This window comes from Chenopodium quinoa, unplaced genomic scaffold, assembly GCF_001683475.1.
Source record: "Chenopodium quinoa cultivar QQ74 unplaced genomic scaffold, ASM168347v1, whole genome shotgun sequence".
Lineage (NCBI taxonomy): Eukaryota > Viridiplantae > Streptophyta > Magnoliopsida > Caryophyllales > Amaranthaceae > Chenopodium > Chenopodium quinoa.
The window spans coordinates 5389814-5461266 of NW_018743955.1; the positions used below are offsets into that span (position 1 = coordinate 5389814).

The window sequence follows — 71453 nt, forward strand, 5'->3', positions numbered from 1 at the left end:
GATCTCGCTAACAAAGCAAATTAACAACATTAAACTCTCTCACCTAGAGAGACCTTATTACTTTAATTTCCGCATTAATTACTCCTTAATCAGGTACTAACTTGACCGTTGGAGGCGGAGCTCTCAGGAGTCTCCATTATTTTGCAGGTACAGGCGTCCGGTTCCAGTCTCGGAATTGTAACTCTCCCGCAAGACATCAGAAAACCCCAAAACATTTGGCGCCGTCTGTGGGGAGAGTACTTCAGAGATGGCATCCAAGTCTGTACCGACTCCTGAAGAGAGGCGTCCCCTAAACGACCCTCAAGTTCAGTCGGACCATGACACCGAAAGTGAATTTGAAGTTGAAACTCATACAGCTCCAGACGGGACCCTAAGGGCCCGACGTACCCGTCATACCGAAAGGAGGGAACGGGAGCATCTTCAAACAGGAAGCGAGCCAGCAGGCGCACCGCCTGCTCGGCAACAGCCGACTGATGGGTCTGCTCCCATCACAAGGAACGAACTCATGACCTTCATGAGGGACTTCAAGGGAGAGATTCAAGAGTTGATCAACAAAAAGCCGCCTGCTTCAGTCAAGGAGCAGTCGGCCAAGAAACCCTCCACTTCACAGAAGAGGAAGCCAGTTCAAGGGCGAGAGGCGACTCCTCATCCTAAATCTAGGAAGCGGGAGCCACCTGCCCTTGATTTCACAAAATTCCGTTATCCTACAGGAAATAGGAAACCGGTTCGTCATATTCAGGCGGACGGGTCAAAGCAAACATTCACAGATGCTCGGCTACTGCTAGAGCAGAAGAAGAGTGACCAATTGTCAGAGTCGGCTTCTACTTCAAACTTTCAAGACAGTTTGCGAAATGCCTCGATGAGGCATACTCAGTCGTACCATGAGAGTCAGTCAGGCGGCACCTCCCGTCAGTCCGGCTTTCATAGTGCCCAGGCGGTACCGAACTTACCATTTGTGCCGCAACAACAGTATTTTATGCAGCCACCTCCATTTGGTGGACCTGCAACAAAAAACGTCCAACCTATGGACTGGCAGCTACGGTTGCTTAGACTTGGTGAACAGCCGTCGGCCTTCTCCAAGGAAATTACTGACGCCGCTCAGCCGACCAAAGTAAAAAATGTACTAGTAGGCGCCTATGACGGCACTACTAACCCAGAAGACCATCTGATGGCATTCACCAACCTGATGTACCTTCAAGGGTTGGATGATCCCACTTGGTGCAAGTGTTTCCCAGCGACTCTCAAGGGAATCGCACAGCAATGGTTCGGCAACCTGCCGACTGGTTGTGTAAACAGCTTCAGGACGCTTGCTTACTTGTTTGCCTCCAACTTCGCCATGAACATCCCTGCGAAGAAAACGACCCTTGATTTGGGAACAATTCAGCAGGGCGAGAAGGAGGGGCTTCGTTCTTACATCAGGCGGTTTAACCTGATGAGAATACAGATTCAAGGGTTACCGGATGAGGTAGCTTATACCGACTTTTTTAGAGGTCTCAAAGACGGGTCTACCTTCAAATTTGATTTGGTTCGAAAAAGGGTGGCGACTCTTCAAGAGGCCTTGAGTGAAGCAGAAGCCTATATACAGGCGACTGATCTGTGTACGATAAAACAGTCGGACGGGAAAAGGTTCGACAAAAGAGAAGGACGACAGAAACAGTCGTCAAACAAAGATGAGAAAAGAAAAGAGGTCTGGGCGGCTGATTCCTCTAAACAGCCGGCCCAGAAAAAGAAAAAAGAATTCCAACCATACTCCCCAAAGTATGCGTTTAACAAGGATAACCAGTTTATCCTAAAAGAAATCAAGGGACGGATCTCAATTGAGAAGCCGGTCCCCATGAAAGGTTCTGCAAACAACCGGAACCAAGATAAAATCTGTGCTTATCATGATGACGTTGGTCATCACACCAATGACTGCATCAGTCTCATGCGGTACCTTGACCGCCTGGCTGAGCAAGGTGATCTTGACACTTATGTCAAAAAATCTACGGGGAACACTTCCTCAAGAAAGCTGTCGGCCAAAAAGAATCAACAGGCCGACAGCTCCGATACAGATGATGCAGTCGTCTACACCATTGCAGGCGGCTTCTCAGGAGGCGGCCCCACTATTAGGGGCAACAAAGATAATATAAGGCGGTTAGATATAAATTCCGTTCACCAAGAACGGCCGTCCAAATATATATTTCCTGAGATTGTCATCACTGAAGAGGATCTAGGAGGGGTAAGGGGGCCGCATGATGACCCTCTCGTTATTGAATGTAAAGTGGCCAACCAGAGAGTTGGCCGAATCCTCATAGATACCGGGAGCTCCTCAGATCTCATCAGCAGCAAATGTCTGTCGAAACTGAAATATCAGACTGACTGCATACATCCGGCCTCCCACCCTTTAATAGGGTTTGGAGGAGGAGTCGTCCACCCACTGGGACAAGTAGATTTGCCCATTCTCCTTGGCGAAAAAGGGGAAGGACGACACATGGTAGTCCGGTTCCTAGTAGTAGAGGAACTCTCGGCCTACAACATGATTCTGGGTCGACCAACCCTGAATAATTCCAAGGCTGTTATAATCCCGTCTCTTATGCTGCTCAAGTTTGAGAGGGATAATGGAACAATCGGCTCCCTAAGGGGAGATCAGAGGATGGCCCGATAGTGCTATCTCTCGGATGTCAAGCCCACTGTTATGGCCACTGGGTCAAGTGGAGAAAAAACAGACCTTGACAATATCAAGGAGAGTGCGCCTGTTCAAGAAGCAGGCGGCAAAAAGAGAAAGGCGTCCCAGACAGTGTCCGCAAGAAAAGCGAGAAAATAGCAATCATTGGCAGAGGAGCGGCCGGATGAGTTCCGCCCTCAGCCGGCTGGTGAGCATGCGGACCTGATCTTAGACGACTCACGTCCTGACCGAACAGTCAAAGTTGGGACGACTGCTCTGAGAAACCTTGGTGACGACTTTCACAACCTATTGAAAGAATACAAGGACATCTTTGCATTTGAAGTCCATGAAATGCCAGGCATTAGTCCTGATCTGGCGGTACATAAACTCGCTGTGGATCCGAAAAAGAAGCCGGTACGGCAAAAGAAGCGGAACCATGGCGAAGAAAGAAGTCAGGCGGCAGCTGCCGAAGTTAAAAAATTACTTGATGCAGGGTTCATTCGGCAATGTTACTTCCCAGACTGGGTTGCAAATGTGGTGCTTGTTAAAAAGCCGAATGGCACCTGGCGAATGTGTGTAGACTACACAGATTTAAACAAGGCGTGCCCCAAAGACAGTTACCCTCTGCCTAAAATTGATAACCTGGTCGACTCAACAGCCGGCCATGCCTTGATGAGTTTCATGGACGCCTATTCTGGTTTCCATCAAATTCCCTTATGGAAGAAAGATCAGGAGAAGACGGCCTTCGTCACTGATCAGGGGTTATACTGTTACACGGTCATGCCGTTTGGTCTTAAGAATGCCCCGGCTACCTTCCAACGAATGATAAACACTATGTTCTTTGATCAGATTGGGAGAAACGTCGAGGCATATATTGATGATATGATTGTCAAGACTAAACTTCAGAAAGATCATCTGACGGACCTCCGAGAAACTTTCGCCACACTCAGGCGGCACCATGTCATGCTCAATCCCAAGAAATGTGTATTTGGAGTTGAGTCTGGGAAATTTCTCGGATTCCTTATCAATCAGAGAGGAATAGAAGCGAACCCTGAGAAGGTGCAGGCGGTCATTGACATGCAGTCGCCTCGTACCATCCGAGAGGTTCAGAAGTTAACAGGTTGTCTGGCGGCCTTGGGAAGATTTCTAAGCCGATCAGGCGACAAATGCCTATACTTTTTCCAGGCAATTAAGAAAAAGGCAAGGTTTGAATGGGGGGCGGATGCTGAGGCCGCCTTCCAGAAATTAAAAGTTCACTTGCATTCCTTGCCGAGGCTGGTCAGCCCTTTGCCCAAAGAGGTTCTCTACATGTACCTGGCCGTCTCTGATCATGCGTTAAGCGCTGTTCTCCTTGCTGAAAGGGACGGCTGTCAGCTCCCGGTCTACTTTGTCAGTCACGTACTGAAAAATGCCGAGTTGAGGTATCCCCTAGTGGAGAAATTTGGTCTTGCACTCTTCATGGCTGTTAAAAAATTGAAGCCCTACTTTTTGGCACATACAGTCGTCGTGTATACAGACCAACCTATCAAGCGGCCGCTGACCATCATAGAGTCGTCAGGCCGAATGATCAAATGGGCCATAGAAATACAGAGCCTCGAAGTTACTTTCGAGCCTAGAAAAGCAGTAAAAGGGCAAGCCTTTGCTGACTTTATTGTAGAGATGACTCGTCCTCCTGACTCTCAAGTTCCAGACCAAGTATGGAAGGTATATGTGGACGGAAGCTCTACTTCAAATGGTTGTGGAGCAGGCGTCGTATGTCAGTCTCCAGAGGGCAACAGGTTCGAGTATGCTCTACGCTTCAGTTTTCAGGCTTCAAACAATGAGGCAGAATATGAAGCTTTACTAGCCGGGATCCGCATGTGCAAGGCGGCAGGGGCAAGAAAAATAGACGCCTGTTCCGATTCACAATTGATAGTGAGTCAGTACAATGGCGAATATGAAGCAACCCATCCGGCCATGATCAAGTATTTACAGGCGGTCCGACAAGCAGTCGGCTCCCTTGAGGATTTCCATCTGATCCAAGTGCCGAGATCAGAAAACAACCAGGCGGATGCACTGTCAAAATTAGCATCATCCGCCTCCTCTGATACTCCTCGAACTGTTTTTTGGGAAGTAATGGAGAAGAGAAGCATCGAGGAAAACCCTATTGGAATCCTAGACAGAAGCTCAACCTGGATGGATTCAATCAGGGCATATCTGACAAACGGTACACTACCGGATGATCCTCAACAGGCGGCAGCACTGAAAAAACGAGCCACCTGTTTTGAAATGATTAAGGGAGAACTTCACAAGAGGGGGTACCTTCAACCCTTCTTAAAGTGTGTTACTCCAGAAAAGGGACGAGAGATACTAGATGATCTTCACTCTGGTTACTGTGCTTCTCATATAGGTGGTAGGATGCTTGCTCAAAGGGCAAGGCGGCAGGGCTACTTTTGGCCTACTTTGGAAGCAGATGCAATGGAGATGGTGAAAAAATGTGACAAGTGCCAAAGGTTTGGCAAACTAATTCACCGTCCGGCTACTGACCTCACTACCATTCACAGCCCACTACCGTTTGCTAAGTGGGGCATGGACATTCTGGGTCCATATACGCCTGCTACAGGCGGAAGGAGGTACATACTCGTTGCCGTCGACTACTTCACTAAATGGGTAGAGGCGGAGGCGGTAAAGGGAATCAAGACGAAAGATGTAATTTCATTCATTTGGAAAAATGTCATCACTCGGTTCGGGGTTCCCATGTCTATGGTTTTTGATAATGGTCCCCAATTTGAGACGCCTGTTCTCAAAAGCTGGTTGGGTGACCAAGGAATTGCAAACTACTTTGCATCTGTCGGCCGTCCACAAGCAAACGGCCAGGTAGAAGCCTTTAATAAAATCATCTCAGACGGTCTCAAGAAAAAGATTGAACGAGCAGGCGGCCTATGGGCGGATGAACTACCACATGTTCTCTGGGCCATTAGGACGACTGAAAAAGGGGCGACTGGAGAAACTCCATTCCTCCTAACTTATGGTGCGGAAGCTGTTCTTCCAATAGAACACTACGAGCCGACTCTTCGAGTAATGCTATATGACGAAGAGGCAAACTGGGAAGCCATGCGCCTGGCATTAGACACACTTCCTGAAAAGAGGGGCAATGCTGTTTTGCGCCATGAGATCTATCGCCTGAGAATGACTAGATCGTACAACAAAAAAGTACACAGGCGTCCACTCAAAGTAGAGGACTTTGTACTTAGAAAAATGGAAGCAGTTGGTAGGGCTAATGAGTCTGGCAAACTAACTCCCAACTGGGAAGGACCCTACCGAATCTATGAGGAAGTCAGGGACGGTACCTACCGTCTGGAAACACCAGACGGACAACCGTTGCCTCGAACTTGGAATGTAGATAATCTTAAAAAATATTTCTTTTGAATGATGTAAAGTAAAGAGCTACTTAATAAAAGTTTGCACTTACTATTCAATTTTGTATTACGAGGGGCATGCCGTCTGTACCTTTACAGTCGGCTACTCTCCATTGAGTTTTACACTCTTATCTTCAGAGGGGCATGCCGTCTGTACCTTTACAGTCGGCTACTCTCCATTGAGTTTTACACTCTATCTTCAGAGGGGCATGTCGTCTGTACCTTTACAGTCGGCTACTCTCCATTGAGTTTCACTCGCAATAGGGGCATGTCGCCTGGGCATATAGTCGACTACTCTACATAAGAAGATGGCCGACTGGTTCCAAGCATATAGCCACCCCCCTAATACTTAGCTAAAAAGATTAGGGCCTGGCCGACCCTGTGCCTAACAGGCGGCTACCCTTCTTTTACTTAGCACCTACGTTCACCAAGAACTTACCAAGGCCACAGGCCGAATGATCAGACCAGGCGCCAAGCCAACTGATCAGATCTACAAAACTAATACGACCTGTCCCAACATCATAGCAGGCGTCCGACGGCATCCCTCCGGATGAAATTCGTCGCAGAGAGCAGCTCCCTTTTGGGTGGAACATTGTTCTATAAACTAATTACACGGCACCTATACGACTGTCCCCAAGGGCAACCACGTAGCCGTTTTTGAGACAAGGATAACTTTATCACTAACCAAACCAGTGGTAGCAGTTGACATCTGAGTCAGATGACCGCCTGTATTACTTGGGATAAATACAGGGGGTACCTATTGAGTTAATAGCCAACAAACATTGGCGAATCAAGGGGTCTAGCCGGCCTCCGCCGCCTGGTACCTCTACTACTCAAGCAGGAGTGACGGCGACTGAGTAACACCAACGTTAACTCATAGTCACTCCCTCAAATTTGGTATGGAACCTAAAAGGTTTGAGTCGTCCGCCTGTTTTTAACAAACAAAGGCACTCAAACCCCTATTCCTACTAGGTAACCTATTGAGTTAATAGCCAACAAACATTGGCAAATCAAGAGGATCAGCCGGCCTCCGCCGCCTGGTACCTCTACTACTCAATCTAGATTGTGACGAAGACTAAGTAACTCCTATGTTAACTTAATAGTCACTCAAACTTAGTATGGAGCCTAAAAGGTATGAGTCGTCCGCCTGTTTTTAAAACAGGGGCTCTCAACCACTACTCTTGCTAAGTTAACAAATTATGAGTTAAAAGCCAACAACATTGGCAATAAAGGGAAACAACCGGTACCCGCCGCTTGTTATCTTTACTAAATTCCTTGGCGACTAGGTAATACTCTATTTACTTGGTCAGACCACTTTCCTACTTGGTTAAAATTACAAAAAGACAGGCACGCCTGCCTAAAAAGGATCCAGACAAAATAGTTCGATTATCGATTGAATAAATGGCCGACTGATCGGCTATCCTGGAAACAGACAACCAGTCGTCCAGGGGCATAGGCGGCGTACTAACTATCCGTACCTGTCTGCAACGTTCGGCCATGTACAACAGTCGGTCTAGTAAACAATGGGATATTAGATATGGAATACTTGGACAAATTTGAAGCAAAACAAAAATTCATTAAAAATAAGCCGGTCATTAAAGACCAGCAAAATATTCAAAGCCCCGGCCCCCTGGCCGGGTAAATACAAAGCAAACGGCACGCAGGCCGTGGAAAAAATACATCAAGCTTAAGAAGGGGGCAGTTCAGTATTAGCAGCTGCCGCCTGGTCAGCACTCTTCTTGCTGGACTCGGCTTCAGCTGCATCCTCTTTTGATGCCTTACCCCCAAGTGGCACAAGCGCCACAACCGGCTCCTCCTCCTCCGCTTCTCCCAACGCCTCTTCTTCAGCAGCCGCCAGGATCTCTTGATTATATGTTTCCGAACACTGGCGGTACGTTCTTTCCCAAGAGGCAAAGTCGGCATTGGGGAACAGGCGGCCCCAGGTCATGCGCTGGATTTGAGCGGAGTCTTCCATCATCTCCCGGACGAGCTCTTTCTTCTCTTGCTCGGCCTTTTCCGAGAGCACTTGGGTAAGACTCTTCTCTTGGCTCACCAGGCGTTCTTTTACGCTGGCCAAGGATTTCTCCATGGCTTCGTAAGAGTACATTTTTTGGCGAAGAGGTTTCAGCTCGGCCTTAAGATTTGTGATGGTCGCCTCCAGATCGTCATTCTTCTTCTGGGCCGCCTCTACCTGAGTCCGAACAGCGGCGGTAGCCTGCGCCTGATAATAAAGAATATCAATGGTCAGTACTTCATTTTGGGCAATTTGAAACATTGCCTTATCACAGTTAGAGGCGGCCATAGCTTTTGCAGCCTTTACCTCTTTGTTTTTCCGATCAAGCGGCTTGCGAAGGTCGTTAACTCGGAGCAGGGCCTAAGTACAAAAAAAAAAAAAACAGGCGTCAGTTTCCAAACAAAAAAGATAACAGGCGTCCTGGAATTCAAATACTCAAAAAGTATACCTCAGCAAGGACCCCTGCAATCCCATCAAGGTCAAGGGTGCCGACACCCCTGACCGTCTCCCTTTCAGATGGAGGAACTACTTTGATCATGGACTTGGCTACCTCTACCAAGTCAAGCCCCTGAGGGCCGGCTGCATCAAGCGTAAAAAAGCAAGTTAGACCTAGTCAAGAAGGAAGCAAGTGTAAAAGTTTTTACAAGTAATTGTCCATACTTCTAGGCGGCCCCGCCGGGGTTTTAGAAGAAGTGGTCGGCTGCTTCTCAGCCGCCACTGTTTTCCTGGAAGACCCAGGAGAGCTTGCAACAGTCGTCCTCCGGGCCTTGGGGTCCGGCTGTTGCGAGGAAGAAGCTCTTGGAGTGCCCGACTAAAAAAAAAATAAAAAAAAAATAATAAAAATAAAAAGAGTTAGTATATGCATAAGACAACTCCTAAAAGAGGAAGAGTTTCGAAGCCTACCAAGGGTGCCCCCTTGTTGGGGGAGTCGGTACAAGACTGTTGCATGAGAGAGGCCCACAACATGGCCGCCGCAGTCTTGGATGCTGTTATTTTACTCATGGCGTCAGCTGCAAAAAATAAACTGCAAAGTTAGTAAAGATCCCAAGTAAACAAGGCGTGAAAAAACAGAGTATTTGTCAGGCCGGCTACCTCTAGAGCACCGACTGCTGAGGCCACAGGCGGCCAAAAAGTACTCGTCATAGAGCCACTTGAAGCTCGGGACGCAGTTTAGGGGTACTTGCTCTCGTACCCCTGAAGTAGAGTTCACCCTAGTCTCTACTTTGAAGAGTCCTTTGTCTAGGATCTCTTTTTTAGCCTTTGGGGGAACAGGCGGCATGCTGCGGCCGCCTGCGAGAAGAGGAGGATCCCTATTCCACTTGTTTAAGCGTTTGTTCAGCTCTGTGTCTGAACCCTCGATGATAAGGAAGGTGTTCCGCCAATCCTTCCATTTGTTCGCCTTACCTCTCGTCATGAGGTAGCCCCTATGGCTTGTTAATTGATACCAGCCGGTACCTCCCGACTTAGGGGTCCGGCTGAGATAGTTCATGTGGGCGAAAGCCTCAAAGCTTGGCTCCACCCCGTACATTTCGCACCCGGCCACATAGCCGAGTACGTTTACCCAAGAGTTGGGGGCTAACTGCCATAACCCCAAATCATACCCATCTAAAATCCGCTGAACAGCCGGATGTAATGGGAAGCGCAGTCCAGCTTTGTTGGCCGCCACATAGCAGCCAAAGCAGTCGTCATCATAGCTGGTACCAGCCGGCCAGACGACAGTGTCTTCTGGATCCGGCACGAACAGTAAAAATTCGGAGCCCATTCTGTGGTTAGCTATAAAGCTCTCCACTTTGTCTTGCATGGCTGCGATCCGGCCCCGGGGTACCGTGCAGTAGTAGGGGGTGTTTTCCTCTCTGTAAGAGGCGGACGGCTCCGCCCAATTGTCCCCCTTCTCAACTGCATGAGAAAGCCTCGCCTCTTGTAGGCGGCTGTTTCTTTCTTCTGAGCCTGGAGAAGCGTGGCCAGAAGAGCTGGAATCGGACTCGTCCTCTGACGAGTCCGAAGAGGACGACTCCTCCCCTCTCCCAGAGGGGCCCGCCTCCTCTCCCTTAGAAGGAGCAGGAGGAAAATTAGACATATCAACGGTAAAATGGGAAGGGACCACCTTGACCCCTCCCTCAGAACTGTCGGCTTGGCAGCCGCTTCGTTTCACTTCTACATCTGGCGCCTGGTCAGATGTTTCACTAATGAGCACCCTTTGGGAGGAGCCGTCCGAGTTTGAGATCATAGCAGTCTTTTTTGTTCTGGCCATCACGTTCTGCATAGACACAGATACAGTCGGACTTTGTATAAAGGGCAAAGATGGGTCCAGAAAAGGGCAGGCGGCACTCCTAGTCCTAGATTCAGCCGTCCCCGGTGACCGGCTGATCACTAACTTAGGTCGTGTCGTGTGCTTCCGTGGTGCCATTTCAAAAATAAAAAGAAAAATTAAGAGTAAGAGAACTGAGTTACCTGAACGAGTGACGGTTGATGAAGTTCTGGAAATCCGGTGCAGTCGGCTTGTCAGAACAGGCGGTAGGCAGAAAAGGTCCGAAATGTCAGAGCAAGTTCAGGGGTCCGAATGTTCTCGCAAAGTTCTCAAATGTGAAAATGACCGAAGTTAGCACTTCCTTATATAGGCAAAGTGAGAAGGCGAAGGGTCGCTTCCAAATTCAAAATTTGGGCGGGAAAATCTCTCGGCCATTTATAAGGTGACACCTGTAGCAGGCCGTCGCCTGTCACCGTGCGGCACCTGTCACAGGTGACACGTGACCAGTCACGTGCCACCTGTGAGGGGCAAATGATTAGGGGATTTTTATCTACCAATCACCGTCTGACAAGTGGACCAACCAGGTTCCGCCACGTGTCCTTCACGTAGGCCAATAGGAGCCTGCCACGTGTCAATCACAGATACGTCCTCTACGGACCAATTGAGACACGCCACGTGTCCACCCATGCCAAATGGGAAAACCGGCCAACAAGGCCCAATCCTGTTTAAAGGCCCGGTCAGCCCTAGGTTTACCCTAAACCTAGAGAGTGGCACGCTTCTCAAGACTATAAATACTTAATTAATCCTCATTAAAGGGGATCAAGCAATTAATCTCACCTGGAGAACAGAACAGAAACATTACGGAACACACTAATAACCGGCTGATCTCGCTAACAAAGCAGATTAACAACATTAAACTCTCTCACCTAGAGAGACCTTATTACTTTAATTTCCGCATTAATTACTCCTTAATCAGGTACTAACTTGACCGTTGGAGGCGGAGCTCTCAGGAGTCTCCGTTATTTTGCAGGTACAGGCGTCCGGTTCCAGTCTCGGAATTGTAACTCTCCCGCAGGACATCAGAAAACCCCGAAACAATATACATACATATATATATACATATATATATATATATATATACATATATATATATATATATACTAGGTTAGAACCAGTGTGATGCACAGTTTATATAAAACCTATTTTTAATTTGCACATTTTAAAAATAAATCGCTATTATACATGATGAATATAAAGAATTATGTACATTTTGTAATTTAAAATCTTTTATTTTCATCAAAATTTTGATATAGTATCTGTTCAACGTCGTTTAAGTCATAATTCAATATAGGAGGTCATTTATTAGTGTGCTATTTAAAATTGTTTCAATTTCCTATGATACATTGATAGGTTTTAGTTGAAAGGCAGAAACTTCTAATATTTAAATTTCAAATATGTTAAATATGATAGCTCTATAAAAAAAATGACATCATCATTGCATTTAGGCGGGAATTTTTTTATTAAAAGAGCGACACGTGGGCAATGTTGACATCAACATCTTCTATTTTAGTAATAGTTAATTGATTTGTCCGGTCTAGATCGGGTTTGTTCGGATTAACTTCATATCGGTTCATATTCGATTCGGATAAATTCGGATTGGGTTCAAAACAAGTTTGAACGGATTAACTTCGGGTTAGATGACTTTGGATCGGGTTGGTTCCGGTTCGGTTGATTTCGGTTATGTTAATTTCGGTTTGATTACTAAGGTTATATCAATATTCGGTCAATTATCATTCAGATACTTTTTGTGTTTGGCTGAATTTTAGTTGGGTTGACGAAATTTAATATTGAAATAAGTACATTTTTAAACGATATCAAGTCATCCAAGTAAATTATGGTTAGTTTGAAATCATGTCAACTCAAAATTAGGTTGGATTAAGATCGAGTCGGGTTAATATTAGTTCTAATAAAAAAAACAGATTGGATTGAATCGGGTATTTTTCGGGTTAATTTTTGTTCAGATTGAGTTTAAATCGGGTCAAACCAGTTCGGTTTGAATTTAGGTCGGATCAAATCAGATTCGGGTTGAGTTCAAGTCAGGTCAAATTGGTGTTGAGTTAATAAGTTCAAATCAAGTCAAATTCGGATATGAGTTGAGTTCAGTTCGATTACAAATCGGGTTTGGGTCTTGAATTTTTCGAATCAAATCGGATAGGTTACCGTTCAAAACAGATGATATATATATATATATATATATATACTTCCTCCGTTTTTTTATTATTGCACCATAAGGGTTGGGTGCAAATATTTTGGTAGTGGAAAAAGTTAGAGAGAGAAAGGTAAAAATACAAAATTGCCCATGTGACATATAGATAAACTAAAAAGTAAGTGTAAAAAGTAAGGGTATGTTGGGTATTTGTAGTGTGAACACAAATAATTTTTTTCCTAAAATGGAAATGGTGCAATATTTGTGAAACTTCCTAAAAAGGCAAGTGGTGCAATAATAAAAGAACGGAGGAAGTATATATATATATACACACACATACTGGGTCAGAACCCGTGCGATGCACGGTTTATATAAAACCTATTTTTAATTTGCACATTTTAAAAATAAATCGCTATTATACATGATGAATATAAAGAATTATGTACATTTTGTAATTTAAAATCTTTTATTTTCATCAAAATTTTGATATAGTATCTGTTCAACGTCGTTTAAGTCATAATTCAATATAGGAGGTCATTTATTAGTGTGCTATTTAAAATTGTTTCAATTTCCTATGATACATTGATAGGTTTTAGTTGAAAGGCAGAAACTTCTAATATTTAAATTTCAAATATGTTAAATATGATAGCTCTATAAAAAAAAATAACATCATCATTGTATTTAGGCGGGAATTTTTTTTATTAAAAGAGCGTCACGCGTGGGCAATGTTGACATCAACATCTTCTATTTTAGTAATGACATCATGTTGGATTCGCCTTTAGTATTATGTTATTGATTGATGATTGATTGGTGATTATTGATTGATATATATATATATATATATATATATATATATATATATATATATATATATATATATATATATATATATATATATATATATATTACATACGTGATTGGTAGTTGATGAGATTTGCTTAGATTTGTTTTTCATTCTAAGAAAGCATAATAAATATTTTTTTTTGTATAAAAATTAATCAATATCATTGTTTTTAACACACTGTTTTGCAAATATTTGATTGTATAGTTGCTAAAGTGAATGGTATGGTAATAAAAATTTTGTTTTTATCTATGAGAGATAGGAAATGATTTAGTCCACTTCTCTTATATAATTATGTGGTGTATAATTCATTTATTTTTTAATTAAAATTTAACATTATTTTTAAAAATTAAAAGGAATAAAACAAATCTAATACCAAAGACATAATAAATTTGTTAGTGAAATAGAGCCCTAATTTTAGGCCCTGTTTGGTTTGATGTAAAAGGTTTTCATGGAAAATGAATTTTCCATTTTTTTTTTCCCATTTTCCTTTGTTTGTTTTGTTAAGGAGTGGAAAACAATTTTTTAAGGATGGAAAATTTCATCCTTAATGGAAAATATTTTCTTTCCAAAAACAAGGGAAGCCACATTTTCCTCTCTCTTCCTTACCTCTTTTTTTACTTTCCTCTCATTCATCCTACATTTCCACTCTTATTTTTTATTTTTCTTGGACTTTTCTTGTATGCAACCAAACAAAGGAAAACTAATTTGCAATTGTGTTTTACTTTGAAAATATGTTTTCCCTGAAAACTAATTTTCCATTGAAAATGTTTTACATTAAACCAAACGGGACCTTAGTGAAACATAGCCCTAAGTTATCTAAATAACGAAGTGGAGCAAATATTTATTAACGGCCGAAAAAGAAAAGTGAAAGTATTTAAAAACGGAGGGAGTAGTAGCTATTCCAACAAGGTGGGTGCATTGACTTTCGTCGCAAGTCTACGATGATAACAACCGTAGCAACTAATTTTGAAAAGTAATTCTCCCTTTTTCTTCTCTAGAATACGTAAATACTCTTACAATTGATTCTTGAATCAAATTAGGGTTTATCTTAATTCACAATTTAGTCCGTAAAATTTTCCAGAAAATCGAAATTATGGAGAATTCCAGGGTTCCTGAAGGATCTTCCGATCCCCAATTTCAATTCATGAAGAGCTCATCATTCAATTACAACTCACAGCAAACCCCTAAATCATCAGATCGAAGGTACGCATATAATCGTCAATCTTCACTACAACAATACCAAGATCCACGAACTCCAACGACGATTATCTCCAATAACAACTCAATGACGCCGGTTTTTTCTCGGAGTATTTCGAGCATTGATATTCCGCCTTCAATTCATCCTGGAAATGATATTGATTACAATCTGTGGAAAGATTCGCCGAATTCTGGGGCGAAATTATCGTCGTTTGAGTTGATTTCGTTGGTTTTTCGAGCTTTGAGGACTGGCAATCGGCCTATGAAGCGATTGTTTTTGATGATTTCGCTTAATGTGGCGTATTCGACTGCCGAGCTATTCATCGGGCTTCTTTCGGGTCGAGTTGGTAAGGCTTTTGAGCTTTCTTTTTTGTTGATAATCTTGTAATTTGCAAAATTGTAATGTTAGCTTATGTTTTTATCGTTATAAATTGCTGAATTTTCGTGGCTTTATACTTTACGTCTTTACAGAAGCTGAATGTTCTTATAACATGCTTTAGAAGTAATAGGGCCTGTTCTCATATGTTTTTTTGCAGTTCAGCTCCTAATTTCCTTCTCTTATAAAATATTCATTTGCTCAGCTGAGTTCAGTCTATGAGAACAGGCCCTTAGTTGTGTAATTATACTCCACTTATCGATTTACCATGCTCCAGAATTCTGGCTGATGAATTAGTATTTGTGGCAAGTTTTGCTTTTGTGAGTTGAATGCTGGATTTGATTTTACTTTGGGCAACTTATGAATATCAAGGATGGTAATTTGTTTTTTACTTGTGTGCGCGAGAGATTGTGGATTGGCGTAGAAGGTTGAAGGTATAATTATAATAAAAATGAGTTATAATGAACTTGGCAAGTATATAATCCTGTCCACTCTAAACTATCTGGCCGCTTAGCTTTCAAATAAGATATCAATGGATGACTACTTGTCTTTTTAAAATTCTGATGCAATATTTTATATGATCTTGTAATACAGATTCTGTTAGGCCTGTGACCAACAATATCCTAATGTATGTGCTTGATTTTATAAGACATGGGAAAGGGTGAAGTATTGGTTTTTTGTTGTAAAGAACATAAAACAGTACGGGGTTACCTGAAATAAGATCTCGAAGGTTCCTTTATAGTCCTTGCATCATAGAGAGATGTTAGCTTTGGTGGTTTTCTTGTGGCAAATGATTGCAAATGTTTAATTTTTTTCACAGATGTTCTTATATGTGAGTGAAAGGTATTGCAGCAATAGCATTGGAGGCTGCTGTGATAAAATTTTTAAATAGATCTTGGACTCGGTGTTAACTACTTCGTATTTATTTTTATTTCTGACCAAATGTTAGAAGGCAATATCAATATAAAAGTTTCAGCCTTTCAGGAAAGTGCTAGTTTTCTATCCCTATTTTATATTCTATATCAGTGCTACCTACTTCTCTCTTAACCCCCTCAAAATGCGTTGGTTTCCCATTTCAATTCCAAATCGCAGTTCACTAATGAACCAGTTCACTGTCCTTTTGGCCGATCCTCATTTACTTGTAAAATCTTAAATGAGCCTTCCATCCTTTAATTAATTATCTTCTTTCCCAAGAATTGCGTATAAAAATCATTTAGACCAATGATGAATTATGTTCCCTAAATCTGCACCAAACAAATCCCCAACGAATTGAAAATCCGCCAACTAGCATATTGCAATCTCTTACCTGTTCTGCTTATTTGGGTTATACACTGGTCCGTATGTATATGTGATAGAGTGAGGATAGTCTTCAGTCATTCTCCATGTTTTTTTATCTTCCCAATATCATTATTAAATAGGCCCTATGTTGCCATGGATATTAAACTTGTGTTTCTGTTACCCCACCAGGTTTGGTATCTGATGCATTCCATTTGACGTTTGGATGTGGCCTTTTGACGTTTTCATTATTTGCAATGGCTGCCTCTAGGAGAAAGCCAGATCAAGCCTACACCTACGGGTAAGATGAATCTCTGACATACTTTGCAGATGAACTGGTATATCTTCCAGCGCTTGAAAACTGTTGAGAGTATCTTCTTGATTACACTTACAAAAGTTTCTATGTATTTTAATCTTATGTTCCTTTATTCTTGTTACTTTTGTATTTCTTATGCCCTGGGGTTACTTATGTACCATGATATTGGTTGCCAGTGGAGAAATACTTGTCCTGGTCTGGATTCTGGAACTCTGAATACTTGTCTTGGACTGAATTTGAATGGAACTTGGTAGTTTGTTTATTTATTTACTTCTTTCCTTGTGTACAAATACTACAAACTGGCAAACTGCAGATACTAGTATAGTGAGAGACAGCCTTCTAAGCTGGCCTTTTGCTGCAAAAGTACCTTTTAAGCCTTACTATACCATTGCTTATTATTTTTTTGTAAAAAAAAAAACAGAATATAAAATTTCTGGCTTCTCTAATTTGAAGACAAAAGAAGTTTTTGAAAAACATATGGAACCTCTTTTAAACTCTGCAGTGGAAATTAGTACCATAGCAGATATCTATATTGTTGGGGCAATTCACATGAAAATTTTAAATTAAATGGTTGTATAGGCTAAGTGACAGATTACTTGAATCACCTTTAGTATCTCTGTTCAATATCTTATTCACTGACATGTAAATGGCCATTTAGAAACTTTAGTTAAGGTCAAATTGTTTTTGTGACATAAGTGATATATCCTGGTAGAAAAATTGATGTTAGGCCTTTTAAGTTTCGGTGGTAATATAGGGCTAACTTCCCTTCATCTTATTTAAGTTGTTTCTGAAATGATTTGTACAAGAATATATAATAAGTTATAACAATAAGGTGAAGACAACAGAGCCTAAGTGCATTTAACAAAATGTACATAAGCATTTGATACTGTCGTACTGAAAATATGTTTGCTGTTGTAAAGTGCTGTTATACTGTTATATGGGTTAGAATGACATCCAGGAAGAATCATGTTGAGAAGTTGGGTGCAGCAAAACTGTGGTATTGTGATGAATGTTTGGGTTCACCTTGAAGGATTAAATTTGGAATGAAAAACCAGCTGCATTGGTTTGGGTATATGCAACATCGTCCAAAAGATGGGCTGGTAAAATATTAGAGAGTTGGGATATTGGAGATTTTAGAATAAGTTTAGTGAGACTTGGATGGAGATATAAATGATGTAAAAAAATATTATGGATTTGCTAGAGCATGTAACACTAGATAGAACTGAATGGAGGAAGATCATTGTGAATGACCATAGAATTTTAGTGCATTGCTATTGACCATAGAATTTTATATCTTGGCTCATGCAACCAACCTCCTTTTAGAGATAAGCCTTCCCCTGTCATGGATTCCTGGATAGTAAATAACTGGATATGGGAATTTTAGTGCATTGCTATTGATGGTTTACTATGTAGTGTTATGTTTACCTGTTGATCAGAAAGTGCCGTCTCATGTTGCATTTCTTTGCTCCTGGAAATGGGAGTTTTAGTTCATTGCTGTTGCTGGTTTGGTGTTATGTAGTGTTCTTTACCTTGTCAATAAGAAAATGTCTGAGCTATATTTTCCACAAACTTGGTTCTTGGTCGGGTTGTTTGGTGCTTTAACTCTATACAGGGTTTAATAGGGATTTAGTACAGTTTATTTGGGTCTACAAGGTTGAATCTAGTACTGAAAGATCTATTCCACTTCTACCTGCAGTTAGCTTTTGATCTTCTATTTTTTTTTTTCTGGCTAGAAACTTGTCATCTTCAATCTGATAAACTTAAAATTAAGGGGATAAGCTCCAATATAGAAATTAGAATATCAGGGTCTTCTTCTCTTCTATACATATTAATATATTATCATTGTTATGTTAATGGAGTTTTTGTCTTTTTCAGGTATAAGAGGCTTGAAGTTTTGTCTGCCTTCACAAATGCTGTAAGTTATGCATTTGACAAATATTTTTGGAAAGTCTATGTTTTAAGAGTAGTGGGGCTGTATTGGGGCTTGCAAAGATTTTTAAGATATATTCTTTCTGTCGTTCTTTCATTTGTTCTATACAATTTATCATATCTATTGAAGCTAAGACCTTTTCTTTAGCTGTGTCTGACACGGATTTACTCTGCATTTGTAGACAGCTGTTTCTTCTCTTTTTGTCTTTTTCTTTGGCTGTGGAAGCGCTTCACGCATACATACAAGATGAGTCAGAGCACAAGTAAGTTCATAGACATGATGTGATCTTGATGTTTGTTGTCGTTTGCTGCTTGTAAATCATTTTATTTATCTGTACTCAAATGCAGCTATTACACTTTTTTAGGTTTGATTGTATGCATGTTCTTGATAGTGTATTGTGATAGACTCAGATCAGTCACCCAGCAAAACCAATATAACAGCAATGCAATTTGTAGTAGGCTGGGTTTCAGATTACAAAATAAAAGAATTAATGTCTTTAGGCTATCACTCTCAAAATAGCTTGAGGCTATCAATCTCTAACAATGACTTGAGGCCATAACACTCTAGGTTTTCCAATACAAAATTCTGCCTATCTCTTCTTTCCCTCTCCCTATTTATTTACAATTTCTAAGATGATTGTAGATGGTTTGTCTTTTTTCTGCCCATGTGGCATCTCTTGGTTTCTTGCATTCCCTTTGTACTATATTTTGATGACGACTACTAAACTACCCATAGTACCCCTCCCCTATGTTGGTTCATTACATGTATCCTTTAAAACCCCAAATTGTTATGCTTTTTACAATAATATCAATTGTGCTGTATCTATGTTGTCTTAATCATTTTTCCTCAATCCTTGTAGGCATTATCTCATTGTTTCAGCAGTGACAAATTTGTTGGTGAATCTTGTTGGTGTTTGGTTCTTTAGGAACTACGCTAGAAGAAATCTTGGTAAACTACTTATCCTTTTTCAGTTGTCTTTAGTTTCTTTTATTTCTGTGGTTTCTCTGATTACCAGATCTAGATTTAGGGTCGTTCAGGAATCTAGAAAGTTCTGTATTAAGTGCATTTTGGGTGAAGGCATTGTTATCCCAACATTTACCCTCAAAATGATATTTTCTGGCAGATTGTAACAGCATGCATGGCAACCAAACATTGCTATGCTATATACTGTACATAGCCTATAAATAGCTACTAGAGCTATTCATTCTTCATTGTTTCTCCTTTCTTTATCTCCATCTAAAATTTAACTATCTGTAACATGATGACTTCTTGCTGCTCACAAGTCTCAAGAAGAACCTACCACTAACTTTTTCAATTCGATTTGTTCCATTACAATCAATCGGCTAAGGTATGCTTGGATTGAGGATAAGGTTTTTAGGAATTAATGTAAGAAATAACAAAGAAAATGATGGATCAGAGTTCTAAACTTAAATGTGGTCTTTAAAGCTCTATGTTATGTGGGCTAGTTTTATCGAACATATGAGCAAAGTAAGTTCTAGTATGGCGTACCCATCCCAAGTATTGAAACTGTCGTGTATTTAGGAAATTCTTGCCTCAATGTGGTGATTCCGTCCCTTTAAATAATTTCTCTTATAATTTGACACGTACATTCACTGCTATATGCTTAAGCCGAGATTTCTTTTTGTTTAGAGAATATTTAGCATGGACCCTTACCAATATTTTCTATGTTCTGTATCTATTGAATAGATAGTCTGGAACTCTTGGGAGCTGGGAAATTTTGAAACTGTAGGCAATGATCTTTATGGACTTAGCTAGATTAATTGGTTGCTTTTGGAGAAGCTTTTAATTACTTGAAGAGGATAAAAGCATGGGGAGGGCTGTTGGAAAACTAGTCCTCAACCTGGAAAGAACTTGGTGGCTGATTGAGCATAAGATAAGAGCTGGATTTAGGCAGTTTGTGGGTGGCTTGGCTGGGAGAGGTGTGGGTGGCTACTGTGAGACTAATGCCCAGAGAATTTATGCTAGTCCAAGGGACAGTTTATAGGACACTAATCCAGATGTATCTTTAGTGTATTATATATACAAAATCATAATTTATCTTAAATGAATTTATCTTTTATGGTTTTTTGTTTCCTTGTCTCATGTTGAAGTTGTTAATTATCAGTACTTTGCCCCTGGAAGTGTTTATCAGAGTTTCTTCTTTGAGTGAATTTTTATGTTCCAACTTTTTTTTTTTTTTAAGACAAGCTCAAGTGTTAAAGGGTTATCAGAAGTTGAAGTAAAAGTTTATGTTTAAAACTTCTAACATTAAGATATATTCAGAAATTTTTCCTAAAAATGTGTATCCTTTATGCTGCAGATCTATCTGTATGGTATCTTCTGAGTGTTATTGGGGTGTAATGTGTTGGTGCCTTGGTGGTCAGAGAACACATGCATTTATATATATTTTAAAACCCTTATAGAGGAAAATATGTTGAAGGTTAATGTGTTGGTGCCTTGGTGGTTAGAGAACACATGTCAGAATTTTATTTGTTCTGATGTTGATTACGCTACTCAAAATCAGACTAAATATATCTTTTCCCTCCTCCTGTCCTCGCTTACTCTCTTAATGTTGCATTTCCCAATTATGCAATACTAATAGTTCTGGGATTGGGCCTCCCCTTCAAGGGCTCGTAGTGGAAATTCCATCTTTGTTTGCTTTACCCCTCTCAATTATTAATTCCCCAGCTTAACAATTATTAATTGCCATTTGTTACACTGTTTTGTGACCAATTACTACATTTTGTATTCCTTACTCTTTTATCCAACTATGGCTTCATCGATGTTGGAAAGATGAAAGCCAAGGTGGTACAATGGATGTTACTTCACTACTTGTTTCTTTTAACTTATGAGGTCTAGTTCTTTGTGCGAGCCTAGTTTCTTTGTATTAGATCATAAATGAGTAATGTACGGTTTCGAGAAATGTTAGATAAAGCGATGTAATGTGTTTATAAATTTTTGCTTGCTATTAAGGTCTCTTCTTCATTCTCAAGCTGTTTATCGGGTACATATGGAAGGGATAATGTTCTTCTTAAATTTTAAGCTTCTGAGTTATGAAGAACTTTTCTACTTGCAGCGTACAGAAATGCCGAAGATATGAACTATCACTCAGTGTGCCTCCATGTGATTGCTGATTCAATTCGCAGGTTTAACACTCTTACCCTTATTCTATTTTTTTGACATATGCAATGCTCTAAATATGTTCTTTTATAAGTTTGGATTGTTTTGCAATGAATAAAAAGGGTGGTGATTATTAATCTTTCCCTTTTTGTTCACATGCTTTTTGATTAATTTAATACAGAGTGTGGTAGCTTTGTCCTGGCTTTGAAGTGAATTTCTGTACCTGTTTCCCTTTTATTTTGGAAATGTCTCTAGCTTTTTAATTTTTTTTTTTCTCTGCCTAAATTTTGTGTATGAAAATATCTTAAGCAGCACCTTCCTTCTCTCAGTGCAGGTTTGATCTTGGCATCTTGGCTTTTGGCTATGGGGTACAGGCTTTTCTCTGTAAAATTTGGCTTATAATTCCTCCCTCCCCTTCATTCCTCTAATGCTCTGCTTCCCTTTCTATGTGTTTGTCTGCTATTCAGGATTCAAAATGCTGAAGTTTTGTGTATGGGGCTAGTTTCAGTGACAGTCTTTATGCTTGTAATGCCACTATTTAAGGCAACAGGTGGAGTTTTGCTGCAAATGGCCCCACCTAGCATTTCATCTTCAGCAATGACCAAATGTTCTAGACAGGTGATTTAACGCATTCGTTTTGCTAATTGCTACTAGACACTTGGATGATCCCGAGTTTGGTGTCAGCTGGTTCTTATATTGCTGTATGAATGTTGTTAGATTGCTGCTCTTGAAGATGTCACAGAAGTTTATGCAGCGCGTTTCTGGGAATTGGTACCAGGGTATCTTGTTGGTTCAGTCTCCTTACAGGTGATCATTCTTAAAATAATAATATCCATAAATGACATTGCTTTGCTTTTAGCTGTACAGTATTTTCAGTTATTTATTAGATAATGCCTTTCTTTGTGCATGATTATCTTGAATCTTTTAATTCGCAGTTAAAGGCGGGGGCTGATGATAAATCAATTTTGCAATTTGTGCATGGTTTATACCATGATCTTGGTGTCCAGGACTTCACATTACAGACTGATTATGTATGAAGTTCTTCATGTAGTTTTCCTGCGTCTTCTGTAAGAATTTTCTTTATTACACTTTCGTTCAAACCAATAGTCTCGAAACATTCTTTACAGGCTTATTTTAGACATTCTTTACAGGCCAGCTTTGTTTTCCATTAAAAAAAATAATAAAAAATGAAATGCCCCTTATTTTTGGGTTATGAATCTATATATGAAGTATATTACTTTCATCATGATTGCTTTAAGGTATCGGTGGATTATAATGTTCAGAGTTCCTAGTTTTGTTCTCTTCACCGTAAAAAAAATAATATTAAGTAAAAATAATTTCAGTTCAGTAAAAATAAGTTCAGTTCAGTAAAATTAATTTCAGTTCAGTTTAAATAATTTCAGTTCAGTTTATATAATTTCAGTTCAGTAAAAATAAGTTCAGTTCAGTAAAATTCAGTTTTCTTAAAGAAAAATTATAATAGAAAATCAGTAAAAATAATTTCAGTTCAGCAAAAATAATTTATGTTCAGTAAAATTAATTTAAGTTCGGTAAAAGTAATTTAAGTTTAGCAAAAATAATTTCAATTCAGTAAAAATAATTTCAGTTCAGTAAAATTAAGGTGAAGAGAACAGGGTTAATTACATATATTATGGTGACTAATTATTGGTAAGAAAAAATTACTAATTCTGCTTATTATTTTAAATGCACATGTCGATCGTGAGTATTTAACAAATTTTGTTGGAGACATCTTGATATTTAAATACTACGTATTAGAGAATTAAAACAATCCTAGCTTACCCAAACCCTTGTTCAAAACATCTAAGGCCTTTTTTTGATGCTAAGGTTGTGATCATGCTTCTTACTTTCGAAACTTTAAAATTTGAGAATCTGGTGGAGCGTTTTCAGTGTATGGTTACAAGTTTCTTACAGTACTTTTGTGAATCTTTTACTCGCACTATAATATTTGGTATCCTCATTATCCTTCTTATTTTAATGTCTACTACGATGTATAATTTAGAAAATTTTGTGTAGAACTACCCTAAATATAAGGTCATTTGTGAACAACTACCCATTTTTATTATTTGTTTAGAACTATCCGTAAGTTTGGAAATGTTTGGGTAGCACTATCCATTAATGTTTTCCGTCCAATTAAAACGTTATTCTGACACAAATTTTCACTTTTATCAATTATAATGGCTAATTAATACTAAAATATGTAAAAAACCCCAATTTAATCAAACCCCAAAACCTTAGAAATCAAAATCCCCAAATAATACTAAACTCATAAACCCTTAAAAAGAATTCTAATTAAAACCTAATTAGGTTAATTAAGGTAAATTAAAACCTTTAGACTAATCGGTAGAGTTAATTGGATGGCAAAGTGAAAAAAAAATAGGCTCTGATAACGTTTTAATTGGACGGAAAATGTTAATGGGTAGTGCTATCCAAATGTTTTCAAATTTGTATGTAGTTCTAAACAAATAAAAAAAAAAAGTAGTTGTTCACAAATGACCCTATCTTTAGGGTAGTTCTACACAAAATATACTATAATTTAACCTATAATAATCTCAACTATTAGAGCTCTCTAAATAGTCTTTTATTTTCCAATTCATTTGCCTTTATTTCCCCTTATTACCCTCCCTCCCCTTTTTAAATTCTTCTCTTTCGACATCTAGCATCCATGGTTTTGGTTGGTGTCCTGCACAACCTACCCTTGGCATCGTTGCCCTTCACCTGAACCATCTGCCAACCTACTTGGCCAAGTTTTCAACACAACCACCTCCACTGCCAGTATTTTTTAAACAATCAAATCCAAGAAGCCAAGACTAATGAAATTATAAGCTCCACAAAAATTTAACACCCATGAATTCCAAATTCAGTCTACCCCTCCATCTCCAAAATCTTTAAAATAACAAACCCTCGTTAAGTTTCTAAACATTTTTAAAGAATCTCTAGGGGTAGACTTAAATTGGATAACAAAAGAAGTTTATGGCAAATATCAGCCAAATTACAACCCCAAACCAAGAAATTAAAGTTACATTTTTACAGAATCATAATCTAAAGGATAATCGATTATTCGAGTATGAACTCACTCTTGCTTTCAAAATTTTAGTTTAAATTAAACTCCAAAGACGTTCTTTTTTAGGATCACGAGTGAGATTGGATATTTTGAGAAAGTTGCCCAAATAATTAGGCCTTTTTTAGGTTAAATATGGAGTAATTGCGATCATAATGAGAAGGCAATCAAGTTTGAGATTATTCTTGTCAATTCTTCTTTATGTTGACAACAACAAACAAAAAACATTTAGATTACAAGAGAATTAATAAGTTACTGTTTTTGAGCTTTCATGTAAGCGATTTAAATTCACTTCTAAACTATCTGAATTTTCTCTGATCATGAAGATCGTCTTTGATTAGGACAATTCTTGCTACAAGTCTACAAAAAGGTCAAAAAGATCGACTAAATATTTACTTTATATGTTTTCGATTTAATAAAAACAAAATGTAGAACAATCTCAAATCTTTGATATTCAAATTGATAGGGCCATTTTGTTATGAGAACCATACAAATTGCTTCTTGCATATATTAGTAATCAAAAACCGATGAATAAAAAGCTTCCCTGCTTGTCCATACTGTTAGTCTTCCACCAGTGTTTGTTTCTTCTTTTTCTGATGCAGCAAAAGATGAGCAATCACAGCAAACAATCTAGTGGCCATCCAATTCTTATTGCCTTTCCTAGTGGTGATACTTTGCTCTTTACTTACCAAGTACTCAACACAATGAATGTCTCTAACGATATGCATCATGTTTATGTTAGGATTGTGATATTTTTCGCGCAAATTCATTGTACATTCAGGTGTACTCAAAGAGGTATGCATGGAAGACTTTAACTTTGTAAGGTGGCACTTGACTTGTGCTCACACAGTCACACACACTATCCAAGCGTCGTACGAAAGATGCTTTTATATTTGATTTGATGCTCATGTTGAGCTAAGGAAACCACACTATGTTGTTGCAATGTTGCAAGAAACGCGAGCCAACACAGAAACATAAAGCTTGCTAGAAACAACATTTAGGTTTTGGAAACACAAATAGTTAAGATAGATAGTGATGGTAAGCCGTGGTTTGTGGATGCTAAGTAGTTCGGATGGTTACTAAGATGAAATAAAGCTCTTTGTTTAATTTATTTTCACTTATTTTAATAAAAATAAGTTCAGATAAGGGTTAATTAATAGTAAATTTTTTAATAAGTGTTAATAAGGATTACATAAATTCAATTTACAACAAATCAAGTTCATATAAATAATATTAACGGGAAATAGAACGCACCTTTAAGTCATACGCTATGTAACTGTTATTATATTATTAGTTATAATTTTCGGTTGCTAAGTGTTAAATCTCATTTGATCATTTTTGCAGCTTTCTTGTATGCTCGAAGAAAATTGTGCATCTTGCAAAAGTAATTTAGGGATGGTGGGGGAAGCAATCATGCTATTTTTTTTATTAAATTTATTTTTAGTAATCATGTTACATTGACCTCTTGGCTCCTTGGAAAATTTACTTTGGGATTTTGCATTAAATTAGAGCTAGAAGACAAGCTTTTTTGATTGATAATCCCATGAAGGAATGAATGCTATATTAAGTTCATTAGCTTGCATCATCTTGCACTCATCTTTTGCTTATATGCATTGGTGAGATATTGGGTTTATAGGGGAATGATTACTTGGGTCGTTTGATGGTGCAAAGGAATTAGGTCTATGTTTACACTCATTATAGTCACCACTAGGCAACATTTATAGAAAAATTATACTAACCTATATGAAACCAAATCAATAATTCGAATTGGTTTCAATTTGTATGCTAACCTACATGAAAAAATATCATCAAATTTGATCTTCTTAAATTCGTTTCATCGTGTACTTTTCAACTATGTAATTTTCATTTTGTCAAAAAAAAAAAAAAAAAAAAAAAAAAAAAAAAAACTGTGTAATTTTCATAATTTTTCAATAGGCTAAAGATATTTAACAATAAGTAAAGAAATCTCTGAAATAAGCTGGATAAAACAAGTATCCTACAAGTATATTACTTGGCTCATTTGACCTAAATAAGTCTCACAAAAGGAAAGCCAAATGAGCACTAACATAATATTTGACTACACAACATAATTGACTCAATCGACATATTTAGCAAAGTTAGTTGGAATAATTTTGAATTAAAAAAAAACATATTGAAAAATCCTAATCTAATGAGTTGCTTCCCTTATGTGTAAAGTTGGGCATAAGCCAAGTCGGCATGAGAATCGATCAAGCACAACACAAAATGATTCGACCTGGCACAAGCTCACCACATGCCCAACACATTATGACTTATGGGTGACGATTAGGCACAGCTCATGAGCTAGCTTAGCATAACACATAACGTGGGTCATTGCATGAAAGGTCGATTAGCACAACTCGACATAACACAGATCGTGGGTCAAGTTGTACATGGGCTCAGTTTTTGAAAGAGTGTTCTGAGCACAATTTGGAACGACTTTCATTTGATTATTTTAAACGTTGTCAGCTTAAGCAAGAGGCACGTTGGCATGACACGTGGGCCTACGTACACAGCCCTCCTATGCCACTTTTCACTAAAGTATCTTAATTTAATGAATCCAACCACAACAAAGAAGTTGACTTTGGAATCACTTAAGAAAATTTTACCTCAAATTTAATTTGGATTACTTTATAATTGTTAATTCAAAATTAGAATCTAAGAAAAGATACTCCTATATATTATTGCTAAAGGTGAGTATATATTATTGATTCGTTATATTTTTGAAAAATTGGCAGCCGTACCTTTTATTCTTTGCTTTGAATGGGCAAGTCGCGAGTGTTGATGACAACTTGAAAGTTAGGTGTTTTGCAAGAATGGCAACTCCCCCTTCCTCCACTATACTAAAGTTGGCTTGCCTTTCCCTAAGACGACGGAACACCAATGACTTTGTCTAGTTAGATGTTCCGAAGATATATTACTTTGGTGGCCCACTTAATTACATTCAATTCCCACTATTTAGCAAATGATTTGATAGGTTTTTATGACAAATTCGAGTTGAGTCGAGCCCCAAATGTAAAGAAAGGAAAGTTGTGAAATTTTTTCTATGTTTGTAAGAAAAAAGAAAGTCATATATGAAGAAAAAGGACGAGAATAGAAGTCTATAATACAAACTAGCTAGCAACAATTTTTACCAATTACTAGGGTTTTTATGTTTATAAGTTTATATGATTTTGAAATACAAAACAAGGTGGTATGAGTTTTAAACTTGATTCTAAATTTCTAATACCATAAATTTGGTTTTGTTTGAGTGTTATATATGTAACTATTTTATTGATTGATACGTGAAAATGTGAAAGGTTGGTATAAGTCATCTCCACGACTCCACCTTTTCCATGGAATTTCAAAGCCTCATACCTAATTTTCTTATTCACGAACTAAATATGGTTTTAGACCTTTCAACTGCAAACCTGTTTGCCAAAACTCCCCCATCCCTTTTTCTAATTTTGAATCTTAATGATCTTGTATGCATGTGGGCAATGTGGTCAGATATTCCTTCAAAACCATTTACCGTTTAATAGAAATGGGGTGGTACGTGATGATTCGATCAATTAATTGGGGAGGAAATATAAGTCAATCAGGCTGATTTACATATTGTGCAAATCAGGGGTCATTGTCGTCTTTTCACTTATATTAGTAAGGGTAGTTTGGTCAGCTTGTGCAAACGTTGATATTCAATGCCATTACCTTCTGTCATGAGGAATCAGTTACAGAACTTCATCACTTTCCCCAATTCGAAACCCTAATCTGAAACCCAAATTAAACCCAAAAACTACTTCTTCCTCCATGGCACCACCACCTATGGTGGTTCAAAATGTCGCCGCAAATGAAAGGCTTCCCCTAAAGGATTGATATGGCCCTAATTTACACTCAATTCAAGTAGGGTGTCTTTTAGTTTCGCCTGCGAAGCGGCCATTGTTGGGGAAGAAGAAGAGGACAACGGGAAGAATAGGAGGACGACGGGAACTGAAGAATAGGACGAATAGGAAGGCTTCGTGGGTTTTTGTTCGGCGGAAGGCGTAAAGATGGTGGCGGCTATGATGGGTTTCGGATGGTGGTCTCTGTGATGGTGACTATGGTGGTGTTGCTGGTAAAATTAGGGAGAAGATGCTTTAAAAATAAAAATAAAAGAAATCTGTAAAACCAAAACAAACGGAGCTCTTTCCCAAATTAAAGTCAAGAAGAACCGCAATTCCCAAATTGCAGCCAAAGTTTTAAGAATTCCCATTCTACCGTCCACGTAAGCACTGGTTAAAAAACCGGTTTTTTTTTTTCCGGTCCAGGGTAAACCGCTACTTGAAGTAGCGGTTTCTTTGCAATAAACCGCCAATTCAAGTAGCGGTTTCTTAGTTTAAAACCGCTACTTGAAGTAGCGGTTTGTTTACAAAAAACCGCTATTTAATGTAGCGGTTTATTTTGGAAAACCGCTACTTCAAGTAGCGGTTTACTTTGAAAAACCGCTACTTGAAGTAGCGGTTTACCCTGGACTGGTTTTTTTTTTTCAAACTTGCATAATCACTCAAAAAAAAAACCTGCAAGTTGTGTACCTGTAAAACATGAGATATATAGCATATTTTCAACACAACCACCATAAATAACAAGTTTATGAAGATCTAAGGAAGTCGAAATTGCAAAGTCGAATATTTTTCAATTGATTAAATATAACAAAATCCAATTCTAAGCATTTACAAAAAAATTAGTTTAGTTCCAAAATATACACTTAGCTCGGGCGTTGCTTCTTCCCATGAGGTGACGATGAAGATGATGCAGCTGTCTCCTCTGGAATGTCATCCAGGCCAACTCCAACCCCAGACGTAGTGTTGCTACGCCGTCGGTTTCTCTGATACTGGCGATGCACTAGTGGAGGAGATGTCATGATAGTATGCTGAGAAGGAGTCGGTGGACGGAAGGCACGTGCTGAATGGCCTCCACGATGAGGTGGTGGTCTGATCGGCATAGTGTGCACAGTAGAAGATGAAGACGTGGACGGTTGAGGCTGCTGAATAAGGTGTGACTGCCCCACCCTAGACAAGGTTTGGCCACAAAATGATGTAAAACCCTGCATCGTCTGTATGGCAAATGGTATAGCCGTCTCTGGTGGCAAGTGGGAGATGGTCTCAGTAGCTCCCGATAGCTGGACGTGCAAATCAGCAAATGCATGTGCCTACATTTAAGTGTAGTTTTAATGTTAGTAAAATGAAATCAAAAACGTAAGAACTAGATTGAAATGAAGTGAAGTTCATACAAGCAGGAGGTCCGAGGTAGCTGGCTGGTAATGACTCGGGGGGCGCTCCTGCGAAGGTGGAGTAATGACTAGTCTCGTGATGCGACGGTACCAAGCCATGTACTCTGTCATGGCCGGGGAAGAAGTCCCAGTGAACGGGTATCCCTGGACGACTAATGCCTCTCGTCGACTCCACTCGTGTACATGGTCCGAATGCCGAATCTCCCAATTACGCTGTCCCCTTCGATCCTTCCTGTGTAGAGCAACGTCCGTGTCTACATCCTGTGGGATCGGCTGGTCTAACCCGAACTGACGAAGGACTCGGTCTGGGAGGTGGAACTCAACGACGTCAAAGCATATCAGAGGTGCCCGTGAACGTCAAGTGTGCATGTCTGAGCGACAAATCTCCGGAAGTCGATCCATCACCGCCTCAGTATATGGCTGCCAAATCATCTAATTCCCAAAACAAGTATGTCAACATGTATATGACTAACATAATGGAAGAAATACAATGCACAAAAAAAAGAAACACCGATTGTACCTGGTCCTCGCGCTGATGGTCAAACGCATCTCTGTAGTATGGTAGTCCAGAAGCAGTATGCGCACACGATAGATGAACACGTAACCACCTGTAAAGACATGTTAATAATAATTCTTGAAAGATAGAATTGTAAGAACATGAACTTGAAGCAAACATTGTACCTGCACGCCAAAGGGTCAATACCTCGCTGATGCTGAGTCCCCAAAATGTCATCCTCATCCTCAGCCTCAGGGTCCTCCTGTGGCGGATCTCGAGGCCTCCTAATGTATGGTCGGCCAATAGTAATATGCTCCCACGACCACAACTGTAGTAGGATGAGCGGGCCTCCAATCTGTCTTGAATCTCGCTGACATCCTCGACATAGCTGCCGATACAAAAAACCAAGAGTCGCACTCCCCCAGCTGTAGGTCGAAGCTGTCCCCCAGTCTCGAAGGAACGGCAAGTAGTAGAGTGACACAGCATCGCCACTCTTGTCGGCGAACAGAATAGATCCCATGAGAGTGAGAATGTAAGCACGGCTATGGCGCTGAACTGTCAAGTCATCAACTCCCTCTGGCATCTGTGAGAAGTGACGTCTGAGCCACGTCAACTTCAACGTAGATCCCTCCAGAAACGGCTTACCGTTATCATCATGGCCAGGTCGAACTCCCAGCAACTCCTCAACTAGGTCATGCCATCCCTCAAATGGAGGTCCAATGACAGGAGGGCCGTGCACTCTCAGACCTAACAGGATGGAGACATCCTGTAAAGTAATGGTGGCCTCACCTACCACTAGGTGGAAAGTATGTGTCTCCTGCCTCCACCTCTCAACCAACGCCGTAAGAAGAGATCGATCAAGCAAAAACCCTCCTCCCAAAATCCTATGTACACCGTAAAACCCAGCAAGCATAACGTACTCTAGTACTCCGCCATCTACCCTCCACTCACGTCCCACGCTGACCATATGCTCCCTAACTGAGAGAACTCTATCAGCTACGCCACTCCAAACATCGTGGCTCCTATGGGAAGTCTGCAAGCGTAGAACAGATGGATCAACTGGGCCTGGACGAATCACCGGCTCCATGGGACCTACACGATAACAAAAAATTGAATTAATGTTAAGCGTTCGAGAAAAAACATAAATATTAAACAAGAATATATAATTAATCATGTTACCCAGATGATCCAAATCCACCAATAAGAGTAGGACATGTCTTCTTGTTATGCCCAGGTCGCCGACAAACACTGCATGCCTTCTTCACACGATTGGGACGCTCATCCATTTCATTTCGAATTCTAGTGGACCGTCGGCCTGGGCCTCTTTTCAAATCTGGGTTGGCAATAGTAGTAGGACCATTGTAAGCTAACCAGTGGCAAGGATCAGGAACTGGTGCGAAACACTTCGCGTATGAACGCCTATATTCGGCGGTCATGAAAAAAGAATCCACAAAGTCTGCATGTGATAGGCTTCTATGACGACAAACTGCTAGTACATGAGAGCATGGGAGCTTGTATATTCTCAATTTCTCACAAGTACATGTCTTGCTCAACAGATTCACAGTGTGGGAGTTACCACCTTTACCAGCTTTTCTTCTTCCACGACCGGTCCTAACCTGATACAACCCGATGGCATCATAGTCAAAAGCAACAACCTCATGGTGCGCGGCTTTCTCAATGTTGGCTTCTATTGTCTTCTTAGCCTTTTCCGATAACTCATGGCCCTCTTCAAGTCTTCTTTTACTCCAACTTCTTCTAGTTGCAAAATAGGAGTTAACCCGGAAAAAGGTCATTTGCACTAAAGCGGTTATCGGGAGACATCGAGCCCCCTTTAAGACTCCGTTGAAAACTTCCGACATGTTTGTAGTCTTCACACCAAACCTGAAACCACCATCATGATGAATGGACCACTTACTGTACGGAATTTCCATCAAGTACATACGGGCCTCTACATTCAAGTCACCAATTTTGTTGATGTAGTAATCAAACTTCTTCTTCTGCCTTGCAGTAGCTGCTTTGCCAAAGAGGTTCTTTATGACGACACTTTTAAATTTTGAGTTCACATTAGAAGCCAAGTGTCGTGTACAGTACTTGTGGTAGGCATTGGGCTCCTCCCAACCACTTCCAACTTCTTCCATTGCTGCTAAAATACCAGCATGTCTGTCAGATATCACACATAGCCCTTTCCTATCTGTAACTCGAGCACGAATACAAGCCATGAACCAAGACCAACTATCATTGTTCTCTCCTTCGACAACCGCAAAAGCAAGGGGGAATAGTTGAAAATTGGCATCCGTTCCCATAGCAATGAGTAGAGTGCCTTTGTATTTGCCATATAAATGAGTGCCATCAATGGTGATAAGGGGTCTGCAGTGACGGAATCCATCAATACATGGCTTGAATGCCCAAAAGACTCGTTGAAAAACATGTGTTCCAGGAACCGTACACTCTAACAACCTCCACTCAACAACAGTTCCAGGATTTGATTCCTTGAGAGCTTGCATGTACTTAGGCAACTGTTCATATGAACCCTCCCAACCCCCATAAATGAGTTTTATTGCCTTTTGTTTCGCTAGCCATGCTCTCTTGTAGGTTATTTGGAATCCATCAAATTTCTCTTTCACAAGTTGCACCATTGTCTTGATTTTCAATGAAGGATCAACGCGAATGACATCTAGAAGAGCATTGCAAACGAACTCGGAAGTCAGTAGCTTATGATCTCCCGAGTCGATGTCACCAACACAGTTACTTGCATGAGGGCCGTTGTACCTCACAATTTTAAACGTAGAGAGTGTTGGATCTTTCACTCCTCTAAGCCTCCACGAACAACTACATTGTTCTTTCCTCTTGCACTCAACAACATATTTCTCTGGCTCTGCCTCCACAACTCGAATTGTTTGATTTCTAGCTATGGAGTAAGATTTCACAGCATCTTTCAGTTGTTGCAATGAGTCAAACTGCTGACCAACCTCAAATTCTCCCCCATTGTTATATGTCTCATTTCCTAACCAAGACATCCATGAGTTATTCAAACGAGGATCAACTTGCGCCACTTCATTGAAGTCTGAAGTGGGGGCGCTTCCTTTAATTGCCTTATCACGAGCTTCAATTATCTCTTCATCATCATCTTCATCAGTGTCATTCATCTCTGCATCGCCAAATACATCAACATTGTTTGGGTCAAGAGAATCAAGAATGCCTTGTGGTTGTGTGCTTGTCGAGGTTCCAACATTAGGCGATGAGGCCGGAGACCTAAACTGTGAGAGATGGTCATTGACATAATGTGGATCAACAAGCATTCTTGTGAATGACCCTATGCCCACACTTTGAACACCAGTGGAAAACGGTTGATCCACACTACCAAAAAAATCCATCCCCGGAAAGGAACCAGTGTTAGTTTGCACAACTGGCTCTTTTGGAACTTGTTCAATGAACAATTGCATTGCAACAGAAGAACTCTGAGTCACAGCAATCCACATAGCTCTAACAGCGTTGTCGTCATTTAACGGAATTGCAACATATGCCCCAGCCATAGGATAACGCATAACCACCTTCAACTCCACACCTCTAGGATCAACACTCAATTCTTCATATAGCTTGTTCAGAACTTATGAATATCTCATCGCAGAATGTACAAACACAAATTTTTGATTCCCACCCCTATACGTTATATCGCTATCTTTGTGGACAATTTCTCCACCCCAATAGCAATATAGAGGGTAGTTCGGAACCTCCATGTTTCATTCTAGAAAAGACCATTATTAATCAAAGATATTAGATTGCAAAAATTCATTAACAGTGTGGCAATGTCCTAACATCAAGCAAGCAAACTACACAATTATAGCAACCTAAACTGAGCTATGAAGGTCTTAATACCTCTTGAAGCTCAACATGGGCATAAGTCATGACTACATGTACTTTGAGCTCATGTACTTTGTGTATAGAAGCTCTATTTTCACTTTCAAAATCAGCAATTATAGCAACCTAAACTGAGTAATGTGATCGAAACCATTAATAATTCTACAAGGGTTATATGTAAGGTAAGTAAATCAACAACAACAACCAAAACCAACCACAAACATACATACAATTCTGAAACTCAATAACAACAACAATAAACAAGAACACTAACAACAACAACACAACCAAAACCGAAACTCAATAACAACAACAATAAACAAGAACACTAACAACAACAACACAACCAAAACCGAAACTCAATAACAACAACAATAAACAAGAACACTAACAACAACAACACAACCAAAACCAACAACAACAACACATACATACAATTCTGAAACTCAATAACAACAACAAACTCAATAACAACAACAAACCCAATAACTGAATACAAAAAATAATTAGGGCACTTACCACAAACAAGAAGATCAGCACGTTTCTTCTGAAATTAGCGAAGCCGGCCACTAAAGTCGAACCCTCGGCGTCAACAGCGGCGGCCTTCGTTGCTGAGGAATGCTCCGGCGGCGTCGGTGGATTCCTTGGCTGCGCCGGCTTCCGTTGAAGGAGGTGTGATTTTGGTGGAAGGCGTGGATGGGATTTTGGTGAGAAGACGAAAATGAAAGAGGAAAGTGAAATCGGGAAATTATACCTGCTAGAAAACCGCTACTTGAAGTAGCGGTTTATTAAACAAAAACCGCTACTTGAAGTAGCGGTTTATTAAAAAGAAACCGCTACCTGAAGTAGCGGTTTATTAGTAAAAACCGCTACTTCAGGTAGCGGTTTTGCTGTAGACCGGATTTAAAATTTCTTCCCCCTGAACCGGTGACGTGGACGGTAGAATGGGAATTCTTAAAACTTTGGCTGCAATTTGGGAATTGCGGTTCTTCTTGACCTTAATTTGGGAAAGAGCTCAAACAAACGTTAGTAAGTCTAACGTCTTCAAAACCAAACAATAATATAAAATTAATTTATTTGGTAAGGGGGGCCACAAAAGCAACTGGTTGACGAAAATTCATCAATCGGGCTGATTGTCTGGGTCTTCCTCTTAATTAGGATCTAATGACAAATTCACCTTTTAAATTTGTTATCCCTACGTACCTAAATTACCTTCCTACTGCTAGCATTTATTCCTCACATAATTAATAGAGCTGAGAGAAGTATGAATGTAATTTAGGGGCGAATAGGTACTAATTTTTTTTCTTGTAATAGGAAGTAAGAAATGCATGTATTCAAGGACGATCATATTGTTATTAGTCCGTTGAAAATAGTAAAGTAGTAAATGATCACTTAATCACCAAAATTTCCTCACCGTTGAATATGGACAATTTCCACACATAACAAAGATTTTAGCAATTTTCATTATTAGAAATTAATTTCAATCAATATTTCTATGTTGCAGACTTGCAGTGGTAGGCTGTAAAAGCCAAACAAAATGATTGTTGTGACGTTAAGTAGTTAACGAACAATATTATATGTCACGTTTCTTAATTAAATTTCAAACAAATAAACAATATAATACTCCGTATAATATTTGCCACACTTTTTATTAAGAAAAAGTGATGAGGTGATTAATTACACTTACACGACTGATTAATCAATAATCAATATAGAAAAAATTATGTCTTGCACTAATTTGTTGTGAACTTAATTGTGTCATTGAATACGTACTCATCTCACAATTATGTGTTTCATTGAGGAAATTTTGCCAACAACTGGAGTATTTTTTAAATGACCACTTTTAAAATTAACTATTATCTTTTTTTTTTTTTTTTTGAAAAAAAACTATCACAAAAACATTGAGTAATATTATTCACAATTAGTTTTTCCTGCAAGTATTTTCGTTTTGGGACCTATATTATAAAAATACCCTGCAAAAAACTCATACTTAATGACAACATTTCTCTAAATTAACCCTAAACTGGGTAATACATTTAAAATTGCTCCAAATTACCCAATTTTGTAAAACCCTAATTCAATTGTTTGGCCATACACCCTAATTTTAATATTCAATTGAGAAAAAATCAACTACACTACGATATTAATGACGATTTACCTATAATTGTATTTAATCGGAAATTTCTTTGTTTTCTCTACAATAATTGATTATAATTTTATAAAGTTAGCTTCCTTGATTGAAGATTTTTGTGTTTTTATGATAATTTTTTCTAAATAAAATTTAAATGGTAGTTCTCCTCAAAAGTGGTCATATATATGTAAGTGATTCACTCTTAAATCATGAGAAGTATTTCTCGCTCATAAAAAGTTACAGACAAGAGCTTACGAGTAAAGACTAAATTGAAAAAAAAAAATAGATGTAAGAGGACCAAAAGCAGAGTGCTATTATTAAAATCACAAAATATCAAAGTACATTTATATCAAATCTCCAAAAAAAAGAAACAAAAAAAATTTAAAAAAAAAAACTTTGTTCTTTTATATTGTAATACTTGGTAAAAAAATTTAAAAGATGAAGTAGACCTCAAATTAAAAAAAAAGAAATGAAATACTTGTACAAAAGAAGCATGTAACTGCCTAGGTCTGTTCTCATACGTTTATTTTCAGTTCAATTCAGCTCCTTATTTCCTTCTCTTATAAAATATTCATTTCAGTTCAATTCAGCTCAGTTCAGTTCAGTTCAGTTTAGCTCAGCTAAGTTCAGTCAATGAGTTCTCATACGTTTAAGTTCAGTTCAGTTTAGTTCAGCTCAACTCAGCTCAGTTCAATTCAGCTCCTAATTTTCTTCTCCTATAAAATATTCATTTCACTTCAGTTCACTTTAGTTCAGTCAATGAGAGCAGACCCTAAATGTTTTTTTTTTTTTTGAACTTGTATTGGGTATTTAAGCTCTCATTGTGATAAAATGCACTAACTATATTATAAACGATGATAAGCTGTTTGTCGGCCTTCAATTGGCCAATACCAAATATGTTAGATATCCTTCAAATAAACTCACTTCCTTTTTCCCACCCAAAAAATAAAATTATTACTAAAAACAAAATTCTCCTCGATCACTTTCTCCCACTTGCTAATTTGCTAAACACTTGGACTATATTTGGTACTACACCAATTATCACATTGTATTAACCCTTTCAAGTAAAAAAAATAAATATAATATGATATGGTAGTAAATCTCTTTAGTGGACTCATGTCATATCAGCCATGAATCTAATAGAGCAATAAATGGGTGTTGTTATTTGTCGCTCCCATTTTACCGGGTAATGCTCCCTTTTTTTCTTGAAATTCCAATTTTACCTCTAATATATAAATACGGTTTTTTCCTTCCCGACCAACATTTCTCACTTCTTTACTTCTCTCTCTAACTCTCTTACTCTCAAACTCTCTTACTCTCTAACTCTCTAAAACAATTTTTTTTTTTTTAAAAAATTCAAAAATTGTTCTTCATTTTTTAAAAAAAACAACAATCATCATAAACACAAAAGAAAAAGGGTGATTCGAGGCGGATTAGGCTGAGATTCGGAGGGAGGACCTTCGGCGGCGCTGGTGGCAGCGGCGGAGGCGGCGGCGGCGATGGTGGAGACGAGGTTTTTTTTTTTTAATTTCGGATCCCAGGAACTTCCGCCCAAAATTTCCGGAAGATCCGCCTGGAATTTCCGGATCCTCCATGGAACATCCGAAAATTTTGGGCGGAAGTGACATCCGCCCAGAAATTCCGGATGTTCCATGGAGGATCCGGAAATTCCAGGCGGATCCTCCATGGAACTTCCGAAAATTTTGGGCGGAAGTTCAATTTTTTTTTTTTTGGCCCGTTAATAAAATTGTTAATTTTTTTTTTTCGGATTTTGTTTTTTTTTTGTTATTTTGAAGTGTTATGGTGATTATTGTTGATATTATTATTATTGTTGTTGTTATTATTGTGCTTATTATATTTTGTAATGTAATTATTTTTAAAAATATGATAATTTTTATTATTTTGTTGATATTAGGTTTTTATTATTAATGTTAAGATTATTGTTGTTGTTGTTAATTTGTTTTTTTTTTTTTTTTTGGATTTTGTTATTTTGAAGTGTTACAGTTAGTATTATTATTATTATTATTGTTATTATTATTATTGTTGATATTATTATTATTATTATTGTTGTTGTTGTTATTATTGTTATTATTATTATTATTATTATTATTATTATTATTATTATTATTATTAGTGTTATTATTTTTAAAAATATGATTAGTATTATTATTAAACTAATTTGATATTAGGGTTTTTATGGTTATTGCATGTTGTTGTTTAATTTTTTTTTTGTTGTTGTTGTTGTTGTTGTTGTTGTTGTTGTTATAATAATATTATTATTAGTGTTATTAGTAGTACTATTATTAATATTTTTAATTATGATTAGTATTATAGTTGTTGATATTAGTGTTATTATTATTGTTATTATGGTTATTGTTGTTGTTGTTAATTTGTATTTGTTGTTGTTGTTGTCGTTAGTTATTGTTGTTGTTAAGTTTATTTGTTGTTGTTAATTTGTATTTGTTGTTGTTGTTGTTGTTGTTGTTATTGTTGTTATTGTTATTATGGTTATTGTTATTGTTATTACTAAAATCGGATTATTTTTTTATTTTATGTAGATCGAGGGTTCTGGTGCTCGACATGCAATATCACGACGTCTGAATGCGTCTGTTAGGAGACAGACATCTCGATCTTCACCGGTTCAGCCCGAGCAGCAGCAATACGGGTCTACTAGTGGTTGGTCGAGAGACCAACAGTCTGGTAGTAGTCGGCCCTTGTACTCTGCAAGTGGAGCACCCATATCTGAAGAGGAAGACGAATGTTCGGCTAGTCATGCTGGTGACCGGCATGAAGAACAGGACACTCAGGATTTCCATATGGTATATAGGGGTCAGTTTGGGAGATTTGTTGGTAGTGGGTCGAGTCAGCCTACTTCCAGCTCTGCAGAGGCATGGTTAGTGCAGGAACCGATGTCGGGTGGGCCTGAGGATGGGTCAGTTATCCCTAGTTTTGGCGGTCACGTGGCACGGTATATCTGGATGGAGCATGAGCGTAGTGTTTTGCGTTGTTTGAGTAGGACAAAGTTATGTTCTGACTTGTTCACTTGGCGAGGTCGTCAATCTGTGGAGGACATTGCGGCGATTGATGCTAGTTGGTTGTCTCACTTGCCCGGCCTGATGTTTAAAAGACTTGATTGGCCGTTGATTAATGCTTATTATTATATTAACAATGACTTCTATTAATTTTTGTGTTATAATATGTTATTGTTTGATTTGCAGTGGATGGGTCGGTCCATGGAGATTCACCAAAGAGCACTAGCTGAGTATCCTGAAATATCGAGTGAGACTCGAACACTGACTGAGCAACTTGTATTTGATTGGAAGTCAAAAATGGGACTTTAGATTATTTTGATTAGATGTTCTGTTAGTGATGGTTTTAATTATGTTATTAACTTATTTTTATTTTATTTTTTTAAATGTAATGTATAAACTGGACACTTATTTTATTTTATATTTGATGTTTTATTGCATATCATGTTAGTTTAAAAGCAAATACATTTAAAATTAATTTCATAATTTTAATTTTCTTACAAATGTTCAAAGTTAGTGAATGTACATTACAAACTACCTAACTAATGCATCCCACATGTCCCTTCTCAATTGATATGCTTGATCCCATCCATTGACACTATCCTCGTGGTGTTCCGTCCACCAACCGGCGATCGGCGGGAGTGGTGAATCGGGTACAAGGTCAAGACGGATAAAATGTGATCCACCAACTGTAGCAATCACAAACTCTCGAGTCGGTGACCGAACCCCGTTGCGTGCCCTAAGCGGTAAGACTGTGATGCATGGGTAGTAGCAAGTTGGTACTAGGCCTACTCCGAGACAAATCACCCTTGCGTTGAACCACGTAGCAATAGGAAATAAATCTTGAATTGTAACCATCCAATGCCGCTCCCCGACAGCCCCACCATCCCATCGAATATGCTCCACGTTAATCCAAAGTCGCCCAAGCCCGTAAATCCGTTCGTACAAATCAGGATGACCAGCGACCTCGTTCACTATTGTTTCCCGAGCGTCAAACCACTTATTTTGATCGCCAAAGAAGAAGTCGGCGACACAACGAAAGCCACAGTTCCCATCACCAATGACATCCTTCCAAGACAAAATGTACGGCAACATTGGGGCTGGAAGCAAGTTCAAATACCTGCATTGACTAATGTCACTTGGATCTACAACACATAATTTAAAGATAAATTATTAGTAAAGCTACAAGTATTAAGTTTACATATTTTTATATTAAATATATAATTTTAGTATTACCTGGTTCTGGGTCACCACCACGTTGAGTGTGTTGACGGTTCACATGCTCGAAATAGCTACGATCACGCCTGGTGTTATTTCTTTTCGGTCGACCACGAGTGTTAAGGTTGATATGTGGTTCTTCAAGGTGTGAATGATCTGGATGTAGCTCCTCTTCAATGATTCGCGTTACATTTCGACATACGGCCGGGTCACTTTCCATGACTTCATCGATTAGGGACCGAAAATTTGCAGCCTCCTCGGTCGAATCATTTACCACTTCAGGAATGTTAACACCATCACCAATAACCTGTATCTTCCAGAAAGAATGAATTTGGCTGCTATACAATCCTGTATGTGCAACTATCGAATCATGTATCTGGCAAGCACATGGAAGACCATGGGTCAGACGCATAGCACATCCACACCGTTCATGGACCTGGTAACTCAAATCCCGCATCCTTTTTGTCTCGTTATCCAGAACTTTCAAGCAATGTTGAGACACTTTGCCATTTATACGTGACAGTGGCAACTGTCTGTACATCTGACCAATTTTAGACCTTGATGCCTCCAAGTCATTACAAATTTGTATGATGCGATTACCGATATGACAATGGACTCGGGCCCATACGGTATCCAAAGCACCTGCCAATGATTCTAATTAGTAAATTCAAATACAATTACAATTAATACAATTACAATTACGTAACAACGAGAACAACTAATAAAATAATACAACTAACCTGTGGATGATTCTAACCAAATTTTCACTGCTGAATATTCGTTCTCAACTCTGCAGTTGGTGGTGTTACCAAAATGAAGAACCTGGTTCGTCCAAAATTTCACAAATTTCTCCTTATGACAAAGCCAAGTTCTTTGAACATACTGAATTACTTCCGGATATTTTCCCCACCTCACTTGCATGGCAGTTAGAGCACGATCATACTCCACCTGTGTTGTTGCATTCACAATTTTGAACCATCTCCCAGCTCTAAAACTGACACCAACCGTCTTGTTTCCAAACATCTTCGTCACCTTAGCCTCTACATCTCTGTTGATGTGCCATAGACAGAGTAAATGTGACGTCCCTGGAAAGACTTCTCTCAAAGCCGCACATAGCCCAAGATCACGGTCTGAAATAAATACAGATGGCTCTTTATCAAACCCAATCAACTCCCTTAATCTCTGCAACACCCACCGATAGCTAGTCGTGCACTCGTCGCGCATGAAAAAATATCCAACTAGAAAATTCTGGTTTGTCGGTGTCGCGCCTACTATCTCAAAGATAGGCATGCTATATCGATTGGTCTTGTAAGTAGAATCCATACCTATGACATGTGGGTATGTGCGGAGTATGTTGACCATGATCGGGTGCACCATAAATGCATGTTGCAAAACGTTGTGATCATCGTTCGTGAACCAGTAAATGTATTTACTCTCTCTCGCCAGATGAAGAAATTGTTGAACAACTCCTCTTCCTTCGGACATCTCCATCCTGAAGTCATTTCGGCAATTGTAAATGTGTCGGATGTTTGGATGATCATCAGGAAATTGCTCGGCAATAGTGGACATGATGTTACGGGGAGCAACCTTGGACTTTGTCATGTCCCGCACAACCTGTTTTGCACCCGGACACAATCCGCTCAATTTACAGTGACCCTCTGGGTACACAATCATTGGGTGGTTATGTGTCCCGGTGTGATCATTTTTCGCAATGATCTTCCAACTTTCGGTGCTGACATCATAATATATCTTGATGTAGAATGGACAACCATTAGCTTTGGTTTTGGTGTCCTTCCGTATCGCGTTCTCCAAATCTCTCGGCTTGCTCCTTCGTGACCGATCACATCGCAAATACCGATACGAACAACCATCTCTGGTTTTGTTATAAGACAATTTCACCAATATAAATCCCAATTTTATGGAAACACCATCAGCCCATGTAACAACATCGTCAAATGTAGGAAAAAACGTATCGGTGACAAAATTCCCACTATAATTCACACCGTCACCGCCTTCCTCAGATTCCATATCCTATACAAATTAAACAAAACATGCTTTATGTCAAAATAATAATAATAAAAACAATAATAATAATAATAATAATAATTATTATTATAATTAAAATAATAAAAACAATAATAATAATAATAATAATAATAATAATAATAATAACAATACTAATAACAATACTAATAATAATAACAACAAATACAAAACAATAACAATATTAATGATAATAAAAAATTATAACAACAACTACAAAACAATTTATAAGACCATAACATTAATTAATAAATAAATAATAATAATAATAACAATAATAATAATAATAATAATAATATTAAAATTATTATTTCTACTAATTAATAATAACAATATCAACAACAACAACAATAAAAATAACAGCAACAATAATAATATCAACTACAACAACAACAATAATAATATCAACTACAACAACAACAATAATAATATCAACTACAACAACAACAATAATATCAACAACAACAACAACTACGATAATAATAATAATAATAATAATAATAATAATAATAATAATAATAATAATAATAATAATAATAACAATAATAATAATAATAATAATAATATTTTCAATAATAATAATAGTAATATAAATAATGAAACAAAAAATAAACATATCACTAATAATCATATTAATACAACAAAATTACATTAATTATCAAATACTAAATCACAATAATCACAAGACCACGAAAAAAAAAATACATAAAAAAAAAGCTTAATAAACATAAAAAAATTAAATAAACGTACTTAAAAAAAAAATTTAAAAAAATTGAATAGGGACATCCGCCTAAAATTTCTGGATGTCCCTTGGTACATCCGCCTAAAATTTCCGGATGTACCATGGAACATCCGGATTTTTTAGGCGGATCCCATCTTCCGCTTGAAATTTCCGGATGTTCCATGGTACATCCGGAAATTTTAGGCGGATGTACCTAGGACATCCGGAAATTTTAGGCGGATGTCCTAATTACCGAAATTAAAAAAAAAAAACTTACAGAATGATCCGACGCATTATCCGGTGTACGTATGTTCCACTCGCCGTCCATGACCCAAGACCCGTCGGAAAATTTCACGATTTTTAAAAATAGAAAATTTAGGTGGTCGTGGGGACCGATTTGGTTGCAAGGCCGTGGGGACCGATTTTGGGAGGCTTGGGACTGCAATGTCGTGAAGTGAGGGGACCGTTTCATGTATTGTGTCCAAATGGGGAACAAGGTCCATTTTATAACACAAATTGCATAAAGGACATAGTGGTCCATTCAAGTCAAAAAGGGAGCGTTACCTGATAAATTGGGAGCGATAAATAGCAGTTGAGTAAATTATGTGGCTTTTATCAACAATTATACTTCGTATTAGTTTTGAGACGGACATGTTAGAAAAGTAGGTTATATGTGAGTTTATACTCTTCTTAATTTTAGTATAGGGGTTATTTGTGATCATACTCTTCTCTAATGTTGACTTTAGTATGACCCAGTGAAGAATTTTTCATGTAGTGGTCTTTTGGCTCATGTTAGAACACTAGTCACTAGAGAATATCCAACGTGAGGGAATTACAGTTTCATAACATGTTAGAGGATTATCCCAACTAAAAGGTTAAGCTTATGGATAAAGCATGTGGCTACCCAGAGCTTAATATTACACTTGAAAGTGAGGGGTGAACGAGGTTAGAATCCGTAATCTTTGTATCACACTAGCTCTGATACCATATTAGAGGATCATATCAACTAAAAATTTAAGCTTATGATTGAAGTTCATGAATATATTTTATACTCTATCATAACATTAAATATAGCCATGTGGATACGTAGCTGTGAGAATCATTTTTATATACTACGTATGGTATTTAATTATTATTTTTTTTTAATCTATAACTCATATTTTTAAATATTGATTAAATTTCTGCGTTGATAAATATGCTGAGCAAAGTGGGGCAAAAAAGTGAAGTTAACAACAATAATTGATTCAATGTTTCAATGGCACTACATGTCAAGGTGGGGTGAATATGCAAGCTTTTTCTCAACTTTCCAATTGTCATGGGTGATGGGTGAGTAGAGTAGGGGCCTAGAAGGAGAAACATGGACCCTCAAAGCTACATCATTGAAATCACTTGACATTGAGTTTAGTTTGTTATGACTTTTTTGGTTCATGGGGACATGGGGTAGTACCGTAGTAGGGGCCAAGTTGAGCCGGGGTTTAACGGTGAAACCAAGTTTAGTTTGTTTCCTTTTGTCCTTTTATGCATTAGTAATCCGGGATTAACGACTTATGTGTCTTAATCACTTGACATTAAAACATATTTCCTCCATTTTTTTTATAGTTGCAAAACTTTTCTAAAATGGAAATGTCACAATACTTATAAGTTACAACACAAGATAATTGGAAAGTATTTTAAGTCAAAAGTTGTTCTATCACCCTACACCCTTATTATAATCTCATGGCCCACTAAATTATACACTTAACAATCCCTCTCCTTCATATCAAATGTTTTAAATTACATGAGACTCACTTTTCTTAAATACTGTAAAAGAGGATGTACTGTGTTGCAAGTATTAAGAAATGAAATAAGTACTTCTTTTGTTTTATTTTAGCTGATATGTTCTTTAGTTATATTTAACAGTGCATAATTTCAATTTTTTATTTTATTTTTTTTTGGAAATATCATATTATAAAAAGTTTATACTATGTATATCAAAATTACTCTTTACTATGTTTTCTCTCGACTATTGATATAAAAATTAATCTTAGACTTCAACTATTATATTAAGCTTTTAAGTGAGTTTGTCAACTGACATAATATAAGAACCAACATAATAAGAAAATCACGAGTATTCTTTTTAAGGTAAGATGAGGATGATTTACTTAAATGGGAGGGTAAGTGTCAAGAAAGTGAATCCTTAGTTTGTATTGCTGTGTAAATAAGGTATATATAAAACCTAAGTCAAGGGCCTAAGCATAGCCCATTAAGAAACTAAATACAATATATACGTGGCTTAACACGAAAACTAAACCGTACCCTTAAATGAATCTCATAAACGTTGATTCCTCGACAAGGATTTAAGGTGGGGAGTGATGTCATTGCTCGACCGCCTCACCATCAAAATTGAAAATGATAGAAGTATACATTTTTTTTTTTTTTGGTGTTTAGAGAGCTACAAGGACAAGGGTGAGAATCAATCACAGGATCTCCTAAAACCAAGAGGAAAACTTTAACCACTTAAGCTATCCCTCCCTCTCCGCTAAAAGTATACATAGTAACATGGTACCTATGGTTTCAAGATCAAGCTCATAGTTACCTGTATCCTTGTGATGTATACATCCACTAAAAACCCTTCTAGTTCATGACAGTGAGAAGTATAGTTTTACAATATTAAACTCTCCAAAATATGCCTTACTTATTACAGTATCTCACTGGAGTCCAATCCTTGATGATTATGAGTTCAGAAAAGCAAAACATCCACTGTTTTTCAAAGATGGGACCTAGTCACTCCACGTAGTGGGTCCACTGGCCGCCATAAAACTTCCAAAAAATGCAAACATTTGCACTACCATCTCCTCATTATAAATAGACATGGCCCTAGTAGTAGTGTAATATGGTATAGAGCTATATTGTAACAAATAAAGCTCAATCTTCACTCTCAAAGTTACAAAAAAAAAAAAAAAAAAAAAAGTGAGGTCTTTATATAATGGCTCCTGCACCAATCACACAAATGAATGTAGGGCACATAGATGATGTGCAAGAGCTAAGAAAAACCCAAAGTACCACAGTTCCTGATAGATTTATGAGGGACGTAGATGAGATCGATTCAGTCATTTCTGATTCGCCTATTAGTAAAGACGTTCCTATTATTGATCTTTCAAAGATTGCTAAAGGAAGCTATGATGAAATTATTCATCTAGCGTCTGCTTGCGAGGAATGGGGTTTCTTTCAGGTATTAATTGCTTTATTTTCTATTTTCATATCACATAGAATTTACTATACCCGTTTCATATAATTATTCGTAACCAAGAAATATTTTACGTGTCATAAATAATATCTTTTGTTGTATGAATTTTTCCATAGCTAGCTAGCAAATATTAGGTCTTAGGCTCTTAGCACGTTGAATTATTGTTGCATGTACACAATGTTTCTTGTGTCTAGTATGTACACATCAAGTGTCAGTTCCAACTTGAATATTTTGGAAAAGTTTTTTATATTGTCCCACATTTTTATTAAACTTAATTAACTCGTCTTTTTTTTAATGTGAGGTACTAATATGCTCATCACCTTCACTAATCTTGGTTAACCAATTGCGTTGAGCCTTTTAAACATATTTTTAAGATCTTTAGTCAACTTTTTAAAGTAACTTTAAAGTTTTCTAACACATGTTATAAATTAAATCAACTAGTCAAGATTATCACTAAATTAAACAAAAATAAAATGTAGACTTAGTGCATGAAAGTATGAAACTATAATTAAGAAGACTGGTAGACCAATCTTTGTACATTTCAGTGACTTTGGTCAGCCATAATATAATACTCCCTCCATCTCTAAATTATATTCCTATTTCTAGCATTTATTCCTCACATAATAGAGAGAAATAGGAATGTAATTTAGGGACGGAGGAAGTATTTTTTTTTTTTTATGTGTCAAAGCTTTTTCTTACAAATATTTTAAGTTTATTAACATAATTTAAATCTATTTAGTATGTTTGATTTTTAATTGTACATGCTTAGGTCATAAACCATGGAGTTGACACAAAAATTCTAGAGAAGATGGAAAAATTGTCAATGGATTTTTTCAAGCAACCAATAGAGGAAAAACAAAAGTACAAAATGGCACCAGGAACTGTTCAAGGATATGGTCAAGCTTTTGTTTTCTCTGAGCAACAAAAGCTTGATTGGTGTAACATGTTTGCTCTTGGTATCCATCCACATTTTATAAGGAACCCAAGTCTTTGGCCAACAAAGCCACTAAACTTCAGGTAATTAAACGACTAATGTATTGTTTCATCTGTCCGAAATTAACAGTCACATATATCATTACTTTTAACATGTCTGGAAAAAGTTGTCACATTTTTTTATTGTCTTTTCGTGCAGTGAAAGCATTGAGGCTTACACGAGGGAGATAAGGATATTGTGCGAGAAGCTACTGAGGTGTATCGCGGTGAGCCTTGGATTGAGAGCCGAGAGGTTTGAGGAAATGTTTGGGGAAGCAGTTCAAGCCATAAGAATGAATTACTACCCACCATGTCCAAGACCAGACCTAGTGTTAGGGTTAAGCCCTCATTCTGATGGAAGTGCACTTACTATTTTACAACAAAAGCAAGGAAGTTCTATTGGCCTTCAATTGCTCAAAGACAATAAGTGGGTGTCCATCCATCCAATCCCTGGTGCTCTTGTTGTCAACATTGGAGATACTCTTGAAGTAATTACTCTTTTTCTTTCTCTATTATTTTTCCTTCAATCTATATAAATGATAACAAGTCGTCTATCTTGCTTGCGATCTAATTGAGATTTTCACGAACTAGTTAAGCTAAGTTGTGTTCAAATAAGTTAGGCTTAAGAAGTCGTGAAAATGCTCGAGTTATATAGGTTCTTGGTTCCAAATTAAATTACCTTTAGGTTACAAATTACAACTTAAGTTCAAAACCTTTTCTTCTATACATGTACACGCACATAGAATTAATATACTACCTCCGTTAATTATTATATGCAAATTTGGGGTATTATTAGTGAGATATAAAATATTTTAAAATTGTACATAAATAAAGGAGGTAGTATAATTATAAGTTTAAAGGTGATAAATTAAAAGGGAAAAAAAGAACAAGAGAAGTAAACGCAATGATGAATTCAATGGCACTTAAAGTCAAAGCTCGATGTATATACAAAATTACAAACCTTCCTAAGGGGGGGACAACTTAAACCTTTAATCTTGATTAATCACTAGACCATTAGTTTAAGTTTGTTCTCTGAAAAGTATAATACAAGTAATAAAGTTTAGTTTTTTAGCACTTTTATTTCCACTTTTGTGCTAATGGGGCTGAGTTGTCGACTAATGGTGGCATCAAGTTAAATTTTCTTTTGTCCTTTTCTTGTACCGCTTTTCCAGCATAAACCAAGTTGTTTGCTATATTTGACAGCTTAACTCCTTTACTCATATTTGCACTGTTGGAACCGAACTTATCACTTATATGTAATTGCCTTTTTATTTCATTTCGTTCACTTATATGTTGTAGCATACATATTATACTCACAAGCTTTTTGAGTCGAGTTATTTTACTCTCTGCTTGACTCAACTTGCTCATGTCTCGAATTAACAAGTTGAGCAAGTCTGAATCATAAATAATTACCTCAATTAAATGCTTTGAATGTTAGGGTTCATTTGGTATTGCTATAAAATTTTATTTTTTTTAAATCATAAATAAATAAAAAATTAGTAAAATTTATTAAAATCATAATAATTTTGAAAACTAACAGTTAAAAGTGAAAACTTTTAAAAAAACGATACCAAACAAGTCTTTAGATACGGGTTTTTAATTTGGTTTTAAATTTGATTTACAAATATTTTGATATTTATGTAGGTGTTAACTAATGGGAAATATAAAAGTGTGGAGCATAGGGCAGTAACTAACATGGTAAAAGACAGGCTCTCAATTGTGACATTTTATGCACCAAGTTATGAAGTTGAACTTGGGCCGATGCCCGAGTTTGTGGACGAAAGCAACCCGGTCCAGTACAGAAATTATCTTCATGGAGAGTATAGTAAGCACTATGTCACTAACAAGCTACAAGGGAAGAGAACTCTAGAATTTGCCAAACTTGGCACTCACATTCCAGTGTAAACTATAATGACCGTCGTAACTATGAATCGTTCGTTACAAATTTTTAGTTGTTTTCGAGTGATAGTCCTAATCAGGTACATCTACAAATAGATGTAGCTAAGGTTGTTTTATAACTCTTTTGCTCACTTGAATTAGCAAATTTAGTCATGGCCCGTCATGGATACGCCTAGACTGGGAACAAGATCTAGGTTTCCGTCTTTTTTGTATAAAGCGAAAAAATTAGACAACGTTGGTAGATTTGTACCAAAGGTAGTCAAGAAGAATGACCAGTTTTTATCTATTGTACAAGATTAAACAAATCTAAGTTGGGAATGCCATAATATGATTCATATCTTGTAGAATAGATTTTGTACAAGATCCTATGAGATGTATCGTAGTGCAATTATAATCGAGTATGTTTGTATCAATGTACTTTGTAAGGCCCCCTGAACAGGCCAAGGGTTGTGCATGAGCAATTATGTAGGTGTTGGGTAAGACTGCATCTAATATCAATGTGAAACTAAAAGTTCAGTGACAACCGACAAAATATCGCGCAACCAGTCGCTAAATATTTCAGTACATAATAACCAAAAGCCTACCTTCAGAAGGAAATTTCTATTACGAAATATACAAGCCTCACCGTGAGACAGAAGTTTTCACATTCAAAATCTACCATAGAAAAGCACTAAATTTCTAACTGTAATACTTCGTATTAAAGTACACGCCTACATGGGATGGTGCACTAACATTGCTCATAGCAACATGAGTAAAGCTTCCTACCCCTAGTTCAGCTTAGTCCGCCTACAATCAAGACCCACTCAGATATGATGCCCTTATGGAAAGATGGGGTACTGGAAACAGTAGGATTTGAACCATGATGGTGGCTTTGCCCCAGAAATGATCTTTATCATCAGGCCACAAACTGGAAATTGCAACCAAATTCAATTGTGTTGTTTACTCACCAAAAGCTCTTGAAGACGGTAAAAAGTTAGTTGAGACATGGTGGATTTAAAAGAAGGGCACCTCTATCTCAATTCATAGCTAGTCTATCGCACAAAGATTGATATGCTGAAGTACAAAGCTTGAACTTCTCCTCTGCAGCAGCCTGTTATTCATATGCATGGAAAATTTATTAGACAAATTAGTTTATCGCACTTTTTTCTCCATAAATTAGATTGAAGAGATTAGGACGGATGTTAATTACTTTGGAGGTTCCTAGGTGACGGTCAGGGTGCCATTTTAAGGCACAGGATCGGTACCTGGAACATAAATGTTAGATACAACAAGATGGAATCCTCAGGTCACAATAAATAATGAAATAAAAGAAGCAAGTCCAATAAACTCACGCAATTTTCACATCATCGAGTTTAAGGGGACCAGAAGCACTCAGCCCAAGAGCTATCCTCTCTGAAGCTAGATCTGATGACTTCGTGTCATCTTCTGACATGTACTCATATTCATCATCGTCTTCAATCCACTGTCTCCTTTTCCAAGAGGTCTTACCACTATTAGAATATCGTGATGAGTTCCTCCTATCAGAGTAATCATCGTTCACAAATGACCAGATGAAAAATCGATCATTAAATGCGGATTGAAAAATGGTCTCAAGTCTCTGAACATCATCATCATCTTCACAAAAATTGTATCCTCCTGGACACAAATAAAGCAATCATACAGGTGGTTATTTTTCAAATCTGAAGCAAGAAAGGAAGGCTTAGGCTATGTCCAATTCAACTTATTTAAGTAAATATATGCTTAATTCAGAAATGATCCGACAGACTAGACCATATTTTTTATTTGTGTTTGCTTATCACTAAATATCTTGTTTCTTAATTAAAAATAAATAAATAAATAATAAAATAAAATAAAATAATGGTAGTTTATATTTAGCAAATAGTAATATAAATTCAACATATCATTTGATAATTTCTTTGCTTGAAGATTAGTGTACACAAAAGGTCAAGGTTTAATGAAATTAGAAAATCATATCAGATTAACTCAAATTAGACCATATCAGGCTAATTGACCATAATGGTGTTTTGGGTATTTTTACCCTACCACGTGGACCTCTCATAGCGTGACATGTGTCACCCTAGGAAGGGCCCAAAGTAGGGCTCGACACGTGGCAGACAACCCCAAAGGAAATGGCGGCCTCCAAGGTCTAAATCCCTAGAAAGCCGTAAAACAGCGCAGCCCAATCATTCCTAGGTTTCCATAACCTAGGACAAGGACACAAATCCCAATGACCCTATAAATAAGGAGGTTCCCATATTTTGGGGACACGTTAAATCATTACATCATTTATTATTCTTGAAAGCAGAGAAACACCTGATCTCGGAATCCGAGAAGATATTTACTTTTGCGCACCCTCTTATTCCGAATATTTACTAACTTGAACGTCGGAGGCGAATCTCCGACCAACCTGAGCTTCCGTTATTTTGCAGACGACCAGAATCCAGACTTAGTGACGTAACTCTTCCAAGGGACTAGAAAAACCCCGAAACAATTGATATAAAAGTTAACACCATTGTAGCAAATTGTTATAAAAATTATTTCCGGCAACATATTGGTCTAAAAGATAACATGTGGCGACAGATTGGTATAAAAGTTAACATGTGGCGACATAATGGTATATAAGTTAACAAGTTGCGACATTTACCCCTATTTTCTCGTCCAATGAAAGCCCGAGTTATACAATATGCTTATATATACTTTGTAAAATGTTTTTAAAACTACTTTCATAACATTTTTATTACCAAAATATACTTTTCCCTCCTCCTTCCCACCTAATATTATCAATAATTATTTCTTATTTTTTATTTCGTTTAAAAAAAATTATCAAAAATTATAAGTTATGAATTGTCATATCATCTTAAATTAAATTATACCATTAAATAAGTATCAATAACAAGATATTAAATTAAATACAATAACTTTGATGAATCAATCCTTACCCGCATCCATAATTTTATATTAAACATAAAAGAGAAGATTGAATCATATTAATAATATTAATAAGCTATTGCCAAGTCTTACTAGTTCAACCAACACCTTAAAATAGCAATTACTTCTTATTAAGCTGGTGTTGAACAAAAAATACATACAAAAGGTACTAGTTATTCATATTGGCTTTCCTGTCTGTTTTCCCCTTCTTTTTCACTATTATTTCTTTGGATATTACTTCATAATCTTTTTAAATTAATTTAAAAAGTAGAGAACAGGAAAAAGAAATTTCAGATAAAAGTTTTTAACACTAAAAATAAGCGCGTGTAAACTACGCATATACTCCAACATAAAAGGGGTAAATGTCACAACTTGTTAACTAATATACCAATATGTCGCCAACTGTTAACTTTTATACCAATTTGACGCCGACAATAAATTTTATACCAATCTGTTACAAGGGTGTCAACTTTTATACCAATGTGGTCAATTGGCCAATACTATAGCCTTAGTTTAGCACTTTCATGTCTCTTAAGACACTGGCTCGTTAAAAAGACACTAAAACAAGCTGCAAATATTAAACCTCGTAGTTGGTTTTATATTTGCAAGGATTATGCTTTGAAGATATGTGTGGATTCCTCAATTGATCTGCGTTGGCTTGATTTTTGAAAGAGGGTGAGCAGATGCCTCAACAGCTTAACATTTAACAAGACCCATATATTTCATATCTCTCTGTCTCTTTACTAACATTGACTTATAACTTCTTTGCCTCGGATTCAAGTATTCAACAAGCAAATCATGTCTATGCCACCTCTAAATACACATTATATAAGTATCTCAGTTCTGATATTTTATTTACTTCAATTTACCCCAAACCCTGACAAATATGCGATGAGTAAAGCATGGCAACAGGCACCCATGTTCCAGTGTGATAGGTCACGATCAACCCTCTTTGAAAAGGTTACCCATATTGCCAGTTTCAAATAGGACAACCAAGCAACTACAACTTTTCTTTTGCAGCAAAATAGGGAATTAATGCCTAATTGCTTAGGAAAAATGGTAGAAAAATGGGACAAAGAAAAAAGAGGATAATTGTGGATTAATGCTGGGAAAAAGGCACATAAAATCATAGACAGGCATACAGCTAACATTAGCAAGCAAAGAATACAACTTACCCTTACTTCTGCCTTTCTTTTGACGTCCCTGGGTATGAGAAGAATTCCTTCCTGGTCCATTATGAGGTTTCCTGAACCATGAAGGGCCCTTAGCTGACTGGTCATCTTGGTCAGAGTCAGAGTGCCAGCTCTGTAAACAACCACATTGCAACAGTGGTCAGAAAACAACCATATAACCAGTCCCAGCCGGCAACAGAAATCAAGTAGTAGCAAAAGCAGTATACATATGTGTTCTCAATCCTTATGATCAAAACAAAGCAGCAAGAGAAGACCCCCCCCCCCCCACCCACATACACACACACAAAAACCAAAAACTGAGCCATTAAGCTGGTTAGATTTTAGATCTACAACAGAATGTTCCATACAGATCCCCCCCCCCCCTTCCCCATCCAACTAAATCAAATATAGAATGAAGTTTTGATGAGAAATCCTTCCTCTGTTTAAAAATTAACGCAGTCTCCAATTTAGTATTATGACCATCAATATTTACAAAGGTTAACAATTTAAAACTACACGTTGAGACAAATCTTACAAATACTCACAAGATTATACACTTTTTGTTATATTGGTGTGAAATCATAGTCAAAGTTTTTAAATTTGACTTTAAAAGAGATATGTTACTTATAGGAAGCGGGGAAGTATAACTAATCAGACCAATTGCTGTTTTCCGGATATTCATAGGTATTATCCAAAGGCATAAATTAATATAGTCATGGGAAAACTTTTCTAAATACTGAACATAGTTGCAATGAAACAGCATGAAAACAAATTTATGATTCAAAGACTGCTTAAATATTAATAATCTTACAAAGATTGACAAACTTATTAAGGTTTTGTTTTGGGATAGTGATGATATGCACAAGAAAGTTCCTATTGTATGAGAGGAAATTTCTGTGCCTATAAAGTAGTTGTTATGCAGAATCTGGAGTTGTGCATAATATAAGATGGATATAATGGGACATGATACGATACATCTAATGGATAAAGATGGCTTTGTAGCTAGCAAACACCACAATTCAAATTCTGAAATTCAACAACCAAATGCATTGCAGACTAACTACTCCCAAGCCCTCCTTTGTATTAAGGTTAACAGTACAGGGAATATGAACTACCAAAGTTGCGCTTTTGCGCCCAATATTATATCATGCGTTCTGTGCCAAGGGGCTAAAGAAACTGCACACTTTCTGACATGGTGTGCAAGGACTTTTAATTTCTTGTAGAGATGAATGCTACATACAACCATATTTACTACTAACCTCTATCATTTAGAACGTTTTATATAATTGGAAATAGTTAATCAAAAAAAGATTCCAGAATGATATTGAGCTGCTTTACGTGAAATCGTGAATTGATTTCGAGGTTGTGACATTAGTGGAAGAAATTCTTCCAAAGTTATGGTACCCCTCTCTTCCTTACCCTCTCAATTTTCCATTTTTAACTACTTTCACTAGGTTCTTTCTAATAAATAGCTCCTACTATTACCAAAAACTGTAAGAACAATCTCCATGCCAGAGAAAGAAAAAATTTAAAGCACTGTTTATAACTCCTACCTACATATTCAATACAAGGTACAATTCGCACAGCAAAAATACCTATGTTATGAGCAATTGAGCATCCGACAAAAACACATTACTTTCACAATTTAGCAAGCATATGAATACATAATTCAATTTCATCCCAAATGTTATTGGTTTGATAATTGTAAAAAGCATCATCAAACTCTCACCTCAAATAGGTGATCAACATAGGCGTTCGCATTCCGCATTAAATTTTGCTTGAAATGGTTCCTTCCATAACCTGCTCTTCTGTTATAACTGTTATTATTATTCTTGTATCTCTGCATTGCAACAAAATAAAACCATCACATGTCATAGTAAGTACTCAACAATGTAACTCAGTGGATGTCAACTAGCTTAGTTGGTAAATATTACAACCTGAGATTAAATCTCCTCTAAATAATTGCCCTTTGCTCTCTATACAAACAAAAAAGTTAGAAATGCCTCCCCCACCCCTCAACTTCAATCTACCCCATAAATCAAAATAACTTAACCAAATCCAATTGATACCAAAATCTGAACATTTTGCTAATACCCATTATCACCAACAGCATACACTCTAGTTTATTGCATTAGAATCCAATAATTTCTTAGGAATCACATAATAGAATCAACCTAAATTTCTAAACCCAATACAATCTATAAACTTAATTAATAAATGTAATTAAATTCAACGAAAACCCAGTTAAAAGTTAAGATTTTTTTTTATTAGGGAAGAAAGCAAAAAATTATTGAAAGAAAGAGAAAAGGTGGAAAGAAGACTTACAGCAGTCCAGGGATTGCGTCGACCTCGCTCAAGAGCTGTTGTGGAATGGAAAAATGCAGACTTTATATGAAAGAAACTTGATTGTGGGATTTTTAGGGCTGATTTTATTGAGGCATTCATCTTCCTTCCTTCAACTTTTTTTTGGGGAGATTGAGAATGAATTTCAGACTGAATTGGTCTTATAGAGAAGAAAAGGGGGTAATTAAGAACAGAAAATGAACTAGTTAGCTCAATTAAAACACATAAACACAGCTCGAGTCAATTTTCATGATTGTGAAACAGGACCCATTTGGAATGTGATGTGGGTAATTTAACTCGGATTTGGTTTGTAGCCGGACTTTCAACTGGATGTAGTAGAATTCCTAGGTCTTTTGATATATTACAACTTTGTTCTTTTGAACTTCTGGACAGGGTAGAGCAGAGCTAATTAAAGCAGAGGAGCATAGCAGAACAGAGCCGAGCAGAGCAGATTTTATTATTATTATTATTATTATTATTATTATTATTATTAAAACCTACAAATTCAATCAATTACAAGAAATGGTAAGGAACCGAGATACAATCTGGGCCCCAACCCCTCTAGCTATAGCGAATCCAATCCTACTAAAGATGTGAGTAGCTGCACGAGCACCAATATCCTGAGTCTCAGCGAACGCCTGAACCCAGCAACGCAGTAGCATCCTTCTCTAAGTTATCTCATAACGAAGAAAAGGAGAAAGGAAGAAAAATATAATCAATAGCCCTACAACGTACCCCATATTTATCCCGCTTCCGCTGAACCGCCGCCGACACAACACGGCGAGGAACGAAGTCAGACAACCCCGTTAATGTCAAAGGTGAAGTGACAGGGTAAAGTCGTATCCCCTAATCAAAAGTAATTACCTAAATCCTCTAACTAAAGTAGATAGGGAAGTAGGGTCGAATCCACAGGGAAACAAGTCTTTCTACTCCTAATTAATTATTATAATCTAAATTATCGAGGTAACCAATATTGTTGTAAATAAAGTCTATACTACGAAGAATAAGATCGGAGGAAATAAAATAGGGAGAAATTAAATATTAAAAGACCTAGGGCATAGGTTCACTAATAAACAATAATCCAGGGCAAATCATAATAAGCAATCATCAAGCATTGATTAAGCAGATTATAAAGGGCTTTCGCTACGTATTATAATCACTGAGTTAATTTACCGGTATTAAATCTCATCCGTCGAATCTCGACTTAACCATTTATAAATTAGTCCGCCTATTGAAACTAAGCCTAAACATCAGTTCTCATCTTTCGAATATCGAATTAATATTGCTAAACTCATACAATTAAATCTGGCCAACCTAATTGCATAGCATTAATTCAATCAATAGGAAATTAACCAAGCATTGATAATCAACAATCACAAATTTACCCCTTCATATTATTTATTAGATCCCCATACACCCTATAAATAAAACTACTCAAGCATCATCATAACTAAACTAATCAAATAAATAAAGCAAGACATAATCAAAGAAGTAAATAAAATAACTGAAATTAAAAGAGAAGAAATTGTTACCAAAAGAAATCTGGATTAATTAAAGTAATTAAGAACAAAGTTGAGAGAGAATTTAAGAGAGAGAAAATATCCTAAGTAGAGAGAGAAAATCTAAAAAAGAAGGTAATCAGAATTTACGTACATAATTCGTACTTAAACCCTCCTAAAACAAAAACTAAAACTAAACTAATCAGCTTCTAAGAAAAACACGCGCCCGATCGAGCGAAGGGTCGCCCGATCGGGCCTGCCTTTTTACAACGCCCACTGCTGGTATGCCACGCCCGATCGAGCTTACGCTCACCCGATCGGGCGCGCCTCTTCCTTGAGGTTACTTTTGCGCACACCCGCCCGATCGGGCCCGACTTCTTCTTCGAGGCTTGGATTTCGATTGGGCTCGATTCCTCGGCCCAATCTGGATTTCCTCATCGGGTCTTGATTAATTGATCCAATAGCCCCGGTATCACATATCGAGCCCTTAATCACCGGCTCTCACCGATCCTGGGCTTCAAGAGTGGTCGTGTCCTTCTAGCTTCCGTAGTTGATCCATGAAAACCCGGAAAAATGCTCCAAAAGTGCAATTTCCTGTAAAACTCAACTAAAACTACGAAAACACTAGAAAACACAAATTAGTAATAAAAGTGGCCCTAAAGAGCCAAAAACACTACTAATTATGACCGTGGGACGGGGGTAAAACACTATATAAATTGGACATATCAAACTCCCCCAAGCCAAACCTTTGCTTGTCCCTAAGCAAAGAGCTCATCAATGAACATATAAAACATGCCTCATCCCAATAAACAAAGTCAAGCACAAACGATTCAAGATAAATATAATGAACATGCTTCAATGTCAATCAATCTCATTCATCTAACTATCCTTCATCCCCAACAATTGTCAAGTAAAGCAAACCACATGAGCAGAAGAACTAAGTAAATCTCCACTTACTTAACCAAGTGGAGTGGACATACCAGGCTTTAGGGAAGGGTATAGAGGGGAAGTAGAAGTGCGGGCAGTAGGGTGGTCTACGATCAGAAGATCCTTGGAAGTGCGGCTGTATAGATGTCAGGCGGTTTGGTTTCGCCTCTCAAAACTCATTTGACTGAACTAGGGCGACCAGCCACAGCAAGGGAAGAGAGGCTTGTTCCATGTTAGCAGCTCGTCTTGTTTTCTATTTTGCCGGTCTAACAAAATGTTCAGGTCTTTGTGTGCGTGACGCCTAGCTACAAACTCTATATGATTCAGCAGGTGCCACACAGCTATATAATTCAAGACTAGTGCTCACACACTCAACTCTCATTTATGTGGTGAGTAAAAGATGTACTCGATCGCTCTCCAACCAACCCCTTTATTTGTGAACAATGCCCACCCATCTCACACTGTCGTGTGTTTAAAACAATGAACGCTCAACCTACTAGTCGACTCGAAATATGTCAAGCCATAACTTGCATTGATAAACAACACTTTCACATTCATACAACTCTATGCACAAAGGTCGGAAGGTCTTTAAAGCTTATAATGTAAGGCTAGGGTAAAGGGTAGGATAAATTTAGGAAAATGTGAGAGTAAAGTCATGCTTAAGGGAGCCATATCCTAATAAAACCCAAGGTCACAACAAGTGATGACCAAAATCTCCAATCACAACTCAACTCCACAAAAGTTCACCAAACAATCATATATACAACACAATCCCAACACTTACATATTCACTCACAAAATATGATAATATGGAATAGAGTGAATTAAAACAAACTTTGAACCACTTATTCTTTTTCTTTTCTTTCTTTTTTTCTCAAACTTGAACTCTTTTTTTTTTTTTTCTTCTTTTGAATTTTTTTCTTTTTTTTCCTTGAACAACCTTCAAATAGAACATTTAAACATATGAAACAACATTTTATCTTTGCTCTTCTTTTTTTTCTTTTTACCTCATATTTGAAATTTTAAACTTTGTAACACAAAACATCAATATTTTCCAATCATAATATCAAAGAACAAACACTCTTCTTTTATTCCCACATTGTGCAAATGATATGCACACCACAACTCCCTCACCTCACCAACTAATAGCTCCCCCAAGACAAGCTTGGGACTAGTAACCAATGGGGCTCATATAGGCTTGTAATGTGGCTAAATAAACAATAAAAGGGCACAAGCAACAATATGGGTAACAAGAAGGGAACAAATGTATCTAATATCGTCTGAAGGCTTCCTAAGAGAATAAATGTCTTCGTCCTTCTCAATGTGCATAATATTGAGCTATATAAACATTACTAATAGTTGCAAACCAATACTCAAGTTCATTGACATACCAGGAACTAACACACATTCCTAACCAAATCAACTAGTCAAGCACTATATTCACAAATAGTTGGCAAAATTGACGCATGTTTAGGAATCCAAACAATTAAACTTCAAATCATGATCAACAAATTCACAAAGCTCATTATCATATACCAAGAATCAAAACAATATTTTCCAAGTATGGGACACAGGGAAGCATGATTTACAATTCATTGGAACGTTTTTTTGAATTTTTTTTGTTTTTCAAATTTTTTTGTATTTTTTCATAAGGGAAAGCAATAAAACTACACTAGGAAAGCAATAAATAGAGAAGAGAGAAAGAGAGTTACCATATATACAAGAAATCTCCCCCCAAGCCAAATCAAGCAATGCCCTCATTGACTTGGGAAGGTAGCTAGGAGAAGCTACTCCTCATCATCATCCATCCTCTCGTACCCTCCTCCATAGCTCGAGCCGACACCACCCTGGCTCGTTCCAGCACCACCATAACCCAAACCACCTGCAAAGTAGTTAGGGTTCACATTTCCCCCCATACCCCCAAAAGGAGCATCACCCCCATATCCATGGACTGAAGAGTAGTCCACATAAATACCAAATGCTCCGGGGGTGGAATACCCTCCTTGGGGGTATTGGAACCAGTCGGGAACTATCGTACATGGGGTATAGACCCCTCCCAAGGTTCCTCTCTATGTGACCTACCCGACTATCCAAGGTGCTTAACCTAGAATCTAGGTTTTGCACCATGCCCCCTACTCTCCCTTGCCCCATCTCTATACAGTCCAATTGGCTCCTAAAAGCCGAAAAGTCATAAGGGGCATTGGGGAGGTGGGTATGCCATAGGTTAAGGGTGGAGGTGGTGGGTAGTGTGGTGAATGGTGTTGGGGGGAATGGTCTTGGGGAGATTGGTGGGGTTGTGGTGAAGGGTGAGGTGCTTGAACCTCGCCTTGACCGTTAATCTCAAATGTGTAAGAAGGCTTCCCCTTCTCAAATTTGGTCAAGGCGGGGTTGGGTAAGGTAAAGGCTTGGTCTTACCCGATTGTCGGTGGACTATCCACCAAGTGTCACCTCCCACGGGTTGCACCCAGTTTAGGCTCCCTAAATAAGCTAGGTCCATGAGGTTTGAGCCCGCCACTTTCTTATGCCCATCCGGGTTCCAACCTAGGTGTTTTATGGAAATATGGGTCACTAACCCCCCAATATAGATAGGTGCCCTAGACCTACCCGCTTCGGCCGCGTTGGCCGCCCTTTGAAAGTGATTGGCAATCCTATGGGGTATGTTTAATTTTTCAGCATTAGGGATTACATAGGACACCAACAATTCTAATTCATCCCTCCTCACATTTGCCGGTTCATGCCTCCCAAAAATAGTGAGGCCGGCAAACCTTTGCCAAAACTTTGGGACGGGATGTTGAATCCACGTCCCTTTGGCGTGTTGGAGGTTAGCCAAACCCTCCCTAGTGAGTCTCTTGTAGACCAAGACAATGTGGTCTTGGGAGGGTTCGATAGGTTTATCCGATTTCAATTCTAACAACTTCCCAAATTCTTTTAGAGTTAATCGCACATCGTTGTTCAATAATCGGAATTGCACATGAGTGATTATAGCATTCATTTTAATAACATTAAAACTAGAGATAAATTCTAATGTTAAATAATCATATGTATCATGGCACATTTGGAAGAAACCACTCATGCTTATACCCTTAAACAATTTTTCTACATATTTATCAAGACCTAATCTAGATAATGTAGGATGATGAACAAAGCTGGTTGAGATTACCTGTCTGTCGATGAGATTTAGCATCCTTGCCCGTTGTTCCTCCGAGGTGATAACAACCTCATCCCATCCCGGTACTTGAAGCTCTGGGTCGACCATTGGTTGTTGTTGCCTCGAACTTTCGCCCCTTTGTTGTCTAGAACGTTTTGAAGCCTTGTGTAGGTGGAAAATTGGGTATTAAGGCTTTCTCTCTCTAAGAGTTAGAAGAAATTATGAGAGAAAGTGGGAGAAAGTGGGTAGAAAATGTAGAGGAAGGTGTGAGGATTAAGAATATGTAAAAATTTTGAGGTTTTGATGGGTGAATTTGAGGAAATATTGAAAAGAAAGTGAAGTTGAAGGTTTGAAAATGGAGGTTTTAGAGAGAGAAAATGTGAAAGAGAAAGAAGAAGTAAGAAAGAAAAAGAAAAGAGAAAGGGAGAAGGAGGAATAAATCCTCCGGATAAAATAGGCGTGCCTGATCGGGCAAGCCTCGCCCGATCGGGTGAAGGTTGTTGTTGCTGAAATGTAAAGTGCGCGCCCGATCGGGCGACCTCCTCCCGATCGGGCGCGAACACGAACCTGGAAATCGCCCATATGCTCGCCCGATCGGGCGAGCTTCGCCCAATATTTCTTTTTGTGGCACTCGATTTCTCCAAAATTCCGCTCGATCGGGCGAAAATTCCCTTGATTTTCTTCCTCACTTGCGCGCCCGATCGGGACTCCTTGCCCGATCGGGCGAAATAAACTTCAATTTTGACCCTAAGGTGCACGCCCGATCGGGAGAGCCTCGCCTGATCTGGCCCGTACCCAATCCTGGAGCTTCTCTTCTTCGCCTTTTTTTCTCTCGAAACCTCCGTACTTTGTGATCTAAAACCTGTACAAAACACTCATGAAAGGTAAAATTTCACTCTCCTCACCTCTCTAAGAAAAAGTAAAAATAAAAATGAAAAATAAATTAGTCTAGAAAGCAAGAAATACGGGTTGCCTCCCGCAAAGCGCTGGTTTATCTAGGTCCCGCACGACCCTCTTACCACATCGAAACTCAAAGTGAATCGGAACCACTTAGGTGAAGTAATTCAACTGCACCAATCGTATCCCCCTCATGATATAGCTTGAGTCTTTAGCCATTAACCTTGAACTTGTTACCATGTTCGTCGAAAACCTCCACAGAACCAAATTTATTGGCCCTTTTTACAATAAAAGGACCCGACCACCTTGACCTTAACTTTCCTGGGAAAAGTTTAAGTCTAGACTTGAATAGTAACACTTTATCACCCTCCTTAAATTCTCTCGGAAGGATCATCTTGTCGTGCCACCTCTTCGTCTTCTCCTTGTAGACTCGAGCACTATCATAGGCTGTCAACCTGAACTCATCGAGTTGGTTAAGTTGAAGTAACCTCTTTTCTCTCGCTAGTTTGGCATCTAAATTGAGCTCCTTAATAGCCCAATATGCCTTATATTCCAATTCGACCGGGAGATGACATGCTTTACCGTACACGAGTTTATACAGAGTAGTGCCTATATGGGTCTTGAATGCAGTTATGTAAGCCCAAAGGGTGTCATCCAACTTGTCGCTCCAATCTTTCCTTGACTTTTCCACCACCTTCTCTAGAATGGCCTTGATCTCACGGTTAGAAACTTCAACTTGGCCACTAGTTTGGGAGTGGGAGGCTAAACCTCTCCTATGGTAGACACCATACTTTTTGAGGAGGGTGTCTAACTTCCGTTCATGAAAGTGAGATCCTCCGTCACTTATTATCGCTCTAGGCACGCCAAATCTTGGAAAGATGGTCTTCTTGAAAAGTCTGTGGACCACCTTGGCATCATTGGTAGGAGTGGCGATGGCCTCAACCCACTTGGATACATAGTCGACGGCGACAAGAAGGGAACGGTCCCATGTAATCAACACCCCAAACGTCAAAAATTTCAACTTCTAAAATTCCGATTTGGGGAATCTCATGCCGCCGTGAGATGTTGCCAGTCCTCTGGCAAGAGTCACAAGCCTGCACAAAAATGTTAGCATCCTTAAACATTGTAGGCCAATAAAAACCAGACTCATTAATCTTGGCCACCGTTTTAGTGGGGCCATGATGTCCTCCATATGGTGAGGTGTGGCAACTAGTAAGCACACCGTGGACTTCCCATTCGAGAACACACCTGCGAAACAATCCATCTGCACACTCACGAAACAAAAAAGGATCATCCCAAAAATAATGTTTAACATCAGAAAGGAATTTCTTTTTTTGTTGGTAGGACAAGTCAGGAAGTAGAGTACCACCCACTAAATAATTAGCAAAATCTGCATACCATGGGTGTTGCTCTACAACTACATATAGATTGTCATCAGGGAAAGAATCATCTATAGGAAGAGAATCCTTACCCTCATCATAACTGATACGTGACAAGTGGTTTGCCACTATGTTCTCTGCTCCCTTTTTATCTTTTATTTCGATGTTGAAATCTTGGAGCAAGAGAACCCATCGGAGTAGCCTTGGCTTTGATTTCGCCTTAGCTATCAAGTACTTCAATGTTGCATGGTCAGTAAAAATAATGACTTTAGAACCAACAAGATATGATCTAAATTTTTCTAAAGCATATATAACAGCAAGAAACTCCTTCTCTGTAGTGGCATAGTTGACTTGGGCTTCATCTAAAGTTTTGCTTGCATAATAAATAGCATGCAAAACCTTGTTCTTTCTTTGTCCGAGCACGGCTCCTAGTGCAAATTCACTTGCATCACACATGATCTCGAAAGGAAGGTTCCAATCGGGAGCACATATGATGGGTGCCGATATCAAAGCTTGCTTAATAATCTTTTTGAAAGCCTCAAGACACTCGTCAGTAAAAATAAAAGGAGCATCTTTGAGCAAAAGTTGAGTTAGTGGTTTAGCAATTTTAGAAAAATCTTTGATAAAACGGCGATAAAACCCCGCATAACCCAAGAAACTTCTAACTCCCTTAACATTAACTGGGGGAGGTAATTGCTCAATCACTGAAATCTTAGCTTTGTCTACTTGTATGCCCTTATCAGATACAATGTGACCTAGAACTACTCCCTCTGTCACCATAAAGTGAGATTTCTCCCAATTTAGAACTAAATTGCATTCTTCACATCGTTTCAAAATTTTAGCGAGATTAATTAGACATGAATCAAATGAAGAACCATACACGCTAAAATCGTCCATAAAGACTTCCATAATAGACTCTATGAAATAAAAAAAGATGCTCATCATACAAAGTTGAAAGGTAGCGGGTGCATTACATAAACCAAAAGGCATTATACGATATGCAAAAGTGTCATAAGGGCATGTAAAAGTTGTCTTTTCCTGATCTTCAGGGTGAATCGGACTTTGGAAAAATCCCGAATACCTATCCAAATAGCAAAAGAATTTATGGTTAGCTAACCTCTCAAGCATTTGATCAATAAAGGGAAGAGGGAAGTTGTCCTTTTTAGTGGCGATATTTAGTCTACGATAATCAATACACATACGCCACCCTGTTAAAGTTCTAGTGGGAATTAATTCATTTTTTTCATTAGTGATCACAGTCATCCCACCTTTTTTAGGCACTACCTGCACAAGACTTACCCATTTAGAGTCAGAAATAGGATAGATAATACCTGCATCAAGTAGCTTCATAACCTCCTTCTTGACTACTTCCTGCATGTTAGGATTTAATCTTCATTGGGGTTGAATGCTGGGCTTATAGTTGTCCTCTAGATGTATCCCGTGTATACAAAAATCAGGGCTAATACCCTTGAGATCATCAATACTGTACCCAATAGCTTTCTTATGGGTTTGAAGTACCCCTAGAAGTTGGGAAGTTTGTAGGTCATTAAGTGCAGTACTGATGATCATGGGGTATAGTTCCTGTTCATCAAGAAAAATATATTTTAAATTAGAAGGGAGAGGTTTTAGTTCAGGTTTCTTGACCTCTGCAGGTTTCGATTTCTGAACTAAATTTACTACCTTCATTGTTTCCTTGGGGCTTAGCTCTTTTAAGGAAAGAGCTTTTTCAATATCTTGTACCTCATTACCCCAAACGCTTGCATTGTCTTTAGATAAATTCCCGCAGAGAACTTCCTCTAGGGGATCCCTCGCAAGAACCTGTGGCAAGCTATCATCCATTATATCAATTACATCAATATAACAACAATTTTCCTCTAGCATAGGCCCTTTCAAAACTTTCCCTAGATTAAAAGTAACATTATCGTCACCTACAGAAAGGGTTAGTTTGCCATTATTCACATCAATAATAGCTCCTACAGTATGGAGAAAAGGCCTACCTAATATAATGGGTATTTGCGTATCCTCTGCCATGTCTAACACAACAAAATCAACAGGAATAAAAAATTTACCAACTCTGACAAGGACGTCCTCTAAAATACCTAAGGGGTATTTTACAGAACGATCTGCCATTTGAGTTATATTAGTAACTTTTAATTCTCCCATACTAAGTTTAGCACAGACAGACGATGGCATGACACTGACACTAGCACCCAAATCACGCAAAGCTTTATCAATAAAAACATTCCCTATATGACAAGGGATTGAAAAACTACCGGGATCCTTTAATTTAGGAGGGGATTTGTTTTACAATAAAGCGCTACACTCCTCTGTGAAAGCTACAGTTTTTACTTCATTAAAGGCCCTTTTCCTAGTCAGAATGTCTTTCATAAATTTAGCATAAACAGGAACTTGAGTGATTAAATCAGTAAAAGGAACTGTTACCTGCAGGTTTTTCACGACCTCTAAGAACTTACCAAATTGTTTATCAAACTTACTCTTCAGTTGTCTATTAGGGAATGGAAGTTTGATAACCGGGCTCTGCACATCTCCTCCCTTATCCTGAGATTTACCCTGCACAGAAACATTAGTAGAGTTAGTATCTATTTGTAGCCCTGCAGGGTTAGCAGGATTAGCGTTTGGTATAGAGGAATCTAGATAAGGAACTGGTCTATCTTCCTGTGGAATATGAGGTCCATCATAATGTGAACCACTCCTTAGAGTGATTGCATTGGCTTGATCTGTAGGATGGATAGGTTGTGATGGTAGAGCTCCCTGCTGACGAATTGAAGGGTAAATGAAAGTTGTGCGATTTGATTATCCATGATTTTATTATGGGCTAAAATAGAATCAATTTGCGCATCCCTACTCTCCATATGCTTTTGCATATTGATGACAAGCATTGCTCTAATTTCTGTCATGGTAGGGTCGAAATATGATGAGGGTGATGCTTGGCTTTTCTGGCCGGAATTAGGGTGGTAATATTTTTGCTGTGGTGGGGTTTGCTGTTGTGGTTGTTGTGGAGGTGGAGGGTTTTGTACATAGGTGCTCCGGTACGAAAGATATGGATGGTTCCGATAACCGGCATTGTAAGAGTTGGAATATGGGTTATTCTGCCTATAGGTTTGAAAGGCATTAAATTTTCCATAGAGCTCCTACAATCTTGCTCCCAATGCCCTACAATTCCACAATTTTCACACAAAGCTTCATTATTAGCAACAACAAAAACATTAGCTACAGAGTTAGGAGTAAGATTATCTAATTTTTGACAAATAGACGTTAATTGAGCTTGCAAAAAGGATACGGAATCGACATTATGTTTTCCTTTATTCGCAAACCCTCTCGGATTCCCATATTAGGAATTGTGTATTGCCATGTCTTCGATAACCTGTCCTACATCGTCCACATTTAAATTCATGAACCTCCCACTGGCTGCAGAATCTAGAACTGATCTAGAAGAATTTCCAAGTCCATTGTAGAATGCTTGGATCAATTTCCATTGTGCTAGATTGTGGTGGGGGCATTCTCTCTGTAGATCCTTGAACCTCTCCCAAGCCTCATATAGCGTTTCGTCGGCCTCTTGAGCAAAGTTCTGAATAGCACTCCTTAGTACCGTTGTTCTCTCTACAGGATAGTATTTATTATAGAAATTCAAAGCAAGAGTTTCCCAGTCAGTAATACCAAGTGCAGTTCTATTCAAACAATTAAACCATAATTTAGCTTTGCCACATAATGAAAAGGGAAAATGAATCTCCTTGATTTGGTCCTGCGTGACCCTGGCTTGTCTAATGGTGTTACAATACTGACAGAAATCTGCGATGTGAAGATTAGGATCTTCAACCTTAGCTCCACTGAATTGCTTCCTCTCTATCATAGTGATAAATTGGGGCTTGATTTCAAATTGAACTCCATCTAACGCCGGAGTGGGAGTAAGGTGCGGGAAATCTGTGAGCTTCGGCTGCGAGTAGTCACTGAGTTTCTTCTGGGCCGTCATCTCTGATTCTGAATCTAAAGGAATTTCTGTGTCACTAGAATCAGAGGGAGGATCTCTTTGATTGTTGTCCTCCTCGGAACCCGCCAGAATTTGTCTATAGATTTTCCTTTGCCTATGAAAAGAGCGATCGATCTCAGGATCGAATGGGATGTAACCTGATCTGGAACACCTGGGCATAAACAAGGAACTAAAAGACAAATATGAGAATTGCCTCAAAGAACTAACGTTCTCTGAGACAAAAGGGGATAATCTAGACTACAAAAAATAATCAGAAAATAAAAATAAAACCGTTTCCCCGGCAACGGCGCCAAATTTTGACAGGGTAAAGTCGTATCCCCTAATCAAAAGTAATTACCTACTTCCTCTAACTAAAGTAGATAGGGAAGTAGGGTTGAATCCACAGGGAAACAAGTCTTTCTACTCCTAATTAATTATTATAATCTAAATTATCGAGGTAACCAATATTGTTGTAAATAAAGTCTATACTACGAAGAATAAGATCGGAGGAAATCAAATAGGGAGAAATTAAATATTAAAAGACCTAGGGCATACGTTCAGCAGCTCTAAAGAATGGGGTCGTACCACTTCGCATTACTCGCAACAAAGGGGTATTATTTGTGAGACATAAAATATTCCTTTGTTGCAAGTAATGCGAAGCAAATGTAGTATTTAATTTAACTCCAATTTAGTTGGTAATCGGACTTTAGAATTTTTTTATCAATCAAAGTTTAAGATCCATTGTCACTTTAAAATCACAGTGGGCGTAATTATAAGATTAAAAATTTCTTAAACAAGGTTATTTTTGTGTGACTTTAAATCTAGGAGAAATGGCATAGGCCGGCTTCAATTGCACATGTCTATCAATCTAACGTGAGGTAATTCAATTTGGAGGTGATACCTTGTTTCAATAGCTTTCCGACAATTGGTCATATGTCTCTTTATAATAAGAAGATAAAAATTGAGAAGGTTATGGTCTTTTAAAAACTAATTGTTCAAAGCTAAAAGTTTTTGCCATTAAAGTTTCCTCGAACTTTACTTTGCTTCATTTCATTTATCTTCCAATTTGTTTCCTATAATCTAATATGCTCATGAAGACTACTAATTTATTCATTAGAAAATAGTTTAGGGTTTCTCTGTGTCATAAAAGAAGCTATTAGGTGGACAACAAGGCGCACCTGTAAGAAGTCTCGAAACCAAGATGTTACTCCACTTTTGATAGGGATACCAAACTTTGTATTCTGGGAGCAGACTTCTTTTAGCACATCATCATGAATCTTCATAGTAGCATCCTTAATTTGTTTTCTTTTTTACTATATTTGTGACTTCATCTGGCATATTCATAGCACGACTAAAATTGGGGTCATCCAAAGACTTATCTAATGCCTAGTATAGTGCTTTTCTTTAGCATTTTGTCTTTTCTAACCCCTATTGCCCCTCTGACTCGAGTCACCTACTATAATTATAGAGTCTTGGACAGGAGCCTCCTTTTCGAAAAAAGAGAATTAGCAAATTTGGATTTCGGCCATAATGGTCGAATAATCCTTTACAAGGAGTTTGAGTGGGGGGGGGTGATATGTCAATTTTATATAGTATTTTACCCCCGTCCCTTGGTCATAAATGGTAGTATTTTTGGCTCTTTAAAGCCACTTTTATTACTAATTGGTGTTTTCTAGTGTTTTCGTAGTTTTGGTTGAGTTTTGTAGGAAATTGCACCTTTGGAGCATTTTTCCGGGATTTTGTGGAACGACTACGAGCATTGGAGGGCACGACCACTTTTCATAGCCCTGGTCCGGTTGGATTCATCAAGCCGATGATAAAGGGCTCGACATGCGGATACCGAGCATTAGACATCGAGTGATCAAGACCCAAAGTGGAGATTCGAATTGGGCCAAGATGTGAGGCCCAATCCAAGTCCAACCTATAGCCGGGCCCGATTGGGCAATCCTTAGCTCGATCGCGCGGCTGCCCAGAACAAGGGGAGTAAGAAAAAGGCAGGCCTGATCAAGCGGCCCTTCACCCGATCGGGCGCATGTTTCTGAGGAGATAATTTCGGCGATTTACTTAGTTTTAATGAGGATTAATTAACAGTTTTGTATAAATACGTTTTAGTGTTATTAGTTTGGGACCTCTTCTCTTAGACTTTCTCTCTCTACTTAGCTTGATTTTCTCTCTCTACAACTCTATACTTTGTTCTTGCTTCAACCCTTTGTTTACGTTAACTTTGGTAACGATTTCTTCTCGATCAATTTCAGTAATTCTATTTCTTTATTCATCATGTTTTCTTTAATTGCTTTTTTTAGTTTAGATTTAATTATGCGTGAGTAGTTTTCTTTCTAGGGTTTATGGGGATAAATAATATGAAGGGGTAATTTATTTGTGCTGATTGTCAATGCTTAATTAATTTCCTATTGATTGATTTAATGCTATGCAACTAGATTTGCGCAGATCTTTTATGTATGAGTTTAGAAATATTTATTTGAGATTCGAGAGATATTGATTTGAGATTCGAGAGATGAGAATTGATATTTAGTCTTAGTTTCAATAGGCAGGTTAATTTATAAATGGTTAAGTCGAGATTCGAGAGGTGAGATTTAATACCAGTAGATTAATTCTGTGATTGTAATACATAGCGAAAGCCCTTTATGATTTGGTTAATTGATGCATTGATGATTGATTTTCATGTTTTACCCCGGAATGTTATTTATTGGTGAACCTATACCCTAGGTCCTTTATTCATTGATTTTTCTTTACCCTTGATCGTCGTAGTTTAGTTTCCCTTCCATTATATTATTTTGTTACTTAATAATTTAGATTGCTTAGATTAATTAGGAATAGATAGATCAGTTTCCCTGTGGATTCGACCCTACTTCCCTATTTGCATTAGTTAGAGGATTTAGGAATTACTTTTGATTGGTGATACGCCTTTAGCCTGTCTGGGGGGACAGAAGAGGAAGCGATTGTCAGTTAGTTGTTTGGATAGAACCGGTGTCATAGAGGGAAGCAATTCAAGGCTTTGAAAAATGTCTAGTTGGGATACTATGAGTAAGGAAGCAAAGGCAGAATAGAACTTTTTCGGAGGAGGGGGTGTTGTATCTCCTTCATTGTATTGATCAATTCATTTACCCACCAACGAACCTAAAAAGCTAATATGAAAATTAACTAACAAAAGTACCAATTTTATGGGTTACAATCTTTTAAGTCTAATTTGCAAAATACAATTAAAAAAGATATCCAACCTTTAAGACTACATACATCCAAAAGCTGGATTCCAATCCTTTTAACACGAATGTTACGCAATTAATAAGTAAGTAGAAGCACGAATAATTTAATGGAGAACTGATTAACAAGAGTAGTTTTCTTTCTTTTTCTTTTTTGTTTGTTTTTTATTATTATTATTTATAAAATCCTTAACAAGAGTAGTTTCATCATGACTTATAAAAATATGAGTGGAAAGGTGGTATACTGGTATGGTTTTATGGAGAGTGAAAATGTGGAGTAGCAATTTTTCTTTCAATGTATTGTTACAAGGAGAGGTAAAAGTGGAGAAATTTATTTTTTGGTTTTTAAAATTAAGCATATGTACATTTGGGAAATAAAACATATTCCTATTTAAGATATAAAATAATGAATATGTAATAATTTAGAATGATACTTCGTATAATAATT

General features: G+C 38.0%; 5 protein-coding genes across 7 annotated transcripts; 2 read left to right on the forward strand and 3 right to left on the reverse strand.

The window, feature by feature from the left end:
• Positions 1-14291: 14291 nt before the first annotated feature.
• Positions 14292-22826, forward strand: LOC110689229 (metal tolerance protein C2-like). The gene is made up of 10 exons (XM_021865958.1): positions 14292-14898; positions 16395-16503; positions 18394-18433; positions 18634-18710; positions 19308-19396; positions 21525-21594; positions 21898-21936; positions 22036-22186; positions 22286-22375; positions 22504-22826. Exons 1-10 carry the CDS (start codon positions 14448-14450, stop codon positions 22603-22605), a joined length of 1218 nt encoding a protein of 405 aa, XP_021721650.1. The 5' UTR covers positions 14292-14447; the 3' UTR covers positions 22606-22826.
• Positions 22827-29293: 6467 nt separating this feature from the next.
• Positions 29294-30521, reverse strand: LOC110689230. Of its 2 annotated transcripts, XM_021865959.1 has the most exons (3): positions 30431-30521; positions 29911-30342; positions 29294-29829 (listed from the first exon to the last, which is right to left on the reverse strand). In XM_021865959.1, exons 2-3 carry the CDS (start codon positions 30019-30021, stop codon positions 29386-29388), a joined length of 555 nt encoding a protein of 184 aa, XP_021721651.1. In that variant the 5' UTR covers positions 30022-30342; positions 30431-30521; the 3' UTR covers positions 29294-29385. The 2 variants fall into 2 exon arrangements, with proteins under 2 accessions (XP_021721651.1, XP_021721652.1); XM_021865960.1 differs by lacking the exon at positions 30431-30521 and having other exon boundaries at positions 29911-30424.
• A 76-nt stretch (positions 30522-30597) lies between these two features.
• LOC110689231 lies at positions 30598-33813 on the reverse strand. The gene is made up of 2 exons (XM_021865961.1): positions 31586-33813; positions 30598-31498 (listed from the first exon to the last, which is right to left on the reverse strand). The coding sequence occupies exons 1-2, from the start codon at positions 33778-33780 to the stop codon at positions 31462-31464; spliced, it is 2232 nt and encodes a 743-aa protein (XP_021721653.1). The 5' UTR covers positions 33781-33813; the 3' UTR covers positions 30598-31461.
• A 12446-nt stretch (positions 33814-46259) lies between these two features.
• Positions 46260-49916, forward strand: LOC110689232 (protein SRG1-like). Its single transcript, XM_021865962.1, has 4 exons — positions 46260-46617; positions 47402-47649; positions 47765-48092; positions 49249-49916. Exons 1-4 carry the CDS (start codon positions 46372-46374, stop codon positions 49507-49509), a joined length of 1083 nt encoding a protein of 360 aa, XP_021721654.1. The 5' UTR covers positions 46260-46371; the 3' UTR covers positions 49510-49916.
• A 156-nt stretch (positions 49917-50072) lies between these two features.
• On the reverse strand, positions 50073-56241 carry LOC110689233. Of its 2 annotated transcripts, XM_021865964.1 has the most exons (7): positions 55929-56241; positions 55333-55443; positions 53607-53736; positions 50835-51138; positions 50693-50747; positions 50512-50593; positions 50073-50410 (listed from the first exon to the last, which is right to left on the reverse strand). In XM_021865964.1, exons 1-6 carry the CDS (start codon positions 56046-56048, stop codon positions 50519-50521), a joined length of 795 nt encoding a protein of 264 aa, XP_021721656.1. In that variant the 5' UTR covers positions 56049-56241; the 3' UTR covers positions 50073-50410; positions 50512-50518. The 2 variants fall into 2 exon arrangements, with proteins under 2 accessions (XP_021721656.1, XP_021721655.1); XM_021865963.1 differs by having other exon boundaries at positions 50073-50593; positions 55929-56240.
• Between the last annotated feature and the right edge of the window lie 15212 nt (positions 56242-71453).

What these genes read in the sequence shown, in the direction of transcription:
- LOC110689233 (XM_021865964.1), bottom strand. Translation starts at nt 56,048, where the DNA reads ATGAATGCCTCAATAAAATCAGCCCTAAAAATCCCACAATCAAGTTTC. An exon ending in ATGTTGATCACCTATTTGAG is followed by an intron (nt 53,737 to 55,332) that starts GTGAGAGTTTGA and finishes GGTTGTTTACAG; the next exon opens with AGCTGGCACTCTGACTCTGA. An exon ending in GTCACCTAGGAACCTCCAAA is followed by an intron (nt 50,594 to 50,692) that starts GTAATTAACATC and finishes TATGAATAACAG; the next exon opens with GCTGCTGCAGAGGAGAAGTT.
- LOC110689231 (XM_021865961.1), bottom strand. Translation starts at nt 33,780, where the DNA reads ATGGATTTTTTTGGTAGTGTGGATCAACCGTTTTCCACTGGTGTTCAA. An exon ending in GGTGGATTTGGATCATCTGG is followed by an intron (nt 31,499 to 31,585) that starts GTAACATGATTA and finishes GTTATCGTGTAG; the next exon opens with GTCCCATGGAGCCGGTGATT.
- LOC110689232 (XM_021865962.1), top strand. Translation starts at nt 46,372, where the DNA reads ATGGCTCCTGCACCAATCACACAAATGAATGTAGGGCACATAGATGAT. An exon ending in ACAAAGCCACTAAACTTCAG is followed by an intron (nt 47,650 to 47,764) that starts GTAATTAAACGA and finishes CTTTTCGTGCAG; the next exon opens with TGAAAGCATTGAGGCTTACA. An exon ending in ACATTGGAGATACTCTTGAA is followed by an intron (nt 48,093 to 49,248) that starts GTAATTACTCTT and finishes ATATTTATGTAG; the next exon opens with GTGTTAACTAATGGGAAATA.
- LOC110689229 (XM_021865958.1), top strand. Translation starts at nt 14,448, where the DNA reads ATGGAGAATTCCAGGGTTCCTGAAGGATCTTCCGATCCCCAATTTCAA. An exon ending in ATTGCTGATTCAATTCGCAG is followed by an intron (nt 21,595 to 21,897) that starts GTTTAACACTCT and finishes TCCTTCTCTCAG; the next exon opens with TGCAGGTTTGATCTTGGCAT. An exon ending in TCTTGGCTTTTGGCTATGGG is followed by an intron (nt 21,937 to 22,035) that starts GTACAGGCTTTT and finishes TCTGCTATTCAG; the next exon opens with GATTCAAAATGCTGAAGTTT.
- LOC110689230 (XM_021865959.1), bottom strand. Translation starts at nt 30,021, where the DNA reads ATGACAGAGTACATGGCTTGGTACCGTCGCATCACGAGACTAGTCATT. An exon ending in CTACCTCGGACCTCCTGCTT is followed by an intron (nt 29,830 to 29,910) that starts GTATGAACTTCA and finishes ACTTAAATGTAG; the next exon opens with GCACATGCATTTGCTGATTT.